This window comes from Strigops habroptila, chromosome 2, assembly GCF_004027225.2.
Source record: "Strigops habroptila isolate Jane chromosome 2, bStrHab1.2.pri, whole genome shotgun sequence".
Classification (NCBI taxonomy): domain Eukaryota; kingdom Metazoa; phylum Chordata; class Aves; order Psittaciformes; family Psittacidae; genus Strigops; species Strigops habroptila.
In genome coordinates this window covers 29,952,724-30,024,812 of record NC_044278.2, presented here as the reverse complement: position 1 = coordinate 30,024,812, position 72,089 = coordinate 29,952,724, and the positions used below count along the sequence as shown (strand labels likewise).

At 42.2% G+C, this 72,089-nt stretch overlaps 1 long non-coding RNA gene across 2 annotated transcripts; it reads left to right on the top strand.

Annotated features, from left to right (window-relative positions):
- The first annotated feature begins 34,516 nt into the window (after window positions 1–34,516).
- LOC115604036 lies at window positions 34,517–54,054 on the top strand. Of its 2 annotated transcripts, none has more exons than XR_003990107.1 (4): window positions 34,517–34,596; window positions 37,151–37,202; window positions 50,791–50,867; window positions 53,264–54,054. It is a non-coding gene; the product is annotated as an uncharacterized LOC115604036 (long non-coding RNA). The 2 variants fall into 2 exon arrangements; XR_003990106.1 differs by lacking the exons at window positions 34,517–34,596; window positions 37,151–37,202 and adding exons at window positions 47,269–47,392; window positions 48,681–48,785.
- The last annotated feature ends 18,035 nt before the right edge of the window (window positions 54,055–72,089 follow it).

Sequence of the window (72,089 nt, the reverse complement as noted above, 5' to 3'; positions counted from 1 at the left end):
CATCAAACACAACTAATCTCATTAACATAAAGGATGGAGTTAAGCCTGTATATTGGGCTCAGTTCCTACTAAGGTCACTGAGAAAGGTTTGCCCACCATTTTCAGTCAGTAAGGTGACTTCATATTCAGGTCAGTGGGGCTCAGCTATAAATGAGATGCGGTAAAAGGTTCAGGACACCCCCCACTGGCCCTGCCTTGGCTCAGCCAATGCCCTGGAGAGCATCTCTGAGGACTGTATTGGCCAGATGTGGTGCCACAGACAGATGTTTGATGCAGCCTGGGTGAGGGGAGGGGGGCACCAACATTGCCTGGAAGTTCAGGGCTGGCTTGCAGCAGTATCACTGGCACCTTGAGAGGACAAAAAGTGCAAGCGTGCCCATTCAGCATACTGCTGTTAAAAAAGAGAAGCCTAAAACTGAAGTCTAAGAGATGAGATGGGCATGGGAAAGTGCTGTGTGATCATCTGCTGTGGGGCTGTATCGTAATACATGATAGAGCTGTATCAACACCAGGGTTTTTTTTTTAATTTACTGGTTGGGAAAAGAAATTAATTGATACGGTGTTTTCCTAGCAATTAAAAAAAAAAAAAAAAAAAGTCAAATGGACCATTTCATTTGATCTAAAAGAAAACCTTCCTGCATTCAGAACTGGGGGGAGGGGGGGGGGGGGGGTGGAGTAGCGCATATTTTTGCTGCATTTTACCTCCTTGATTGAAGGAAGTTTTTTGGTTCCTTTAAGTGGTGTAAATTAATAAAGTGCATACAGTGAGTGAGCTGGTGCAGGTGTGTCATGGTTGTGTGGACTGACCTGACTGGCCAGTCTCTGCAAATTCAGACTGAAGTCCACTTTGTGCCTGCAGAGGAATTGCGCAACACTTTGAGTCTGTTAGGCTGAAACATCTAATAGCTGTTTCAGGATCTACAAAATTGGGAGGCACTTGAGAAATGATAATGCAATCCTGCCGGCCACTTTTAGAGGAATAATTTATTTTCTATGGAGCTATCCTGCAGAAGACAATTTAGTTTGCCATCTTCCTGAAACCTGCTCTACTAGCTAAAGGCATGGAGGAAAGCATTGCATTTATGGTAGATCATTAAAAAGTGTTTTTTCTTTTTCTAATGCGCTCTCTTCAAAAAGTACTTTTGCTTTCTTTGAGTACAGATATTTATAGCCATTGGTAAGGGCTCTGTTCGAATATGTGTATTAAGTAACACCAAGAAGAGCTTCATTTTCCTTCAGACTTTCATAAACTGTTTCTAGAAATTTGGGAAATATAACAAAATGTATTAGTTTCTTCCCTTTTTTCCTCCTTCTCACTTTGTCCATGAGTCTGTCTCTAGGAATAGGAAGTAAGTTGATACAGTTGGATACCAGGTGTTAGATTCTGCAACATATCAGAATAAAAATACCATGAAAAAAATAAAAGTTTAATGAACTTGGACAAATTTGCATTTTTGCTGCCTTTATTTCAGAACCCTGCTGGATTATATTATCCTTTACTTGAAGCTCTCAACATGGTAGAAAATACCTAGTTATGAGTGCACTGGAAAAATCTGATACTGGCACTTCCTGTGCAATAACCAAGATCCTGAAGAACCAGAGTGTTGATTCTGATGGCAAAGCATTCCGTGACCCAAATGCCTGAGCAGAGGGACCACCAATACAGGAAGGTATCAGTCTACTCCAGAACATACTTGAAGCTATTTCCCGAGACAGGATTGTGCCAGTCTTTCCTTATTTTATAGTAACAGCAACGAGGTTTGAAAACCAAAGGGATTTAGCTCATGCATAAAACCAAGCAAGCCCGATGTCCCCAGCCCATCTAGGGCAGTAACAAAGCTCTCACTGACTTCCACAGGTTTTGCATCAGCTTTAATTATCTTGGCTGGTACCTTCACCCTGCACTGGGGTTGTCAGGGGCTGGGCCTGTAAACTCTTCTCCATGGCCATACCAGTTCTGCAGAGATTGCTTGCCTTTGCTGAGACCCTGTGAGATGCTGCATTGGGTGTCCCTGTCGCCATTGCTTGGGCAAGCTGGTGGATGTGTTTTGGAAGGAGAGGTGTGGCAGAGAGGAAAGAGAAGTCTGGTACTACCTTGTTCTGCTCAAGTCTTTTTCATTCTCTATCTCCTAATGCAGGTGATTCAGGATAGAGAGCTTGTCAACTCTCATTAGGTAAAACTTTTTAGATGTATTTGTCTTTTGATTTTAAGGTCTTTCCTCCAGCTTTTCAGACCCCTCCATGCTGATTAGGTGCTGGCAGCTGGTGTATTTTGGAAGAGTGTTTTTCAACTTCTTTTACAGTATGCTTTTGAGTGATGTTTTGCCAGACTGAGGGAAGAAAAAAAACGTGGGGTTTTTTTATCCCGTACCAAGGTGCTGGCCTCCTTCCATAAACCCTATTCTCTACAGAGATAGAAGACAGAAGTACTTTTCTGAACCAATTCTAATCTTGAAGTATAGAGTTTGGTTTGAGGTTTCATGCTGAGGTTTGTAGTGACTCATATTTTGCAAACAGGTCTACTCAGTCTCTTTGAGTTACACCTCCTATTTAAGGTAGAAATATGCAAGCTAGTACATAATGCATACTGCCTGCATGCTCCAAACCACAAGTTGCTCAAAAAAGCCAGAGCAGTGAATCCTGCTGGGAAAGTTCAAAATAATGAAAGAACAGCCACTTCTTTCTCTGTTGCCATCTATGACAGCTATATTTGTGATGCCAAGTCACATGGGGAATATAAAACTAAAATATAGTTAATAAAAGCCTTCAATCAGTGCTAGTTACTCCAACGTCCTGTCAGTACCTTCTACTGTGATTTCAGTGCTATTAATCTATAGAAAATAAGTAGCTTGTTCAGAAAGAGAGTAGATGTTTTGTTTTGCTCAGAGTATGGCTTTATGTCTTACAATTCAAGACATTCTTATTCTGTCAGAAACTATCTTTGCTCAAATGTGGATTAATAGATTGTGATCTTTTAGAACAGGTAAGCTGCAAAAGGATATTTTATTTTTAAAGAGATGCTTGCTGTATAGCTCTAGAGTTTGCAGAATGACAACAGTAAAGTCTTAGAAAAACCAAGAGGAAAGTCTAGTGCTAATGGAAACAAACAGATGTATTTTTCCATGCTCCTCAAGAAAAACAAAAGCAGCTGCCACTTTTTGTTGAATGGTATCTCTGATTGGACTGAATTTGCTCTGTGCTATTCTTTTGCTCTAATGGGGGCAAATAAAATATTCTTCTGTATAACCCAGGGGAGTAGTTAGCCATCTCCTCTTAATTTGAGTGATCTTTAGATTTCTTCTATGAGGTTCTGAATCAGACAAAGTGCTCAGAGTCAGCTCTTATCTCTACATAGTAAATAAGGTTGAAATTTAAAAAAGGCCATTAGCAATCAATATGGCTGAGAGATTTAATTTCCAGCACATGCTTGTTTTGTTTTATTGTTATACACCCTAAGAGTTCCAAGGGATTATTTCTTTATTATTACGTTTGTAGCATTTTTCTACATAACCTGCCCTTCTTTGCTCACACCATTTGCTGTTTGGCTGATCAGCTCTTACGGTGTTGCTGCCTTGTTGAAGGGCTAGAGGACAGTGGTGTCGCTGGACCAGCGGCAGGCTGTGCAGACTTGTGGCTAGGATGCCGAGGGAATGATAAAAAAGAGTGGCCAGCCCCCTCCCTTCAGCTAAGAAGTACTCCTCTTCTGCCAGTTTGGGGGCTGGGGCCAATTTACTGCTTTGATCTTTCCACCTGTGGGAGAAAACCAGAAGCTGTTCCAAATGCAGCTCCCTCAGAGCTGTTCATCAGGATAAAATGCAGCTGTTCAATATAGTGGTTTAATAATATATTGCATTTTCTGTAACTCAGTAGACCAAACACTGTTGGGGCAGGCGTTGGAATTGCTCATCCCTGTCGTTCACTTCAGAGATCAGGGCAACTTGGCTCAAAACAGAGCAAGTAAGTCAGAATTAAAAAATAAAATAAAATAAAATAAAATAAAATAAAATAATAAAATTGTACAATACAGCAGTAAAACTGGTGGTGAATTTCTGCTGTAAAGTTAGAGGTGCTGCTTGCCTGGTAGGTGTGACTAGTCTTTATTTTTTGCAATGAGAAAGTGGGTTTGCTATCCCAAGGCTAAAAAACAGAGAAATAAACTAAATGAAACAAGGAGTGTACGCTGGCTTTCTTCCCCAGAAGTACTCAAAATTGCTTGCAGTATGTCTTGTAGTATCCCCTGTTAAGCAAGATATCTATTTCACCTAGAAAAATCTGAAAGTGATCCCTCGTACAGTTATTTTGGCTTTATGCTGGTGGTCTCAGTGAGGTTCCTAAACAGAATTTAGCTTTAATGTCAACTAGACCATGTTAAAACATTGATCTGAGGAGTGAGTATAAATGTAGAGAGTAACAAAAGTGTAGTGTTTTACTCATTCTGTATTCTGCAAGGGAATATTACGAAAGTCAAACAAAATTACCCAAAGTACTGTCCAGTTCATACTGGATGTCTCTCTGTAAATACGTACATAAGATGTTTCACATACTCAAAAAAAATATTCTTGGTGTACACTGTACATTGCAAGATAGTGGAATTTTGATGCGATTCTAGAAGCACTTCTAGAAGTAGTCTTCTTCTAATCAACACAATTTTGAAAGCAAATTATGTCATACAGTCCATAGAAACATGTTTAGCTTTGTGTGTTCCTAACACAAGAGTACAAACATTTTTCATTCAGCTTCTACGGTAGCTTTGAAGCATAAAATTGATGCAACCTGATGAATGAAGCCTTTGTTCTGATCTGTTTCATTAGACCTATTGAGCTTGTACAGGAATAGTTTAAATTTACTTAAAAAATAAAAATAAAAATACATCAACTAGTTCATTATCACCTTAATTTCTGATACTTTGTCAAGAGCTGATAATTTGAAAAGCTAACTAAGACTGTGGCTTAGTTTTAGCTTTTTAGCACTTAGTGCTTGGTGTAAGCTGGATCTAGGGTCTTGCTAGCAGTTATTAAATAATGCAATGATATATATTCTGCCATATAAGTAGCTGGTGGGTAGACAGCATGTCCTGTCAGGAATGGTCTTTTAGTGCGTAAACACAAAAAATTCAATACCTGGTCTGAAAACTGCTTTTTTTTTTATTGATGTCACCTATTTTGACCTGCAAAGGCAACTTTTCTATTTGTAAGCATCACAGACAGTAAGAGTCCCAGAGCTTTGAATGAAAGACCGGAACCTATCATAGGCAAGAAAGGACTGAAAGGGCAGGTTTTCTGGATGCTGCTTCTTGAAGCGATGATAGTGCTGTACCTATCAAACTTTTAAAGGACAATGAATGTTTTAGTTGTGGGTTAAAATGAGTATTAATAGCTTATCAATATGGTCAGGACTTTTTTCTAAAAGCCTCCTCAGCCAGGAATACCATGGATTGCACTTCTTCATTGTGAAGGAGAATTTCTTTTTATGCTTCCCCCCTCCACCTTTTCGTATTTAGGCACTTGATTAAATTAAAATATTTTGTTTTATTTATGCATGCCTGATTATATATATACTGCCATAATAGCATCTGAAAATCCATCTCAAAAACCCTGTGGATTATGAAAAAACAGTTTTATCTTTTTTTGGTCTTTAAATCGGAGCCAGGTAAGATGTAGCAGTGAAAGAACCCTCATAAATCAAAGAGTTCTTAACCTAATTAAAGTTAATGGACGCTAAATAGGCACGAGTATGTAATAATTCCTAGCAAGGATTAAATTTGCAGTTGATACACTGGGTGAGGCTGCAAACACACTTAGAAGTCAGGATTAAAACTGAATATGATCCTGATAAATAATATAAATAATCTGAAAAAAAAAAAGGATTATATTTGCAAAGGACAGAGGCAAATGCAATAAAATAAGAGCAATTGTTTGCAAAGGTGCAAGAGGGTAATGACTGGCTGGGGAGCAGTATGGCCAAGCAGCACGTGGGCAGTTGGTGGCAATCACAAAATGAATACAGGGGTGACTCAGCTCCAGCCTTGCCTTGCACCCAAGGGATGGTGCTGAGGTTGGGTCCTGCTAGTCCATCATGGGAGCTGTCAGGATCCCACATAAACACCCTGGATTCTGTCCACTTGCCCAAGGAGACACAGGAACCCATGGCAGCATGTGGGCTGAAAGCTGCTTCTCAGGTCTGAGATACATCATCAGCAAAAATCTGCCTTCAGATGCAGATCTGAAGATCTGCCCTTTGGCATTTTGGGATATGGACGCTAATATTTTAATGGTTATGAAATACAGCTGTTTTCTTTTAAATGAAACACGCTGCTGAGTTGCAAGGCAGCATTAACTTCAGTTGGGCCATTTTCCTGAGTACAAACCGGATAAAATTCCTAGGTTAAAACACTTGCTTATATTCTCATTCTCAGCCTCTTCCATGATACAGTGAATCTTCATGATAAAGTGAATCTTCCTGTTCAATCTTACCTCCTCAAGCTTAGGGGTACAAGGTAGGCCTCCTCAGGGTACAAGGAAGGCCAGCTGGCAGCAATGTTTCAACTAGTGACCATCCTGTTGCAAGCTTAATGTTTGAAACAAGACAGGCAAATAGATCTACCCATATAACAACTGAATTCATAATTCTGTATTCTTTCCAGTCTCTACAGTTTTACAATCCAGACTTGTTAGTGTTGCTGTTATTCTATTGCAATTTCTTGCAAAAACAGTTGTTATCTTTCAAAATTGCTATCTGTTTGTTGTGAAAGTTTGACAGGTATCAAGAATTTTGGTTAATATTTCATGGCTTTCTCAACTTCACTTTATTACCAAGGTATATTTAACATAGACACCAGAGCTGATACCTGACTTGAGCAAAGTGTTGTCATGTTCTTGAAAAGAGTAAGGTGATAACAATCATGGGAAGGTGATACATTTCCATTCGAAGACAAAATAACTCTTCAGGCAGAATATTCATTGACAGAAGAACCTGCAGGGTAAGACTCCAGTGTAGAATAAATGGTAAGAACAGATTTCAAAAGTGGTTATAATAATCATACCTTTCAGTCTAATGCTGTTTCTTAGCGGTTTGAAGGGTGTTGAAAGAGGTGTACAACTTTTTAGAAAGACAAAGATGCAGCTTCATCCTGGAAACTTAGAGATATTCCCCCAAAGCCTTTGTTTGCCCTAATATTCCATAATGTTAGGCTTTTAGAGTCAATAACCCATTAGTAATCAAGAGATGTATCATTTATTAATTATGCACCATATTAATATTTAATCTTTTGGGTTGCCAAGCATATTTCTAAATCTACTTTTTAATTACATTAAAAAAAAATAAATCTTCAAGGCAACCATTAGAAAAGTCATTTTTCTGCGCATTATGACTTCAATTACTTTGAAACAGCTGTCTGTGAACTCTTTGTGATGGTACAGTACTTGGTAAAATGGCCATCTCAGCTCATCCACGCTCTTCACTCATGTGAAAGCTAATTGAATATTATAGCAAAGGGAATGTTACAAAGAATTTCCTATGAGCACTGAAGTACTCTGGAATTAGACCTGAAAATGTGGTGCCAACTGCCTGCCACCACCCGCTTGGCAAAAGGATGCCGGACAGTGATAAACAACCATCTGCCTCTAGCCCAAGCTGAGGTTTCTGGCTTGGCATGCAATGTGAAGCAGGGGTATTGAGACTTTCTGCCCCTGGGGTTGGGAAACATGTTCCCCAGACCCATGTTCCTTGGCTTGGAAGAGCCGGGAGGAGTAAGGCAATTGGGTCAGCTCCTCAGAGGTGCACAGAGGCAGGATGTGTGTGGTGGGGACCCTGCTCAGGATAGGGCTGTCCACCCCTTGTATCTCAACTGGGTGAGGTGTGTGCAGGGTCCTGAGTCCTGTGCAACCTGCATGGGAAGGCAAAGCTTTCCTCTACAGCTTTACATGGATGTATTATTAATAATGATAACAACATTATGGTAGACTGGTGCCCCATCAAGCTAAGCATGCGCAGAGACAAAACATCAAGTACTTGGTTTCCCAAAAGATGGAGTCTGATAAGCTGTTCCACTCAAGTGTCATTTTTCCTTGGCAGTCCTTGAACCTGTCAGTAGAAGTGACAGTTGCAAGACACTCACCAGAAGAAATATTCTTCCCCCTCGCTCATTTCCTTTAGCTGTAAAGTGTTTGCTTATACACGATAACCAGACTGTGATTATTTGGGTATCAGTAAAGGAGAGAATTTGAAAGATGTGAATTTTGGAAAGAAGTTTTCTATACTCATGCAATAATTTCAGAAACAGCCTCTAAAAAAAAATCATAGGAGAATAAGTTATCTATGAAGAAAGAGGTGTAATTATTTTGAACACTGTGTCTATTGGACTATACAACTGAATAAGGATGGAGAACTAGAGAAGTTAAGATGAATTACTTGCAGGATTGAAGTCAGTCTATGTAAAGAATATGCATCAAATCCCGAAGGGCATATTCTCACTAGGAGCATAATGCCCTTAGTTTAGTGGAACTTTTTCTGCTTTACAGTCCAAACCAAGAAAGAGAAGTTCTGCATGTGTTTAAATTAGGCAACACACTCCTGAAATAAAAAGCTGTCTGGAATCTGACTCTACCTGGAGCTCTGGATATTGCATATGACCCTGGCAGCGTTTAATAATGAACTCCAACCCAAACAAATTACAATAAAGAAGTCCAGTATTTAATTCTCTGAAAATTTTTACATGCAAACCGAAAGCTGATAATGTTTTACTCTACTTTAAACTTAGATTCTATCTTTTCTTGAAATGAGGTATTATTAGTTCAAAAAAATTTTTATGAAGATATTGTCATCTAGGACACCAAAAGAAAAATATTCTCCTTTGACAAACATATTCTTGTGTCAATCTACATAAAATTCAGAAACAAGGAGGAACTTCTGTATTTTTATCACTTGTGTATTATTAAAATATCTGCTTTTAAAACCTTATGTGTATCATAGAATCATAGTGTATGTATATATGTATATATTTGCATATATTTCCATATGTATATATTTGGCTTAGAGTAGATTGAACCTGTTGGAAAGTATAACTTGTTAAAGCTGGATCACACTGCAGCACCTGGAAAGGGACGTATTTGTGGACACCAGGCCTCCTGGGTTCAATTCTCCCAACCATTGATGCTCTTTATTACTCTCAACAACTTTTCTTTCCCTTCATTTTCCCATGTGGGCCTATTAATTTATGAAGTGATGGTGAGTCACTTAATGATGCTGATGACGGGAAGAGTGCCATGGAAGTAGCCAAGCATGATTTCCCCATGGAGGAGGTCAAAATGGGGCTCAGGGGAGGCTTCTGCCAATGGACATGGGGGGCCTTGTTCCAGTGAGTGATCCTGGCAAGGCAGTGCTCAGGGAGGGCATCTTCCCACAGCCCGGCAAGGAAAGCGGTTCCTTAGGATTGTTAACTTGTCTCCTCACCAGGCCTCTTTTGTCTCCGTGTTAATGCTGTGCATACCTGGGAGAGGAATCTTCCATTACATACCTGATAAAAATGAAAGCTGATTTTTCCATTAAGCTATGCAATTGCTGGTTCCTTGAGTTTTCACAAGACATTAAAGGAATGGAGCATTATCAAAAAGACATTCTGTTACAAAAGAACACTAATCAATGCTGAGAACATTGGTTATAAATTATTCAGATTTTGTTGTAAACTACTCAGATCTTAAAAAGCCTCAAACTTCAAGCGCTCATGGTGTGCAGCACTGGCAGCTGGATACAACAGTGTGACTTCCTCACTTGGGAAGTTCCAGCACAGTACTTCTTGCAGCATCTGAATAGATACAGCACAGAAATGCCTGTTTCAGTGGATTATAAGGAATAAATCACTGAGTGGCCTTGCTCCCAATAGAACCTGATCACTGTAACTTGTTGTGCATTCTTCCTTCACCACACATTAATTTTTAATGAAACCATTTCAAAATAAAGTCATAATGTGAGTCATAAATCACAAAACGGTGGTAATAAACCACTTTGGTTTATATTAGCTCTGTGCAGATGATACTTAAGCATTTCCACCATTAGCAGAGAATATATAAGCATTCTCCACACATTTCCTCTATTACTTCCATCTTAAATTGTGGAAATGTGGGAAGCAAAGCCAGTTTCAATCAACCTCTGGGTCACGATTTATTCTCTTAATTGAATGATTGTATGCTAACTAGTGAAGATTTTTAGCACTTTTCTGACAGCTGCTAAGTATTTTTTTGTGACTTAGAGTTATAAAAACAATGCTGCTGAGATGGAAAATGGAAAGAGAAGGGGGGGTGGGAGTGGGGAGAAAGGCATGGTTAACTGAAAAAAGGGCTAAACAAGGGTAGATATTACTGCTTTATTATCATGTAGTGCACAGGCACATCGACTGACCCTAAAGAACCACCTGTTCTTAAAAGGAGGAACCAACTTGTAGATCTGTAGTACAGAATATGTATACAGAATTTCATACTTTTTAATCATTTTTTGTATTCTTATAAGTATTTTTGCAGGATATGTTGAGCTCTTCTTGCTGGTCTCTTCTCTGTACTGTGGACCTTAACAAGACCTGTAACACATGGCAATCAGGACTAATCCAAAAGAAGACCTAGACTCTGCAAGCCAATGCCTTACATAACACAAGTATTTGGGGTTCCAGGTGTCTGGAGACCTGCACAGAACAGCCTTTCTTTGCTGGACTGGCTTTCTGGACACAGATCTGTTTGCAGGACATGTAACAGTCTGGACATGTCCAGTGATGTAAGACTGTCCTGACCAGAGCAGAGTCTTATAAAAGACTAATATAGGCTATTTCCACTCACCAGAAACCTGCTCTCTCCTAAACTTGGTAAGGTCCCAAAGCTAAGAGAATGTACCTTATGCTTTTGTCCAATAGAAACGAAGGGTCAGCACTGGATAACCTGTAATCATCACCTAGCACTTTATTAATTCTCAGGTTTCAAGAATTTACATAATAATTCCCTTGGCAACTTTCACTAGTGTTTTCTTCTCTACTTCCAAGCATGCAAGAATCCTGGGGCCCATAACCCATGATGACCCCTTAACTGGGCAAAATGTATTTTCCAATTAGAGTTATTCTTGTGTGCTTTGTGACCCCGAGCAATACAAAGTTTGTATTCACACCTGCATTCATAAGCTTCTGAGGGGTTTTGGGAATGCTGGAGTATAAATTAACGTCAACGATAAGCAAATATATAATTTCTGGGTTTGGAAAGGGAGTCGTAGCATCAATATATAGAGGAAAGAACAAATAATATAAGTTTAAATACAATCTGAGGCACGATGACTCATTTTCCATGGAAGTTTTGGTTACATGTATTAATTGTGAAAATAACTATATTTTGGTAAAACAATGTTTTGATACCTTAAGAATATGCCTAACATCAGTCAGATCTAGCAAACACCTCTCAGGCTGAGTTAAATGCACTAGCAACTAGGGAGTTGTAGGGGTGTAAGAATTTAAATAGCCTGTCAGCTCAAGTCCTGTGGAGCAGAGCTCATTTCTGCAGAGAGCTCAGCCCGGAGGAGTTGGCTGTGCCAGCCTGCTGAGTGCCCCTCTGCCTCTGTGGAGTCACCTTACATGCTGCCAGGTTTGGCCCCACCAAGTGCTGGCTCCACTGAGGCTGTGTCCTCTCCAGGCAGGAGCAAGTGAAAGCTCTTGGATGGCAGCCCTTGGATGGCAGCCCCTGTCAGGTGTACCTCTCCAGCCAGCAACAGGGTGTGGGGTCATTAAAGAATCCCTTAGGCAAAAAAAAATGAAATGGCTGCAGTGATTTTATGACAAGCTCTAAATGCAAAGATTGACAGAAAACAGGTGGCTCAGTGGAGGAGTTTGTCCATAAGGCCAAACCTTCCCTTTCTTGAAATGAAGGTAGGGGACAAGAAGATGTGTTTGGAAGGTACCTTAGGGAGCCCTCTGACCCACCCTCCAGGCTGGAGGAAAAGTGGCTGCATCAAGGCCACTTGCTGAGGGATGATTTCAACCTGATAAGCTGCCCCAGTGTCTCCTGTTATCCCTGTCTCCTGCTCCTGCTTTTGTCTAATAGTGTCTAACAGACATCTTTCCTTCTGTGTTTATTTTTCTGTGTGCTGTATCAAAAAGCGTAAGACAATACTGGCTTTTTTGCAAGAGCCTTGATATGGATATAAAGACAATTATTTTGTCTTTGAATAGTTGTCTCCTCTAGAATAAACAATTCATTCTTTTTTTTCCCTATGATCTTGAGATGATAATTCTCAACATGAGATCTCTTTTCTGAGATGTTACTCTTCTCTGAACTCAGCTCTGGATCTTGCTATGTACCATGCCCAGACTGGCTTTTCCATTTCAGCTGAGACTGAGCAGAAAAACTGCTTCACTATCTTACAGACTCCACTATATGGATGGACAAGGAGCTGCTGAGGAAACTTAGAGGGAAAAAAGAAGCTTATAGAAGGTGGAAGCGAGGACAGGCGGCCTGGGAAGAATACAGGAACATTGCCCGAGAAGCTAGGGACCAGGTTAGGAAAGCTAAGGCCCAGCTAGAATTAAGTTTGGCAAGGGATGTAAAAGATAACAGGAAAGGATTCTATAGATATGTAGCAAATAAAAGACAGGCTAGGGACAATGTAGGCCCTCTCCAGAAGCTATCAGGAGAACTGGCTACCATGGATTTGGAGAAGGCTGAGGTTCTTAATGACTTCTTTGCCTCAGTCTTCACCAGCAAATGCTCTGACCACACAACCCAAGTCTTGGAAAGCAAATGCAGGGACTGTGAGAACGAAGACCTTAGGCCCACTGTAGGAGAGGATCAGGTTCGAGACCGTCTTAAGAACCTGAACGTGCACAAGTCCATGGGACCTGATGAAATCCATCCACGGGTCCTGAAGGAGCTGGCGAATGAAGTTGCTAAGCCACTGTCCATCATATTCGAAAAATCCTGGCAGTCAGGTGAAGTTCCCGATGACTGGAAGAAGGGTAATATAACCCCCATTTTCAAGAAGGGGAAGGTGGAAGACCCGGGGAACTACAGACCAGTCAGCCTCACCTCTGTGCCTGGCAAAATCTTGGAACAGTTTCTCCTGGAAAACATGCTAAGGCACATGAAAAACAACGAGGTGGTTGGTGACAGCCAACATGGCTTCACTAAGGGGAAATCCTGCCTGACCAATTTGGTGGCCTTCTATGATGGAGCCACGGAACTGATGGACAGCGGCAGAGCAGTTGATGTCATCTACCTGGACTTGTGCAAAGCATTCGACACTGTCCCACATGACATCCTTGTCTCTAAATTGGAGAGACATCAATTTGATAGATGGACCACTCGGTGGATAAAAAACTGGCTCGATGGCCGCACGCAAAGAGTTGTGGTAAATGGCTCGATGTCCAGTTGGAAACCTGTAACGAGTGGTGTCCCTCAGGGATCGGTGTTGGGACCGGTCCTGTTCAACATCTTTGTCGGTGACATGGACAGTGGGATTGAGTGCGCCCTCAGCAAGTTTGCCGACGACACCAAGCTGTGTGGTTCGGTTGATACGCTGGAGGGAAGGGATGCCATCCAGAGGGACCTTGACACGCTTGTGAGGTGGGCCGATGCCAACCTTATGAAGTTTAACCAAGGCAAGTGCAAGGTCCTACATCTGGGTCGGGGCAACCCCAGGCACTGCTACAGGCTGGGCAGAGAAGAGATTCAGAGCAGCCCTGCAGAAAAGGACTTGGGGGTGTTGGTTGACGAGAAGCTTAACATGAGCCGGCAGTGTGCGCTTGCAGCCCAGAAAGCCAACCGTATCCTGGGCTGCATCAAAAGAAGTGTGGCCAGCAGGTCGAAGGAGGTGATCCTGCCCCTCTACTCTGCTCTTGTGAGACCCCACTTGGAGTACTGCGTACAGTTCTGGTGTCCTCAACATAAAAAGGACATGGAGCTGTTGGAGCGAGTCCAGAGGAGGGCCACGAGGATGATAAGAGGGCTGGAGCACCTCCCATATGAAGACAGGCTGAGAAAGTTGGGGCTGTTCAGCCTGGAGAAGAGAAGGCTGTGTGGTGACCTCATAGCAGCCTTCCAGTATCTGAAGGGGGTCTACAAGGATGCTGGGGAGGGACTCTTCCTTAGGGACTGTAGTGGTAGGACAAGGGGTAATGGGTTCAAACTTAAACAGAGGAAGTTTAGATTAGATATAAGGAAGAAGTTCTTTACAGTGAGGGTGGTGAAGCACTGGAATGGGTTGCCCAGGGAGGTTGTGGATGCTCCATCCCTGGCGGTGTTCAAGGCCAGGTTGGACAGAGCCTTGAGCCACATGGTTTAGGGCAAGGTGTCCCTGCCTATGGCAGGGGGGTTGGAACTAGATGATCTTAAGGTCCTTTCCAACCCTTACGATTCTATGATTCTATGATTCTATATGCCCCAATATGTATTTACAATTTTTGCAGCAGAACAGTGCTAATGCAGAAAGTCTGCCATGTGCTGTATGCCTTCATTCATATACAAACTAAGCACACCGTGCGTACCTGTGAGGAGTAGATGGCATAGGGTGCTTACATGATATCATCCTCAGGTGCTGAGTTTTTGTTACAACTTAAAATGAAGAGGTAGTTTCAAGAGTCTCAAGTGCTTGGACTCCAATCAGTCATCGTGCAAATACTGGAACTTCAGTTGTACAAGTGCCGCCCTCGCTTGTGCTAGGCTGGTATCCTTACCCTGCCTCATATGGCTTTTTTAAGCCTGCATAGAGGGTAGGGATTGAAGGAGAGACTTTCCAAAGCCAAATTCATAGGCATGTGATTTTGAGAGCACCCAGTTAGCAGGTGCAGCTCCAAATAGCCCTGTCAGCCCAACCAGGGCTTTCGTCAGTGGGATGGGATTCAGCTGCTCTGCAAAGAGGCAGCTCCAGCTCCAGGCTGGCTTCAGAGTAGGTCTTCCTTCCAGGCAGACCCCCAGTCACATGGATTTTCTCTGTACTCTGCACCAGAGGTGAATCTAGCTTACAGGATTCCTGTAGAACAAAACAGACTTAACAGTGAAAAGAAAGAGCAGGAGCTGAAAGTTGATTATTTTTACCTTAGGACAGCAAAGTAGAAGGATGAGACTGTTGAAGTTCTTGATTAAAGGTAGAGAACTCAATGTTTCCTCTGAGCACTCGCCATCACTGGGCTAGGAAAAGAAAAGCTGCACTTGAATTTGCGATTTTTCCTCATTCACCATCCTTGAGAAGGGGGGACAATGACAAATCCGTACCAGGTACTGGCGGGAACCAAATGTAGAATTCCTCTTAGCCCTTTTGGTTTGGATTTCTTGTTGCAACAGAAAATTAGTTCAAAGACCGCTGTGAAGTGAACTGGTAAGCTCTGTTTGACTTTGAATCAGGCATGCATAGTAGTATTTCAAGTGCCTGTTATGAAGTTATCAAACAAATAAAAATCACTTATTTTTTGGATGGTGGTCTGGATCCATTAACAAAGTCCTCTTTTTCTTCAATGTAAACTTTAAATTACTGATTTAAATGCTAAGGAATGCATACGTATTTTACAAAACTCCAAAGATTCTTATAGTATCGATGAACACAGCCAAATTTCTTTCAATGTGTTTTACCTGCCTCTTCTGTTAAAACTGCTTCAAGCAATACTTACTATGTAGCAGGAAACAATTTCAGTAAGTATGTGTCAACACTGCTACAGTTTTGAAGGAGGTTCTTCAAAAATATATGTTTTCTCAAGATAACAACTTGGAAAATGATTACAGGAAGGAAATATATTAGCAATTAAATTAGCATGTTTTAGCACAACAAGCAATAAACTGCTTAACACTGAGCTCCTGTGAATTAAAAGCCAGAACAGCACTGGACAAAAGTCAAGGTTATGCTGACACATTTCTTTCTCAGTAAATGAAGACTGTTTAGTTTTAATGCATTTGTGGTTAGCAATGGTTTCGAAAGATCAATGTAAATTCATTTTGAACTAATAAATAATGTCTTAATGAGACTTCTGACAGCATGCTTTCACACCTTATAGTTCCTTACCTTTAAAAATGCCCAAAGGTGAACCTATTTTTCCTGGCATTTTACAATAAACAAATAACATCATGCAGTATTTTATGACTTCTGTCTGAAGTGTATTCGAGGGAACTGCAGTTTGGTTTTAACAACTACAGAACTGCAGTCGTTCAGTCCACAGTGTGTTACTGTTCTTTTCCTACAAGGGCTTAACTCTGACTTAGGGTAGAAAAGAAGTTAAATGTTCCCTTTTTTTTTCTCTGTCACATGAATTAGTTTATATGAAACAAAGTGAAGGATTTTACCATAAACCCTCTGATAGCATTGTGATGTAAACCATCTGCCATACAGAAACTTGCTGGTGTTTATAAAAGCACTCCCCCATTTTCCAGCTAGAAACTCAACTTAGTTGCTGTGTAGGTTTGTCTGAGTCCTTCTACTGGTACTTAATAGGTGCTGAATCAGACACACAGTGAATCCATCATGGTAACCATAAGGATTTTACAATATGAGTGTGAGATGGCATCATTGCTCACAGAGGTAAGGCCACAAGAATGTGGAGCAGGCTGTCCCAAAAGAGTCGTCAAACTGGTGTTTCTAACACAGTATTGCTGGATATGCAGAATTTGAGGCTTGCAGGAGGGCCCGTGTTTTTCAAAAGTGCAGCTTTGTGTCAGTCTGTGAAGCCAGATGATTTAGGTTGCAACCCAGCAGCCCTCCCAGTGACACCAGTGGCTTCCGCAGGGCTGTTCATGTGACTGACAGTATGCATCTGCTTTCTGACTCAGGGCATTAGTTTGAGCCAACATTACAGGTCTTAAGGAAAAACAGGAAATATAAATCTTGCATAAATTTTAAGAAAGTTCTCAAAATAACTCCTAAGCTTGCATATAATAGATTTTCGAAGTCTGACACCTTGCAACTTGCCAGGTCTATAAGGGGGTACTCTGGCAGTCAGATATATAGAAATATTCTCCTTACTAATGATATCCAGCTCCCTTACTCTAGCTCTAATAAAGTGGCAAGAATAATAAACTAGATCTTAAAACTGTCATGTCCTTGTGACTGCTATCCATCCCTGACCTTGAAGTAACGTAATTCAGACGAAGGGATTGCTACATCTTGGCAGGAAATAAGTATTTCTTTGGCTCCTGTCTTCTGGTGAAGCAAGTTGCTGTTTCATGAACCATATCTCAGGAAAAGCACACAAGTCCTCAAACCTACCTCATTGTCAGTTGCTCTTCTGGTTCCTCCATTGGGGGAGGCAGGATGATGGGGTGAGCTCTTCCCAAAGCACCCGCCCTCATTGAGCTACAGATATACTCTGAGAGCTTTATAAAAGTTTGTGCTTTCCTGAACAAGGATGTCAGGGTGTTATTACAGATATTTTGATAAAATTCTTCATTGCCTTTAATGGATTTGTGATTGCGCCTTTGCCTCTTCAGGTAATCCATCCTAGCGAAGGCTGGTGCTTATTGGCAGAGTGACCCAGAGACAAGGTAATGAAGGATCCAAACTCTGCACCTTAAACTGGAAATTTCCTCTGACTATCCATGTCTGATATCTCATTTACTTCCTTGTTTTCTAAATGTAGTAATTTAGAATGCCTTCCAATGCAGTCATTCAAATGAGCTGTATTTTAAAGAGCATCTTGAACAACCTTGGTAAAAGCTGTAAGTGTCTGAAGATCTTCAGTGTAAAATAGATGGGCCTCTGGAGCTCCCCTGACTTCACAGGTCTTATAGCTGTACTTGCTTTTGGGACTACAGCTTGAGATATGAATGTAGAAATGAATGAACTAGGAAGAAGTTAAGAATGGATAGTAATTTTAGTTGAGTGGAAAAGCATATAGAAAGATCATACGGGTGAAACTGTATGAAGTAATGTTTTGAGCACCAAGGCCTGAGGCCAATCCTCATGGCACACCCCCATCCAAAAGTAAAAAAAAAAAAGGGGGGGGGGAGAGGAAAGAAGAAAGCAGCCTTGCAAAACTGGAAAGAAATGAATCAACCTAATCAACCTAGCAGGGAGAATTAAAATAGAGTCCATAAAACTTTACAAGGAACTTCTCCAAAAGCATAAAGAGAAGAAAGTCTTGAAAAGTGATCAAGTATAACCTGTGCCAGTAATTATACTTAAAGAAAACAATTATCCTTCTCAAAGTGAAAAAGTCAAACTACCACCAGGGTGTTACAATAATAATAATACACAGCAATTTCAGCAGTCTTGCAGTAGGTGAAAAGTTAAACAGGAGAAGTGATGTGGAAATGCTGGGTTATTTACCTAGATTAATTTTGTTTGAGGGATTTTCTCCATTTGACCCTTAGCAACCTTTGCATGAGGAAAAGAATTAAGCTGTGTTTAAATTCCTTTTTCACAAATCCTGGGTTTGGGTTTTGTTGGGGGTTTTTTTATTGGTTAAAAGTTCACAACTTCTTCAGAAAAATCATTCTTGAGAAAGTACACAAATATGTCTCTTGTGGTCTCAGCAACTTTTTGTTCATTAACCCAATTTTGCATCTCTTTGTCAGGATTGTCCAAATGTAACCAAAACTACACAGTGACCTACGTGGCATGCAAATGGCATAAAACACTAAAAGAGACATTAAGGTCTCAACTGGTTTAAATAAGTATATAAAACAGCCACACACTAATGTGCCACAAAGATCTGGCAGTATCATCATGGTTTAAGTTGTTCTGTTCAAAAGGAGGATGGGCTGCTAAAGGGTCCAAACCAGCTTTCATTATTTCCTTTCTGTTGTTTTCAGTGTGACTGACTGCATTCTGTTTGACGTCACAATGGAGAGATGTGTCTCTTTCCCAAGTTGACATATTATTGGAGCCCTTGCACAGATTCTTTTCTATTGGAAGGGATGTGGGAAGGTGCTTACAAGCTCAGCCCAACAGGCAGGGGTGCAGGCAGGCACTTAGAAAGGAAAAAGTTTGTGTGGCAACAAAAGGGCAGAGCTTTTTTTGGGTGCTCTCTGAGGGTTCTGCTGTGTTGTCCACCTTGCCCATATGCAAAACAAAGCTCCTGAATTAGTGATCCAAACGCTACTGAGACAAGTCCTACTTTCCATGGACTTCAGTAGGCTTTGGACCAGATCCTTTGGACCTCTTAGTTCTTCAAACAACTCTTGGTTTTAGTTGGTTCTGTAAGTTTTACCTGCGTCTCTGGAGGCATGCATTTGATCCAAGAGGTCATGTGTTTTTAACAGCTTTATGACACTCCACCTCTAACCTTGACTTGTAGGGATGTAGGATTGTGAACCTGTCCCTGACTGTATAACTGGACCGTAGAGTTAACAAGACACCAGTGAATTTGCTAATGAACTTGCCCAGAAGGTACAGGAAAGGGTCAGTTCTGCACTTTCCCCGAGACAAATTGAACCATAAATTTTACAAGTTTTTGTTGACATTAATTGGGTTACACTTGTGTAAGAAATTCTTCTTTCTTACTCATTTGTCTTGCAAATTGTTTACAGTGCCAAATATTTCTGCCATGCCAGTCACTCAGCCATGTGATTTCCAGGCTTAACAATTTCTCTGAGACACCACAGACTCAAACTTCATTGTAGTTTATTGCTCAATAAAAAACAAAAACTTCAGATATTTCACCAGACTGCCATTCTCGGAGGGTCAAAGTAAAACTCCCATTTAAAGCAAATTTTCTCCCAGCCTCCTTCTTTTTTATTAGTCCTTTATTCACATCTCAAAACCACTGGGCCTTGAACAAAAGGCTCTTTTCAGAACAGTCACTTCTGTTCAAGATTAAGTGAAGTGATTTATTACATTTATGTAGTGTTAGGCAGTGATCATTCAGATGTTAAATTAATGGACGTTTCCTCACCAGTTCCTTGCCAGTTCCTGTGGTACTGTTAATGTACCATTTGATCCAGAATACATGAAATAATCAACTCACTAGCTCTGGAGAAAACGTTGTCCTTTGTCACTGCTGTTAATCCCCAGTAGGGTGAGTTGCCATGTCCAAGCTTAGAGAGACCTGAGGGAGTTTTGCATTCAAAGTCTGTCTGTCAAAGGCAGAGGTGTTTGTGTTGTGCTGTGCTCTGGGGAAATTTGGACACTCCTAGGAGCCACTCTGTGGCAGAGGTACACAAACTGGTGAGAAAACCCAGGGAACTGGGGGTAGAAATGCTGAAGGTACAAACCTTGGGCTTGAATACCCCACTGTTGCACATTGGCACATCACTGTTCTAGCTAATGCCCCAGCTTGGTATCTGCAGACTCAATCCTCAAGGCATTGGAAAGATGCTTGCTGTAGGAAAGGAAATGCTGGAGGAAAGGATGATTACCTCACTCACTGGAGAGGTTGAGACATTTTCAGAAATGAATGTATGCTGAGAAGAATAGAGAAACAACAGTAAATGTAATTTTAGCTGCAGCTCTTGAGGGTGAGATCCTACATTATGTAGAGTCACAAACAGGGGAGTTCCTCGGCGTGTGTAAGGGCAACACAATGTGACTTCTCCCATGTACCAAAAGCATGGGAACCGTTGAAGGAGTCTACTGCAAGTAATTGGTTACTACCTATAAGAGAAAAAGCAGCACACAGAGAAGTTACTTTTTGTTTTGTTGTTTGTCGTGGTATAAGATTCTTTGTTAAAGCCAAATTCTCCAGATTCATAAATATGTTTGCTCTTAACTGGAAAAGCATTGGTATTCTGCCATCCTTAAAAAATGTGTGTTTCCAAATCTCTGTGATCTCTTGTGCTTGTCAGGGCAGAGATCCAAGCAGAACAGTCTGGTCTGAGAAAAGATGACTGAGCGGTTTACCGTCATGTAGAGTCTCTCTGTATAAGATTTCAACTCCAAAGGGTATATTTAACAATAAGTTGCCACGACACAATGACGTGGCTTGGAGAGATGTCCAGAATAGTCCTAAATGAGCTGGTTGTGGTGAGTGTGGAGGGTGTATATTTAGGCTGATGCAGGTTTCTGCTGGGACTGATGTAGCCTTCAGGAGGCTCATGGTGTACCAACTCTGGCAGGTTTCTGCTGCCTGAACCAGTGGTGGTACCTCTGCATGGTACTGGGCTGTGTGATCAGGGCTCTGATCCTGCTGACCAGCTCATGGCGTTGCAGGTTTTTTCACCCTTTCACTCATCAAAGCTGTTAAACAGAAGTTGGCTTTTAGGCATTGCCTCTGTCTCTTCTTATCGAGCAATTTCACTTTTGCTGCATGAAGCATGTTTGTTCGTGAGGGAGCTGAAGAACAGGAGCTGTTATCCTGCAATAAGTCACGTGGACAATACATGCTTAAATACTCTGAATTAGATTGGTTTCCTGACTAGCGAGGCAATGCAGTTTAGTGTGTGCTCAAATTTATATATGTGGTTAAGTCCTATTCATGCCAATGAAATCTAAGCAAGTGCTTAAAGTTGAGCAATTTATTGAATTGTGGCAAAACTGAGCGGCCTTTGTAGAATTAATTAATCTATCTGAGCTACTTTTTATGTATGTGACCCAAAGAGAACTGTATGGCTTCTATGTGATTTTTAAACATAACTTTCAGTTAAATCAAGGACCCAGACACAAATGGTAGTACACATTATATGGATTTATGACATTCCCTGGAGAATTCTGGGTCAATAAAGCAGTGAATGGATTACAAAGAGGCCTCTAAAGTGTTTGCTGGAATTTGCAAGGAATGAATGAATTACTGTTTGTTTTATGGCTGGAAAACATCTTTCTTTGGATGCTGCAGATCAGGCTGACTGACAAACATAATATGCTTTTGCTGTGTTTTGAACAACCGTATTTATTGTATTTAGGCCAGAAGCTGAAAAATAAAAGCAAAGCAGAATGTCGTAGTAGTATACTGTTAAAACAGAATGAAAAATACTATAGGTTCAATGCAAATGATTGATTATTTATTTTTTAGCATGGTTACTTTTCCTGCAGTAACAGTCAGGCTTCTGCCAGGACTAGTGCTTCATTGTCACACAGATATATTGTACATTATGCAAGAAGCTTGTACCACATATAAACCTTATATAAGTGCCTGGTTTACATATATTTAATTTGAAAGCAGGCTTGAGTTTTCTAAACAACTACAAGAACTATTGCTGAGACTTATGCAAAGCAGGATGGTTCATCTCCAGCTGGCATAGGAATGTTATGTGTAGATACAACCAAAAGCAAGATGTTACAAGTAGAATTTAAAAATGTGAAAAGCTGAGTTGTTGTGCAGGAGGAGAGGCCAAAGGAAGAAACCTCAGGTCTGCCTAACACTTCCAACAATGATGAAGGGCAGCTTTCCTGCTGCACGCATGGGCTCCAGAGAGCCTGGTGGTTAGCTGCCCTCTCTGTCCTTGCCATGATGGCCAGGTGGACAGAAGGGATCTGTCATTGCTTGCTTAAAAGGCTAGTGGAGCTCAAGCAGCAGGAGGTCCAAACTGTACCCTTGCTTCTTGCCAGACCAGTGGTTAGGAGACTGTTGTCCCCCTGTCTTGCCAGAGGCAATGGGGATGCTCTTTGCTTCAGCCTGGCTTGGCCATCCAGAGTGGTCAAGGAGGGAGAGATTAGTCCTCTGAGGAGATTTTTGCTTTTATGAGGTATGGCTTATGCCACCAACAAAGAGCATCTAGATTTTGATTCTTGCCTTCTATTCAGTTATTGGTCCTTGCAGCAAACAGAAACTCCTTGCTGTGATTTTTCTGCTTGGCTTTTGCTCCACTTCAAAGTTCCGTACCAAATTTTTGTAGAAAAGATTTTAGTGGTGTATGGTGCTTGCTAAACTCAGAGAGTAGTGTTAGTTACCTTGCAGCTCTCAAAAAGCAGCAGTCTGGTGAGCAGTGATCACATTCAGCAACCACAAGATGCATTCAGGGAATTGGTACCGTCAGCGTTTGATATTAGCACTCAATGGCATAACTGTAATAATTAATACATAATGTTAATGCAAGGGCTAATGAAATTAGTAATGCAATTACTATTAATACTTTTCAAGCCTACCTAATCACTTGCACAGCACCCACTATGTTGTGTTAGGGGGTTTAAAGCATGTGTCTCCCCATTCTACAGGGAGACACAACTTTTGTCAGCTTTGGGGAATTAAGGATAGATTTTCCTTCGGAGGAGGGAAAAAGGAGGCTGAGAATAACAACAGTAACAAATAGAATGAAAGAATTGGAGGATCTTTTCTTCTGAATTTATCAACTTATTATCAGCAAAGCCAGCAAATATGTGTTCTAGGTCACTTAACTGAATGGAAAACATCCAACAAGATTGCCAAATTAAATTACAATAGAGGCTTTTTACCTTGAGTTCAAATAAAGCACAGATAGTAGGTGGCAACTGAAAGTCCATTAAATTTTAATTTGCTAGTCATTAAAGTATGCCATTCATTTGTAATATTACATGGCAAGGAAGCGCAACTACAGAAGTGTATGGCTTACTGTTCTTGATGGTCGTCTTATAAATTTCTATCTGTGATTATGATCAGTTCTTTCTTATCATCCGTGAAATTTATGAACCAATTTATTACATCAGTTGAGTGGAAATATCAGATAATGCAATGCAATAAAAAGTAGATACTGATTTTAAGAAATTAGTGTGTCCTCCATGGTCTCCTATGAGAAGAGCTAGAAGAGAGCACCTAATTACTTCAGCAGCGTTAAAAACAACTGCAACATAATGGTGTATGGAACCATTTAATCAAAATGGACACACAACACTCTTGTAATTATATGAAAAGGTCATGGAAATCATCAATTTAGATGAATATGATGTGAAGAATATGACTTAAAACTTCCAGTAAAGCTATCTCCTGGAGATTATTTGAACCACAAAAAAGTGGTTTGTATTTCCAGTTTAATAGCTAAGGGCACAATGCCATACTGTGTGTTTTGGCTTGTGAGATCTCAAAGCAGAACTTTCTTAATTGGAACTGCTCAGATACCCAGCATGGAGGTTCATTTCAAGTAACATACCTGCTGCTGGAAAATATAACTGCCTACAATTTAATTATATAGAAGCTATACTCTGGCTTTTTGATTGGTCCTGTGAATTTCTCCACAGAGCTGAAACACCAATTCATCTGTTTTTGCAGAAGCAAAGGAAAAGTGAACTGCTTTCAATTTCCTTTTTAGTATGCAGTAATGGATAATTTCCAGCTTTGGAAAAAAAAAGCCAAGCGCCCCAGCCTCTACCTGGGGGTAACCTAGTTCCACCAGGTAATATAATCTGTTTTCCTTGCTGCAGCTGAACAATGATTGACCTTGACATCTTGATTTTGGGCAAGACAATGGAGCAGGAAGAAAATCTGCTCCTGGAAAGTGGTAGATGCTTTGAAGTGAAAGGGAAATACACATTTATGTGACTATTAGGGTAAGGCCAATTAAAGCATAGACACGGGACATACTTCTACATGGCACAAAATGTATTGTGCTCATACCAAAGCCTGACACTGCCTGGGCACTGGAGAAAGAAAATAACTGTATTATAATTTGCCCTCGCTATTACTGTGTTTCTCCATTGAGCTGAGGATCCCATGAGGTTGGCCTCATTAATGGAGCCATTTTGCTTCTTGTAGCTGTTTGGAACTAATGCTGCTATCTTTGCACAGGCTTTTCTTGTGCTCTGCTTGGGCATGTATGTGCTTTATTGACACATCCCTAGAAGCTGAGCTGATCAGGTTACGTTATAACCTGATCTTTTGAAGCAGAGTATCCAGCCCACTGGGACTGCCAAGGAGCATTTACAAACCTGGTGGAGAATGATCAGCCGCTGCTCTGCTTCTCACATGCTTCTCAGCTTCTGCCCCATGTCACTGGTGTTGCTAAGCAGGTACTGAGAGATGTCACTGCTTCTAACTCTACACTTAATATGGAGAAAAGGGGCCCCAGTGCCATTTTTGGATGTCTGTGGCATTGCCCCTTAGTACATGGGTGGGAAAAGAAACCTTATGGCTGCTCACACGTCTAGCCCACGGGCAGGTTCCTAGGCTCAGGCTTGGTACCTCACTGTGCTGTGTCAGGGAGCTTGGCCAGTGGTGAGCAGTCCCCGCAGCTGGGAATCTGGGGTAAATTCACAACCAAAATGAGGTGAAATGGCACAAGGGTGAGAGAACAGTCCTTTTCATATATTTGTTTAGAGACAATACTTTATCTGTGCCTAGCTACAAAAGAGTTGTTTTAAAGCCTGGTTGTTGCCATGAGCCATGTTTCTGAATCCGAAACAGTTGAAGGAGCTCAGTGCACCTCTGGCTCTGGAAGGGGAAAGTGTGGTACATGAGTAGGCTCTTCTTTGGGTAGAGAGAAACAGGATTTGGAACATACTGAGCAGACCAGTTTTGCTGGAAGAAATCCCTTTAATAATCTATAATTTTAACAACAAAGTGAAAGGGAAGATTTAAATTCAAATATGAAAAGGAGCTGAAAAATCCTACAGATGCAGCTTCATTTTATAGATTAAGATCAAAAACATTTTTTGCCCTTTGGTATATTGGCTTGAATTTGTTATATGGGGTACACAGTCAAATCTGGCTGTCTCTGCTAAGAGATTTGGCAAGTGTGAGAACTATGAATCAGTTATACCTTTTGAAAGAACAAATTTTTAAAATATGAAATAAAAAGGAAGAGAAGATATTTGCCACTATATCAGATTTCACTTATTTTTTATTATAAGGCGCTTCTTTTTCAAAGTACATGTTGTAAGCAAGTGAACCTATTAGTCCAGGCATGTAAGAGATAAGAGAATCAAGCTTATATTTCTCATTTTAAGAGGCACTTGTCTGTGGATTTATGAAAACTCTGAATTAGACAAAACAAATTCACAGCTGTACAAAGAAAACTTGACCAGGTCATGTAAAACAACAATCTAAAGTGACAATTTGTTATAGAGTAGGTGATTAGGTCATTTCAGTAAAGGAAAAAAATACAATAATTGTCCAGCCATCAAATGGCTAAGCCTAACATGAAATAACATTCACTCTTATTCTTAACTAAGAGACCAAAACTGAATGCTCCCCAATCCATAATAAGGCAACCAAATGAACTGCCCTAGCCACCAAGCAGCTTCTCCCATCCTACATTTTAGAGAGGATAAATCATCGTGGCAGTCTCTTTGGTCCCTGCGAAGGGCTCAGAATGTTTTCTGCCTCGCAGCCACCAGTGCTTACACTCACACTCACTCTTAGGGCTGCGCTTATGCCACTGTATGCAACAGCAACAGGAAGCAATCCATGCCCCCGAGGGCTTCTGGCAGAGGTTAGCTATCGCGCAGCCTGCAACTTACTGGGAGTCTGTGTTGTTACCAGACACATCTGACCCTTACTCTTTGTTAGGGCACCAGCTCAGGACCCTCAGATCTGCGCCAGGCATTATCATGGTGGAAGACTGCAAAACCATCAGCTGCAATTTTTACATTGGTGTGTGTTGCTGTGCTTTAATCATGGCACCCATGGCAGTCAGCCACACAAATGCATGCTGGGCCTCACCTCTGCAGGTATCAGAGCCTGCAGGAAGGAAGGTCATGGCCAGCTGTTACGAAATGGGAACAGAAGCTGTAGCCAGAGCAGGGAGGAGGTGCCAGTCCTGACCCAGGGGGCACTGAGACTCCAGGTAGGCTGATGTTCCCAGGCATTCTTGCTGGCTCCAGTACTGGATGCCATGGCTGTGGCTTGTACCTCTGAACTGAGGGACAGGAGGGACAGCAGTGCTACCCAGGGCTGTGTGTCTCATGCTACTGCAATCCTTGTCCGTGCAGTGTGAGGTTGTTGAACCATTGCAGCTGGTTTTGGGCTCCCTAACCATGGAGCCAGGTGAGTCCCCAGCCTCAGCTTGGGGGCCTAAGGCCAGCAAGGACAGAGAACGGTGAAGATTCATCTGTGCCTCTCTGGTAGAAGGTAACAGCATCGTAGCCATCATGTACCACACTGCAACATCAATTCTGCCAAGGTCTATAGACATATAGCAATAGATGAAAAAAAAAGTCAGGGTTATTTCTTTCTGTACTTCAGAAGCTTTTTCTATTCCTCTTCCCCTCAGCCTTTCCTTTCCTTTCCTTCCTGTAAGCAGGAAATTTCTGCTTATATTCACACGGGCAGTCATGCAAAATACATGTAATGTTTCCATCTCATCACCTGTGTGAGTCTAGGCACTCATTAGAATAACTCAGCCCCATTGCTATAGGTTTGCAGGTTCTCCTCTCCTTTTGCCAGCCCCTTAGCTGGGGCTCTCAGGGCCCTCAGGGCTACCTGAGATATGGCTGACAAGGAAAGAATCTCTTGCTGTTGTGGTTTTATCTGCTGTGTTTATCACATGAAGCTGCCAGTTTGAGGCTTACGCTGCCTGTTTCCTGCAGTTGTGAGAGCTGTCAAGCACCACAGGTCAACTCTCTCGTGGATCTGGTCCTTGCTCCCTCATCACTGTTAAGGACATGTGATGGAGTGGTACACCTGTGCTACTGGAATACACCTGTGCTACTGGAATGTACCTGTGCTGTTGCCCCTGCCCCTGCACATGGATACAAGCGTGGAGGCGGTAGATGCCAGGAGGACAGCCCCTTTCCCCATCCACTCACTGCATGTCCCAGCCATCAGCAGTCCCCTTACCAGGGGGCTCGGGGTCTTGGGGTCCATCTGGCTGCCAGATAGCTCCCAGCCCTGGAGTTTCAGAACGCAGGTTGCCAAAGCACAGCTTCTTCAACAGAGCCAATCACCTGGTGCAGCTTGTTCAGTACCCTCCGGTGTGCCAAACCACACTGGCATGCCTCTTGGCATCCTATGCCTCTTTGTAATCAGTTTTTGGTTTCTGAAATTTGCCTTGGCGCTGCTGCTTGCTGGCGGTATGATCTCAATGGCAGGCCTTCAGGCCACCTTGGGACAACCTGACACTGTTGACTTTTCTTGTCTTCTGCTTCTTGTCCCCCAAACCTGCTCCCCCCAGATGGCCACAGGGGATCTCTCTGCATCCCCTTGCAGCTCTCTGCTGTGTTTCAACCATCTCCCTGTGTGTTTTCCTGTCTTCTGCTGCTCTAAGGACGAATTTGGCCCACACAGATAAAGATGCTATTTGCAGCCCCTGGCAGGGGTGTTTAGGTAACAAGACTGTGAGGGTGTGTGCTGTTCCCCAGTGCCTGGGGTAAGGATGTGGAGTGTGGGGCATACAGAGCCTGGTGGGATGGTGCCACAGTTGTGCACGGGGCAGAGCAAGTCAGTCCTGTCAATCTAGTCCCTACCACCTGTAGAAAATAGCTTCTGGAAACAGCTGTGGCCATGCTCAGGTGTAATTTCCAGGACCTTAGCAGGGTGGCTCCAACACGGAGATCACAAGTATAGTAATACCTATGTAGTGTGGAAAGTCAGAGGGCCACTGCTCCAGCTGGGGATGTGGCCCTAACCTCATTTAGTAGCATAAACATGTACTCCAGCTGTATATACACTAGCAAACAAGAGAGGCCCAGGGCACAGGTTCAAGCGTTAGCCTGTGATGTGTTTCTATTTCTTAACTATTATCAAACTCCTTGATCAGGTTTGGGCCTGTTGGGCCTGTGCCAACCAGCACTTTCCCAGAGCAAGATCTGGAGACGGTACATGCTAGTGTATCTTTCCAGTCCAGATGTAACCATTCTTGTTGGGTGGAGACAGCGTGGGGGAAGACAAGATTTAGCCATGTGGATATAGCATATGGTTCCACCTAGCCTCTGGGCCAGAGAGCAGCCCTTGTCTCTGTTTTATTTATTAGTATGAGCCTAGTCAGACAGGATCAGCCTCTTCTTTTGGATGTACTCAGCAAAGAATTAGTTCGTAATCTGCTTGCATGACTGAAAGCAATTGTTGTTCTCAAACAAACAAACAAAAACCTCTTAAGTTGAAAGACCATTATTAAGGCTGCAAAGTCAAGCCCTCAGAAATTAGCCATTGCCTGAGTCAAGGATGCTTGTGCAACCTTTATTTGTAGCCTTTATGTGCTTGCCTTACAACAGTCTTCAGTCACCGTCTGCATGCTATTTTTTCCACTGAGCTTCTGCTTCCTTCAGTGCACGGGATGGGCTGAACACAAATAATTACAAGTTTAGTTCTGCCGTCTGCCTAATGTGTGATTCCAGGCTTTACTTGTTGCACAATATTCAAAGCCTGCTCTGAAGATATGGCTATCAGTTTCCTCATTGCCTTTCCCGTGGTAGACACCAATAGCCTGTGCATGGACTCCAAAAACAAGAGCGATTTTTAACTCCTAGTGTCCTGCTGAAAGTGGAGGGTATAATCTCCTTGGTTTACAGTTGCCAAACATCTAATAATTTGGATATTTTATTTCTAAGAGCCTAGGAATCCTGTTTTTCAGTCTGCTTAGCAGTAACATCAACATCTAGAACAGATGCCATTTGAATTTCACTGAAGTTATTAGTTTCATCATTTTGGCAAATCACGCCATAAAACGTTAGGTTTGGCATGCAGAAAACGAAGAATGCATGACTTTTTCAGACCTATCATCATACAGGCACACTGTGGCAGAGGCAAGTGTAGAATTCAGCTCCTCCAAGGCAACAGTCAGGCTTTTCTGTTCCTCTAGTCCCCTGACTCATTGGCTTCATACTTTCCAACCTCTGCAGCAAATAAAGTAGATGTACTTCAGACTTTATCTGCTTTACCGTGCTGTCTTGGTTTACACCTGGAGCTCGTGTCCTCCATTCATTCAGCAAAGCACAATTGTTATGAACAAGATCATAGAATGAACATGCCAGCTCTGTCTGAATCCTAACCTAAACCCAAACCGAAGTCTTCTTTTTTAGACCTGTATGTAGGTAAGGAGCTGGCTAGCAAGCCATAGTCCCCAGCTACAGGTATTGAGCAACCTGGACTTCTAATCCAATTTCAAACCCAGACTCTTTTGCGCAGACCCAGACATCTCTTACATAATCAAAGATAAATAGTCTTAATTACAGCAGCCCCTAGGAAGATGTCTGTGGGCTGGGACCTTACTGCTACCTCTGTGGTTTGAAAGCAGAACTGAAGTACCTGGAGCTGATGCAGAGAGCTCCTTTGCTGGGGTTAAATCAGTGGCTGTTAGCAAAAACAAGTAACAATCCCTGGGCGACCAGTGGCAGGGAAGGATGAGGAGAAACACAGTCCATTGAAGCACTCAGATGTTTATGAAGAGCAGGGAAGTGGTTTGGGCTCTTTCAGGCCTTTGAGGGTGTCTAGTGAGTCCTGAACATGCTCCCCCCAAACACGTCTCCTTCCCTGTCCCCTCCACCCTGGAACTGTCAAAGCTGATGCTTATCTGCTGCAGATAATGTCACAGCTAGTACAGCTACTCATGGGAACACAACTGGGCAGACCTGGGGCCTTTTGAAAATACTGTCCTCTGAATATGAAGAACAAGTATGGAGAGGTTAGGGAGTCACTTTCCCCTCTAGTCCTTGGTAAATATTTTTCAGTAGTTCTAAAAATAAAAAAGCTTTAGACAGCTACCTAAGCAATCCAGACTCAACAAATATCTTTATTATATGAAAATAAAGAAAACTTCCTGCATGTGGTTTGTTTTCAGCTACCGTTATCTGTTTAATAGTCACTGAGCTAAGCAAGAAAAGCATAATAAAACAAGCAGATTTATGTTAGATTTCTTGCATAATACAGGCAGGCATTCTCTTTTCTCTAGTGACCTTAGAAGTCTCCATGCTTTAGTAATTGATGGTTTGTTATATGCACTGAGGGGGGGAAGCACATGGTTGAAAATAAGTTTTCTGAGTTATATATTTGTCACATAAGTACAGAGAATAGTGCTTCAGATTTAAACCATGTAGTTAGTACAGGCTGACTGACTAGACTAGCTCTGCCACAGTTAGGTATTAGATGTGCCTGGTATCTCATTTACAGGTCAAGTCAGACTCCACAAGGTCAGCTGCCGCTCCTGAACACTGCCTGCCTCACTCCAACTCTGCTTGGTGGCAACCACTCACCACTGGAATTTGTTTCTGAGCATTACAGAGCTCTTGGACTGTCTGCCCTAAAGCAACTGTGGCCAGACAAAGGCAATCTCTTCTCACATAGAGCAGAATCCCAAGCCCTGCGAACTTAGCTCCCTCTGTTTGGTGTTACTGATCCGTTAGTCTAAATATGGTACATGGCAGTTTGATGGAAATCATTTCCAGTAAGAGAGGATGTTTCCTCAGCAGTTTTCAAGCTGGCTCTGACTCAGGCATTCTCATGGGAGCCCATTTAACTGGTCATTAGGGAGACAGCAAAAAGGCATTGAGGAATTTCGTAACAAAGACGTGCATCCTGTATGAAAGACCTCCTGAGAATCCTTCTGGCCATTGGCTCTGTGCATGCTTGAGAGATTTTATTAATGCTGCTAAAAAAGTATTGCTGAAACTAATCTATTATTTGTGCATAACTTTAAAGATGCTGTATTGTACTTGTTCCAGAAATGTGATGAACCACTGTGCTTGTAAAATGCTGTGCTCAAACAAACCATAATTAAATGTTTAAAGTCGATTAACACCCTATATTGCAACACAGTAATCGATGGTGGAAGGGTTGCAGTTACTAAATGAATAACGGGAAGAAACATCCAGAATTTGCTAAGCAAAGTCTTCTTATAAGCTAGAACCAAAGTAAATATGTCAAGCAAAGAGGCTATGTAATGAAGTAGAGGTTGTGAATTGCTCTTACAAAAGACATACTAGGCAAAATAAGTATTCTTTCATAACACATACTCTCTGATTTACACCTTTTTGTCCATACATGTTTCAAGGCAAATCTTTTCCAGATTTGCAGTGTTGGAAATTAATAAGGCTTTAATCCTCTAAAATCCCTGAATATGGAGATTTCTTTAGGTGTCATGGTTGGATCCACTGATTTTACTAGGATTACTAACACAATTAAACCCAAATCCTGTCTTACGAGTTGCATTGGACTGAACCCAGTAGCTGGCAGAAGGGTGGGTGTCACAGAGGGCCAGAGTTTTGGTTTCCAGTTCAAGTCATCCAGTTTGTGGCTGCTTCTGAAACCAAAACACCTCAGCATGGATGTCACAGGCCAAGTGACAGCCCTCTTGCCGAGGCACTTCTGTGGGTTTGGGATGCCCCAAAGTTAGTTGTCCTCTACAAGTCACAGGCAATCCCGACAGAAGAGGGTCTGTTGAATGAGCAACACATAAGGGGATCTTCTCATCCAGACCCTGACATTCATGCAGAGAAAATGTAAAAGGCCTTCTTTATTGACCCCTCTTTGTAAGGATCAGGCTTTAGGCAGGCGTTTTCTTCATTTGGAGACACATTGATTCTTATCATTAATAGTAAGACTGTTGAATGTTTACTGCCAAGTCAGACTGAATCACAACCATTTTCTGCCTGAATAAACAAGAGCTATCATGAGTGAAATCATGTTGCCTAAGTGTTAGAACAAATACTTATGGGATTGCAAATTTGGTGACTGGGCATGCTGGCCTGGTGCTACATGCAGAAGTAGTGACACTGGGGGGGAAAGGAGCAGAAAAGGAGCAGAAAAGCACAGGGGCAAAACACATACAGAAGAGAGAGAGAAGGAAGTTTGGTTAGATGTACAATAAATTTTGTAAAAAAAGTTACAGTGTTCAGGTGCTCTGCATTGAAAAGTGGAACGTACCATAGGTGATCAGCCCCTTCGTCTTGCTAGTCAAGGGTTTGACAAAGGGAGGCATTGATGACAGTTTCCTCTGCCCTCCAAATGTCCTTTCCTTGGATAGCTGGATGTTCCCTATGGGTCTTTAATATATCATCTCTCTGATGATGCTGTCTGTAGTTAGTGCTATCATAACTCTGCGTGCTCTTGTTATTCACCTGAACCTTTCTGATGTCCTTACTTCTTCCTCGCGCTAAGCTCTTGGCTTCAATAACTTCTCATAGCCAGGAGATTCTTACTCTAACAACATCCATGAAAAAAAGATATTTTTAAGCTGATCTAACTGGCTAAGCCCCTATTTTAAGCTACAAAGTCCAGTCCAACCTTACCAATGGATAAGATTTTTAGGCAATCTTATCCAGCGTACATTAGCCAAGGCATCCCTGTAGCTGAATTAAATATGTTAAGATTTAGCAAAACAAGTTTGCTGGTACATGTTTTGAAAAAAAAAAAAATTCCTGCAATGAGAGGCATGAATTACACATAATTATTGACCCTACAGTGTAAATACTGATGATAGGAAGTTTTTTAATGTACATTACTAAATGAGTAGAGTGTTTATAGCTATAGAGACATCAGTGGTTTAGCAATTAAACGCATATTTATGAACTCTTCTAAATAGATATTATTAATCAAAAAAAAATCAGTTTTAAGATAATTAAAAAAAACACTTTTCAGATCCAGGACTCTAAATTGTCTACGAGCTGTTATAATCTTTAATTTACAACTATATAAATAGCCCACACATAACAGCTTCTTCTAGGGCCTATTCCAAGGACCTTAAGTGAATGTAAAGTCTTTCCACTGACTTCAGTCAGCTTTCAAAAGACACTTAATCTCCTGCCAGCACTACCTGCTCACTATTAACTGCTCTGGCATGTCCATGCTACTCTTCTGGCCCTTGCAGAGGAAGGAAGGGAATGAGGAGTGTGATGCCAAGAAAGATTGTGTACTCCATTTAACAGTGTTATCCTGATGGCGCTCAGCTCGTTTCTCATCCAGTTTTTGCTGTGGGTCACTGATGACGTGTTGTGTGAATGATGGCGAAAAGCTAGTTGTTTTCAAGTATTCATTTGGAGCTGGTCCTAAGCAGAAACGGGACCTGGTCTGTGCAGTGCATGCTCTAGGTCTCAGGGTGGGAGAGGTCGCCCTGTGCTGCTGCAGGAGCAAGTCTGTTGAAGGCCTGCAGAGCACAAGGTTTGATGAGATTTAAGTCCAAAGGGTGGGTTGGGCCATAGGGAAACAAAGACTCAGAGGAAATAGGTTGGGTTATGTTGGCAGGTAGTAAGAGTATGTGGGACCAAGGTGAAAGGAAAGACATTTGACCCCTTCAGGTATTGCACAATGTTAGTGTCACACTCAAATCCTTGCCTTAAACCTGATGATCCATTAAGAATTTGAAACCAAACGTACCAATGGAGTCCCCAGTGGACATTTCATCTGCAGCTATAGGGAGTAACATGATGATCTTAAGGTCCTTTCCAACCTAACCATTCTATGATTCTATGATTTCCCAAATCACCACTGTAGAAGGGGAATATTGTGCAGTCTGCTATAATAACTGGTCACCAAGGGCAGAGTTACAAGACTGGATTTTAGAGATGGGTTTAGACTGAGACAGAAAGTGACAGGTCGGAATTCAGGTTCATTTAAAAAAATGTCACTACTTACAAGTCTGCTCCCTTACCCCTCAGGTCTCATGTTTGTACTGCCACAGCTATTTAAATGTTAGGCAGGTCAGGAGGAGATGAACATATGTGCAGAGAAATCAGGGGATGCTGATCACCTGAGCTGTGAAAATAAGTGGTTTGAACTGAAATAAGAGCTGCTGTTCTGTTTGGATTCAGGATTTGAGTAAACACTAGTGTTTAAATAACCTCTCTCCTTTCCTTTTCCCCTTCACTCTCTCACCTTCTGCATCTGAGTTTCCATGTGGTACTGCAGCCCAATGAATACTGCCAAGTCTGATTTTCAAGCAGGTAAGTTCAGCTGAAAATTGGAAGGGTACTACCTACCCCAGTCACTATGCCTTTGTGGGAATTGTCTGGCCACCTGCAATTAATTGTCTGCTCTTCTGCTGATATGCAAGAAGACAGCCAGGATGAAAAGTCCCACTATTCATTTACCTCTGAATCAATGGTGGGACCTGACTTATGGTGAGCTTCTGTAACCTCTGGTAAGGCCTGCATAGCTCTCAGTGCTGAGCGTCAACTCAGGTGCCTCCAGTGATGGAGGAAGATGCTCAGTGCCCAGGATGGAGGGAAGGAGGGGAGAAAAGCCTTGAAATAGTTGTGGTCTTTGGCTCCAAGCCGAGGAATCTCTGGAAGAGGGGAAGTTTGAATAAATTATCCAAGTTGTTGTAGAGATTATTACTCCCTCTGGGTCTTCTCTGGGGAAGGTGATGACGGGAGAGCCCGGGAAAGGAAGCTGCTTAAGTCCGATAGAGTGAAGGCTTGTGCTCAACGTTGGGCCAACCTCACAAAACCATGCCATGAGAAATGTGCGCAGTGGGGTTTTTTTTGCTGGTTCTGCATCTGTGGTCTTTGAATATGGCAGCAGATATTGCCAGGGTACAAGAAGAAGCGAGCTGAAGGGTTCTGGGGCTTTCTGCCAGCTTTTTGCCCTGTTGAGGGACTTTCTGGTGACAGTGTCAGAGTGGCTCTGAAGAGCCACAGAAAGGGGCAAAGAGGTGCTCCGACCCTGCCATTTCTCACAAGCACTTCTCAAGTGCTCTCAATGATATGGGATTGGAAAAGCTCTATATCCCTATATATCGTTGTGCAAAGCTTCTGCACAGAACCTGGAAAATCGCCCCTGTCATCTGACTGAGGACCAAACGTATATATTTGGTACAGCTGGTACTTTTAAATGCCTCAAATGCCAACGCTTCTGTTGCTCACGTGGGGAAAAGAGCAGCGTCGCTGCCAAGTGATCTCTCTGAATTTCCCCTCAGTTCCGGGAGGGGGAGGCATGAGAGAAGGGATGCCAGGCGCCTGCTTCCCATCGCTGGCGAGGTGACCGCCTGGGGAAGACGTGGAGCTGAGGAGCAGGCTGCCCTCTGCTAGACGTGTGCGAGACCTCTGCGTGCAGTGTCTGCTGGGCGAGTCACGGGAGCAGGTCTCACTGTGTGGGCATTGCTTTCCCCGCCCCGGCCCTGGGTGGGTTCTGCAGGGAGAGCCCAGATGGAGGAATTTCTTTCTTTACACAGTGGGTGTTAATCAACATGTTGGGAAATGCAATTACAGGTTCACAAGCTGTGGAAACCTCTGGGTTTCCCACACTTGGTCAGTATGGTCATCATCCATGGCTCAGCTCTTTCATTAGCTGCCAGGGACACTTAGCCTCTCATGTTGTCTGCATGAGACCGGGAATGTTTTCTGAATGACTAAGGTGCCAGCCCTGGAGGCATACGTGTAGGTTTTGCAACAGCCAGCACTAGGATTTTCCTAAGAGAATTAGGAAAGCAGTTTTTCTGGGAGCCAAACTCTATTAGTTGGGTTTAGGATTTTATTTTTTTTCCAAAAATCCCTGCCTTTTTGTTACTAGCTTTCCAGCTGAGCATGTTAGACTCCTGGCACTGTTGCAGTACTCTGCTGCATTACTCAGCTTTTGTGCTGCCAGACTGAAATGTCAATGCAAGTAACTGTCAGCCTCCCAGGACGTGAAATGTAGAGCACCATTCCCCCTCCCTAGGTAAGCGGTTTCAGGATACAGCTCAGTCAGTTACGAGAAAGGTTATAGGATATGTTACCTGAGGTAGTGAGCTGCTGGGCTTGCCAATACACAATGCCCTTCCCAGTCCTGACTTCCCAAGAACACCATGCATGATGTGGAAAAATAAACTTTTCCCATTATGTGCACTTTCCTGAGTCATTCTGCTAAATTTTATTCCTGTTGTCATTTTTCTGCATTCCTACATGGCTATGTCCTGACGGCTATGTCCAGTGAAAACCTTTGTTATTAGAAGCCATAATTCCCCTACCAGCTCTCAGAGTTCACCATTTATAGGACATTTGTATCCTGACCTTAAGGCCTTGCCTACACAGAAAGGCTGTGCTACTCTAGCCTTAGCAGTATAGAGTAAACCAATCTCTGCCTTTCCCCCACTCCTTCTTGGTGCGGATATAATCACACAGCTATAAAGATGTTTATACAAATTTGGGTTATTCTTACAGAGAAAGCAGAGTGTGTTTTAGCGCAACAAGGCAGTTTTATTTCAGTATAACTGCAACCCCACCAAGCCTTATGCTGATCTAATTAAGGCTAATTTTGTACAGAAGTGGATCACAGAAGGAGTATGCTGAAATGTTGATATACGTGAGCAGATGCATAGACAGGGCTACTGTCTATGTCCTACGTATGTTCTGATGCAGAACTCCCACCTGTGGCGGCACAGACCTAGCATTGTACAAGAAGAAGGTTGTAACACTGACTGAAATAATTGTATTCAATTATTTTAGTAAACACAGAAACTGTGTTTAGCCAAGGTGTATAGAGAAACGCAACTTATTTGTATCATTTCTTACTCTTCAGAGGCTGGACTGCCCTGTTGGAAGTCAATCCTGACAACAGCCAGAAGCATAAGGTCCGTGAGACAACAAGTAAGGTTTGGTCTAAGAAATGAAATACCAAAATTATTCACCATTCAAACAGACAGTTCAAGAGAACATGTTCTTATGAATTAACGCTTCATGGTCTGAGTACTTTTAGTGTTTCAATTAATTTTGAAAGGTTTGGGAGAAAATGGCCCCTGTGTCTGGAAAGAAACCTCACACTGACCTCACCCAAGGAATCTGGATGTCTTCTTCCTGTTTTAAAGAAGCAAATAAGGATGAATCTAAATGAAGTGGCCAGCAAAACTTCAAGCCAAATCAGTTACAACATATCTGCAACCACAAGCCAATTAGGCCTGCCCTGGGGGTTTAATACAGTGTGCTAGACAATGCCAGTATCTGAAAGTCTGTAGTGCTTTCTAGTCCATGCAAAAAACCCCAAACAATTAACTGAAAACCAGGTAAATAATAAACATGTTATGTAATAGATTTTTGAACATGTAATATTCATGCCATTTCTCCAGGGCACCTCAATTCCAGGATGAGACTAGACTTTATTCAAGCCCTGCTGACAGTAAAGCACTTTTTAAAGGAATGGGGATGTTTGGCAGAGCTTCAGCACTCAGAAACTCCTTGGCTGTGTACAGCCGTACCCTGCGTTACTGACTCACATGCTGATCCTGGAGTCTGAACCAGCTGCCCCTACAAGTTCAAGCAGTCATAGGCCTGCTCTGACAGCTTACTTATCAGCTGGGAAAGTCCCGTATGGCCCATGACGTACAGGCTGGCAAGGCCTAGCATCATCAGGGTGCACTTTGGTTAGTCTTCACTTTCTTGGTCATGATATGCTCCTACATGGGGAAGATGGGCTGAATAGATTTGTCTTTAGCCAAGCATTATAGCTGGCTGGTAATGACTGGTCTGAGGAGCTTCAGTTCTACTTTGGTGGTACAAAGGGATTTCAGTGGAGACTGACAATCTATCCAATAGTAGTAACTTTTAGTAAATTTGTAGGCTTTCTAACAGCAGTGGCAAAATCCAGGCTGTGGTTATAGTCATGACTTCTTCCACATTGTCCTTAAATATGGTGTGAACGTGCAGCCAGGAAGCATGTCTTCTCTTGTTGTGCGTCCTCAGTTCTTCATGCTCTGTAGGGAAGGTGGTCAATGCAATTTTTAGACAAGATAAACTGAAGTTACTACCCATTCCTTCTACAGTCTAGTTAGGGATAAGAATTTGCTTTCTCTTCCCACATGCCTTCTCAAGCTGTGGGCAACACCCTATTTTCAGTAAAGTCAATGGGCACGAGCTTCCACCATTTCCTTCAGCAGAACCTAAAATTCACCAACGTGTATGGAAGTGCTCATATTTTTATAGTTTCAGGCATATCCTCCCTACATCAGTTAACCTTCACTACTGTAAAAATCCTCTGCAAAAAGAACTCCCCAGATAGCCTGTACTGTCATAGAGCTTGCACAGGACCAGCAGCGGGATACCAATAGCAGCAGGCAGCAGTGCTGAGCAATACGGGAACGGGAGTGGACCTGGCAGTGCTTGGGGTTGGAGAGACTCTGGGGTGAGAGGGAGGGCTGTGCCACACACTTTCATTTGTGTTACCCGCATAAGTGTACAACCTGCTCTGTTTCTACATTGCAGGGTTTTGCTTCTCGCAGCTAACCTCTGGTTATACAAGTGATTTCTTACATGGTGCGCTGAGCAGCACCTAATCATTTTCCCTCACACAGAAGGAAGTTAATGATTGTTTAATGTGTCTGGAGCAGTGATGTCCCATGTTTGGCTTACAGGTCTCTAAGGCTGTCCAGGAAGTTTAACTTTGCAGTATTCAACAGCTGAGCTTTCCATTTAATTAATTTTGGCATTATTTTTGTATTCTCATCTCTTTTAATTTCCAAGAGTTCTTTGGAAAATAAACAGAATCTGATTTTGCAGATTAAAACAAAAACCCACATTCATTATTTCACATCAAATATTTTCTCATGGATGAATGAGGAGGGGGAATATCTTTGGGCTTCTGATAAAGAGAAGAGAGGTCCCATGTCTCCCACCCTATGAAGAACCTTGCCCTATGGAACTGTGGGTTTCTGCACAGAAAAACACTCAGATCAGCAACTCACTCCTTCCTGAATGGCAGAAAGGGCCCAGCAGCTCTCTGTTTTACTCTGTCAGGTGAACAAAAGGGAGAAAAACTAATGTTGAAGTAGTATCAGTGGTGGCCTTGTGATTTCCCATACAGACCTTCTCAGCTGGACCATGGAGATGTTGTTGGTGTTAGCCTCTCCTAGGTGGTCCCTCTCAGTCACAAGATATACCAAGCACTTCCACTGGCTTGCTTCAACTGCAATGTAGACATATTATCCTTTGCTTTTGTATTTCATCCTAAACATGTGAAAACAGGTAACTGATCTCTGAGGAACTAGAAAGTTTGAGGTACCCAAAATCTCAGGTAGTCATGTTGAGGGATGAAAAAGTCTTAATCAAGCTTCTGGTTTCTATGTTGGTTTTTTTCTGAAGCTTCGAGCCTTGGAGCTACCTTGTCATTCCAGCTGGACTCTTTTCCAGCCAGGGGCAGCTGTGGGCCCAGGTAAGGTAAGATGCCTGGGGATGCTATGACTTTTCTGCAAGCAAGTCCATTAGTCAAACGTGTTATTGGTGGCATTTGTTACTCTCATTTTGAAATTTCATATTGAGTTTCAAAGATAACATAATGCAGAGATATGCTTTTAATGACCAATCTACAAGGGAGGGGAAGCGGCTGTTCAGGAGGTTACAGAGTGGGTAATGAAAATGCTCTCAGTGGCCAGGGATGTAGAGAAATTAGGGAGAGTCCAGAGGAAAGCTACAAGAACAATAAGAAATTTAAAAACCACGGTCTATTAGGAAAGATTAAAGGAAGTAGGGGGTTTAGTCGAGGGCAAAGGTTGGTGAAGGCTATACAAAGTCTTTGAATATTTAAAGGCTTTTACGGGATGGCAATCAATTTTCTTCAAGTCCACCAAGGGAAGTAGAAAAAGAAATCAACTCAATTTGTGGCAAATATAATATACCTTGCTTACTAGCAAAAATTTCTTTTTGTTGTTGTTTGTTCCTCTTTTTAAAAATGCATGTTAGTGAAATGGTAGAGCAGGTTATCTAGGAAATCATGGAACTCCTTCACAAAATGGTTTCAAGACTCAGCTAGACAATCTTCTGCCAAAGATGCCTGGTTACACTTAATCTTGCCTCAGTACAGGAGTTTGTACTGGATGAATTTAAGCTGCACAAATATCGATGAGAAACATCTCTCCATCATGTTTTAATAACCTGCTCTGTGCAGTGTGGCCCCAGAACCCAACATAGCTGAAAATAGACCATTGTTTCTGGACAACTGGACCTGAAAACTGGTCTGATGGAGGTTTTAGGGAATTAGCAGTCTGCATTAACGCCTTTCTGTGACTCAGGCAGCCACAGAAACCCTTGCTGACTAAGTTACTGAGCAGGGCACAGTCTGCAAACAGGTCCAAGGGCATTTTGGGTGCTCTGTCCTCAGGATTTTACCTGTTCTGGGGAAACCAAGTGATTTTTTTCCTCCTCAGTGACAGCCACATGAGCCTTTTTCTTGCCAGACTTGCTACCCTTTGTCGGGCTGTCTGGTTTGGATCTTTCTTTGTGCATCATCAATGCAACACTCACACACTCCTTGTTGAATCAGGTGAACTAGAGAGAGCCTAAGGAAAGGATGACATGCATAAGCAGAGATTTAGCAAATATGAAGCAAGATGGAAAGACCTGGTTTGCTCAATAGGGGGAGAAATAACAAGCTCCCAGTATAAAAGCTGTCCATAGGGAGCATGTCATGGGACCATTCTCCATGTCTGCTGGGAAGAGGGACAGGTGAAGAGCCATGTGTCCTTTTCTTAATGTGGGCAGCTTTTCCGTGTATGCTGTCCCTGCCCTGCTCCTTCTCTAGGCCTTACTGCAGAGAGAAGTCACTCTTGCTCTGAGCCTGCAAGACCTCCTGTTGGCATATGCATCTCCAGTGCTGGCTGCGCTTGGCCCAGCAAGGGGGATGAGGAAGCCACCCCCCATGAACACCAAAGCATGATAACAAGGGCCTGTGTGAGCTGCCAGAGGACATGATATGAGGGAAGCTTACTCCACTTCGTTGGCAATGAAGCATCTTTTCTCTGAATAAAAATATCCTTGAGAAAGAGAGTCTAATTTGTAGTTAATAGCTGGAAGGTTTTGTGAGAACTTTGCAAGGGCAGAAAGCTCTGGAGTCTTATGGTCTGGGATATAATAGAGGAGGATGGTTTCCATGAATACTCAGGGGTATTATTTTGCATCGCACATGTTTTTTTATTAAGTTTGGTCTCTTCCTACAATATACAACATGTGCTGTACAGAAGCAAGACAAGACAAAGCTAACCACATAGGTCATGACTCTGAGCATTTGGGAAGCTGCTCTCCAAATATAAAAGTTAAGGTAAATATCTGGTGTTGATAAATGCATTTTGCATACTTAAGGCCACCACTGTTCCTTGGGTGCCCTTTGTTAGTGTAAATAAGCTTCATCTTGGTTTGTGGCAAACCTCAAATATTTGACTTCAGTCTCAGCACAGTTAAGCAGACAGTATAGGGAGTTATTAATCTGTTCCTGTGCATGGCTTTAACACTGTAACTTATCATATTAAATCATTCTTGACAATGAAACCCCAAACTTTTCCAAAGAAAACAATTACAGAGGGTTAGAGGATCCTCCTCTTACCCAGTCTAAAGTTGCTCTGCTAAACATCCAGGTGCTGGCCATTCTTCCACTCCAAGGAAAATGTTAACATTTTCTCTCCACTGCATCAGCTTTATTAGTTTCAATGATAGTGGGGGAGCGGGAGGGGTACAACCCAACTGACACCATGTGTGTACCTTTGCCCAGGATAAGGCAGGAAAAAGTGGCTGTGAATGGGTGAAGATGCTGGGGCACCTCGCTGTGTGGAGATGCAGCTTGAGTCCACATCTCTGCAAACCTGTGCGCAGCCTCCTGAAGCAAGTGGGTGTGTTTTGACCACCATCATCTGACTTTTGGGAGTACAGGGAACAGTTGGAGTATGTGGGGAACTACACCTTTGGAAATCTCTGACCAAAGCCAGATGGATCCCAGATTCCTTGGCTCTGAACGCCTTGGATTGTGCAAAGCGGGTGGCTACATTGCTGGAAAAGTACTAAATGGCTCAGCACAGGGGGTTTTTTGTCTCCTTCACTCATAGCTATTAACATGAAGAAAGCAGAAGTTGCAGCACAGTTTCACCCTGGTCACTCCAGCTTTGGAGCACTGTTTGGGTAACTCTGGCTCAATGTGTCTGCTTCACAGCAGTGTGACTGCCTAAGAGGCTGGTGATTCAGAGCTGACTATGAATAGAAAAGTAGTCTAGAAAAATGTTTAGTGTATGTGGCAGCCATATCTGTGCTCCAAGAGATGTGAACTGCTTCATTCTCAAAGCAGCTTTGGGGCTTAACTGACATTGTACCTGTGTAAGCCCCAAATTTAGATCATTCAGCTCCTTCTTGTCTGCCATCTGAATTTGGAAGCAAGTGAGTTTTGCCAGTGTGTTCCTGAGGTGACGAAGCTGAAGGATGTGCATACAGCCACTTCTAGTTGCAATGGCTCCAGCAGGCTTTAGTTGGGAGCCATCACAATTAAGGCAGCTGTATGCACATCCTTGTAAACAAAGCAAGTGGTTCTCTGCTGCATTTCTCCTTCCCGTCAGTACACACACATGTGGTAATTGCTTCTTACTCAACAGCCCAATGAATAGTGCCTTGCATGGAGACATGGGTGTCTTGGTCCTTCTTCTGACTGGTTGGGGCCATCCTTTGTCTCTTGTGCGATGTGCCAGCCTCAGCTGTAGGGTACTTCAGGGTGAAAGCTTCCTCCCTGGAAGCTCTTGCATTTGGTAGAAAATGCTTAAACATGTACTGTGTTTCAGGAAGAGTGAGACTGACCGTGTACTCTGGTGATTAGGATTTCCAGCAAAATGTCTCAAATTAAACCTTCGTTCCAGTGACTCAGAGGACACTGTTTTAAAAGGGGCAGCAGTTGTCTCAGTAACACAAAACTACACCCTTTGGCTGGACAGGGAGTTGCCAGTCTTGCTGATCCCCTATCGCATATGTAAGTTAATGTTTTTGGCAACGTGTTTGTAACAAAGCTGAACTCTCTTATTCTCTGTACAAGAATTCTGTTTGAATTCTTGTTTGAAGCTCCTTGTTTGAAGCCATGTAGATATACCTTTCTGCCAGTTGGTCTATGCTTCACTTTTAATTCACTATTTTAATCTTCCCTGGACACTTTTGGATGTCCCTCCCTGCTAGCAGTGACCCAAGCAGAATCTGCAAATCCCAGAGGTTTGACCTGTCTGTGGTCTATGTGTTGGTAGGGCGCGGGTGGCGGGGGCTGTTCCTGTCAGTGCTTGGCTGGGGTGGGTTGTTTCCGAGCTCCAGTTTCTTCCCACCCACACGGATGGGACACACAGTGCTGTCTGGATTTCCCAGAATGAGCCTGGCCAGGAAAATGCAGAAAGCTTGGCTCCAGCTCTGGGTTTTGGCAAAGTCCTCTCCCAGGAGTGGGGCTGGTAATGGCAGCGTGGTGTGGTAGGGAAGCTGGCTGCAAACCCAAGCAAGCAGCTGGTACCAGGAAAGCATCTGTATTTCTTTAAAGAGAGAAAAAGACAAACAAGCTCCTCTTTCAGCTGGCCGAGGTTAAAATGCCAGGTCTGGCTCCTTCTCAGCACTTCAAGCCCTTTATAGGGAATTATTTCCTCAGCCATGCCCTCGATACCTCCAGCTACCCATTTCCCCATGGGAGGGACCAACAGCTACAGCTCCTTGGGAAATGTTCTCCTCCCTTCCTTTCTGGCAGGTAGATGTAGTTCTTGAACTTTCTGGGGAATCGGTTGCATCAGTGATGCAAATAGTTATCAACAATGACAAATTTTAACTGTACTGAATGGCTTGTTGAGGAAACCATGAAGGTTGCAAACTGCTCAGTATCTGACCTACTCACTGGTTATTCATGAAGATGACCTCAAGCTTTCCTTTGTTGAATGGAGCAGATGAACCCTGCCTTGCTGTCACCATTAAACTTGAGGGACCTGTGCTGAGCTATGGCAGCTTGGAGACTGAGACAGAGAACAAAGCAGCCCTTAATTTTAAGAGGAAAAAAGTTTAGAATATCTCAGGAGGCACAGAAACTGCAGAAGTTCCTGGATATGATGTAACTGTGCTGGCCCTGCCCAGTCTCAGGGGTGAAGTTTATCCCTGTGGGATGTGCTGAACTACCTACCTAACTAACAGTACAGGTCCTCAGCAGAGGCATGACTTATCAGAGAAGGCAAAATCCTAAATCTGGCAAGGCAGAAACAAACCTGCAGGTGGTCCTGGAATAGGTGTTTTGCCAGACTGACATTATCCGTGGAGTTATGGGCACACCCACACCTATGTCCTCATGGAGGTCAGAAACCTAGACTTGTAGGAAAAAAGTGATTTAAAACCAGGGGAAGGCAAACAAACTGCTTCTAAATTTCAGAAAATTGTAGTAAATTAAAAAAAAAAGTTAAATTCTGGTAATTAAATCTGAGCCACTATGAGTATGACCGAAATTCAGTGTTGCTTGGGTCTCAGCAGTGACTAACAGCGAACACTAAAGAGAACAACAAGCATTCAGTGTTACCATCAACAAGTGTATGTACTTCCAGCTTTCAGCAATGTATGACTCCTGAAATTTTTGAGCCAGAAGTTGTATCTGCATCTTGGTGTGAAATACTATTTAATGAAATTTTTCTCCTCCTAATTATTCTGATTCATATTTCTGGTATCCATGACACTCTGCGGCAGTGAGTTCCCCATCTGAGAGGGGGGAAGATTTAGGTTGTCTCTGTTTAGAATTAATCTGATGCATGCAGAGGCAAACATGACCATAAATTGCAAAGATCATGAGTCATTCAAATTAGTAATGGATTCCAAAATGTGCCATTCAGTTTCTCTTGCTGGCCTCCTTTGAGACATGGTATTAGCACATGGAGAACTTGGAGAATTGGAAGAGACTTAATAAACTACCCCTGTATTCTTTCATTTTTTTTTTATTCCATAAACAATTTTTGATTTAGTCAGCACTAACTTTTGAACTTTAAAAGACATGTTGCTTTGAAATTCAGTTTGAAGATTATTGTTGCAATGCTGTAATTAACTTGGCCTTAAACTGGGAGTGGTGCAAACAAGCAAGCTTTCACAACATTTTAGCTCAGAAAAATTGACATCATGAAGACATGTTTTCCTTACTACATCTTCCTGTATGTTGTCTATCCTATCAGACACAAGTATTATGATATTCCTTTTGTTTATTTCATTGTCTCACCCTAGATAAAAGTCATATAACATTATTTATGTTGCAAATAGTGTTATCTATCTGTCTAATTAGCTGTGTAGGCCTATATCATTATGTTTTACACAGTGAATGGAGGAAATCAGAAGGCCCACAGAACACCAGACCTTTTTTTGTGATGCTAAAAGGTAACTTATCAAGTGGAAAGAAGCTTGATATAGTGTGTGCCATTTTGCCAGGCTGTTATTTAATAAATGCTTTATCTGTGTGCAAGTACAGTGCTCAGGTTAAAACATCTTTGAAGGTGTCATTGCCCTGTAGAAAACGGCTACCCCACAATGGATGTATGGCCATATGGACAGAGGTGACAGGCATTCTGCTTGCAGCAGTGGCAGGTAGCACATGCTCATGGATGAGGTGTGAGAAATAGGATCTGTGCGATAGCACTGCCCATGGGTACCTATCTGCGCAGCTGTCAAGTTATAATTTTTGGAGATGGAAAACATCCTTCACATTTTATTTCAACAGTAACCAATGTATCTAGTTGCTATTCCTCATCAAAGTCATATTTAAAACGTGAAGAACTGCTTATTTATTTGCTCTGAGTACATTTGCATTTCCATTTGTTTATAAACCTCTCCAGGTGACCTGCCCTATTTGGCCAGGAATTGGCATAGGTCTGACACATTGACCTGACATGCATTCCAGTTGCATGCACTACACATCAGGTCTGTATCAGGAGTTTGTGAGCCTCCATAGCAGCCGTTCATCACTGGTTTGATAGCAGTGGTGGGACTGGCACATAGTACTCCCCTTGAGACACTGGGCAAAGAGAGTTTAAAAATGCAACCACTAAGATGTATCAAATCTCTGTGGTTAGACCTCAGGTACCCTCCACTTCACCTACTACAGTGAGACACCTCTGCGCCTGTCATCCTGCACATGTAGCCACTTCACAGGGCAAGCCCGGCAAGGGAAACCACAGGCTGAATGAAGACAAACTGTCATTTCAGGATTCACACGGGAATATAACTTATCCTCTGTGTTATACAAACTCAGTAATTATGTCTGTCAGTGAGTTGATATTTTACATAGATAATGTGCACATTACTGGCTGACTCAAGGAACTCTGGAGAGCAGACTTTCAGTGTGAAATATGTTTATAAACTAAGCTTTCTCTTATGTTTGAGTAATGGTTACTGTAGCACCAACAGGATATTTTTCTAGTAGAGATGCCCACAATTAGGAGATCAGTTAAGCTGGTGCTTTAAATCCTACTGTGGTAGTCCTAGGGTGGCATCACACTGCTATTGCTGGGTTGGTTGTATGGACGTGCTTGTGGCACAGGGTGGGACAAACGAACATTTCAGTCTAGGGTTCAGCCTTTGGGGAGCAAGGTTTCCTGAATGACAAATTGAGGAATGAGAATTCCTAAATTCAGGCATGTGGGTCAAGTCCTCGAGACTTACCTTGCACACATCTCCCGTGCAATCTTTGCCAGGACAGGGAAGGAGGCAGAGTAGTAGGACTAGGACCTACTTGTTCCTTGATCTTCTAAGAGGGTGTGAATTGCAGTAAGACTGTAAGCACTGGATCCATACTGCTCCACCTCTTCCCCACAGACTGTGTATATTTTTATTGCTTCCCAGGTAGAAAAGAGACTAACAGAAACAATGTGAGGACTTCAAACTGTTCAACACCCTTGTGTTGCTTTCACAGCAGGACTATGTAATAGTGGGGACATTTTGTGAAGGTTAGCAACATGCATCGAGGAGATGATAGCACACTAAACATGCCAGCCTGTGATCAAGATACCCCTTTCAAAGAAGTGGTAATTCTTCTTCTCAAGTGAGTATGAAACAAACTGTGCTTCTTCAGTTAAGGGAAGGAAAAGGGCAGAGCCTATATATAATCCAAAGCTAAGCACTGGTGCCAACCTTTGTGTCCAAGGCAGCAGCAGCCAGATGGATTCTCAGGGCTTTTGGGAGAGAAAATTCAGGCAGTGGGGCTGCCCTGCTGCTCACAGCGGTATGCACACTGTGGCAATGGCATGGATTACCCCAATCTAGTCTTAGCAATGCCTCTAGATCTGACCTCAGTTGTCGGCCAGTCTGTTGTCTGAACTGTCTTTACAGTGAGTTGGAGAGAAAGAGAGCCTGTAGCAAACAGTCCACCTCATTCAAAAATCTATTGCAAAGAAGAGACAAGTTGTTTCCTAGAAGAGTCTCTTTCTCTCAGGGCTCTAACAGAAAACTGTGCAACCAGTGCCAACACAGACACCAACACTACAGACATTTCCATTGGACCACCCTTTGAGTTAATGACCCCTAGTGAATGTATCTAAGAAAAAATTCTAGTTTGTGAAGGGATGCGTTAGCCCTTCTCTGTCTAAGGGCTCCTCCACTGAGGCTACTTCTGTGGAGAGTTGTTGGAACTGGCATTTTTTATGCTTTACCTAATATAATGGTAAATGTTCTTAGACATACATGTTAGTTCCCAGCTGAATTTGACTGAGGTGTTTCTGTCAGATAGCACTGGAATTTATCAGCTCTCAATTTGTTGTCAACACCATGGAGTAACACCATATGGATACTGCATCACTATGATGTCTTTCAAGTCTTGCCAATTTATTGAACTGTTTTAAACCTCATTTCAAAAATGTATTTCCTTTAAAAAGGAAAAGGAATAAAGTAAAAGAAATCCTTGTCCTTAGGATTGTATGCTATTTTAAATTAACCCCCACAATTATGTATCTTCAACAACATGAAGTTGCTGCACCAGGTGCAGTATGAACTATCCTTGTTTTTCTTGCTAACAAACAGATGGATTGTGTTATCTAAGAATTTCCCTGGGTTAGTGACATGTTGAGTTACATTACCTCTGGGAAGAAGTGCACTACTGTGCTTCCCAACCCTTTCCAGAAAACTAGAGAAAGCTCAGCAGCTATTCCACATCCTTACAGAAAGCACACTGTCTCCTTTCCTAGCTTTTGCAGAAAGTAAGAGGACTCTGAAAGCCCAGATGCTAGAGGAACTTATTTATAAAATCAGAGTGAAAAACAGTGATGTCATTCTTTTTATTATGTTAAAGCTACTGTTCTACCCACCTCCTCTCAGCCCACACTGTGCCATTACAGATTCCCCTATCTTGACAGCAAAGAGACATCCTTCCTGAAGGCCACCTTTCTCTTAGGAGCCAGAAGTGTTTACCAGTCCTGCAGTGCCTTACCTGTGAATAGCAGGTAAGGGGAGCCCGTGACTTAAAGGGAGTCACCTTCTGTTTTATGCATTCACACCTCTGAAAATGGATGCCTTTCCTGAATATGCATGCTCTGCAGAAGTCTGTGTGGACCCAGAAGATAAGAAAATAGATAGTCCACTTCTATTGCTGTAAGTGGAAGAAATTGAAGAACATGACTTCTAAAAGGTTAGCGTGAACCACTCCGATTAGACTACGTTGGCACTGACTCTATCCCTCCTTCCAAAGCCATCCTGCAAACATGTGTCTGCCTCATCTGCCATGAGTTATAACAAACTACATCAGCATCCTTCCTGTCTGACAGACACCCCATGACAAGAATATGATTAATCTATATAAAAAGAAATCTCAGGGTGAGAATCCCAGATCTTACTGGTTTTGTTTGGCAAACCAGCACAGACAGATAGTTTTCCACATAAGACAGAAATTTTCTCTTCTTTAAGTGCGTTGATGTCCAAAATTCAAGCTGTTCTAGTCCTAGTGGTAGCTGCCTAGAAGTAAATTAACTTTCACCAAAACAAAAAGAGCCCAAGGTGGAGTCTACCCTACCTGAAATATGGAGATTAACCCACTTTTTACTCAGTTAGAACTAGCTGGAATATGTCCACGAGGGCTGGATGCCTGGGCTCGACACAAGCAACCTTTGCTGAAGTACAGTACCCAGGATTTCTGATTGACAGAATTACTGCATGTTAGAGCTGTAGGTGACAGGCGCATGCACCTTTCTGCAGCAAAACTGGAGGGTGGCTGGTTGCATACCAGTTCTGTATTTCCCAAGCTGCACCATCAACACATCATTTTGTTTTGAAAAATTGTCAAAGTAGTAGCTTTGTGCTAGATCTGGGGTTCTTTTGCAGAGCACTTCCCATTCTCTGAAATTGCCTATTGGATCTGGTGGCGGTTTTTTGAGGAGAATGGTGAAGAACTTTCCCTCTAACATGTTCAACTCCCAGCCTAACAGTGATGATCAGCCTTTTATGTCTCAATGTATCATACGCAAACTAATTACACTGAGTGCTTATGTGCTGCTTTATCCCTTCATCTTGCAGTCATTCTTGCAGCAAGTTGCAAAATGAGGCCCCAAGGGTGTGACGCTCTAGCACATGAACAGAAAACGTTCATCTGCCCAGACTTTCAAGGGCTTTCATTCTCACAGCATATGTGGTTTCTGTGGGGTCTGGAGTCTTTGGAGTTTGTTCTGGTATTACAGTAGAACATAATCTATTCTTATGTTTTTCACTTGTTTACTGACTGTGCGCAAGTGCTAGTAATGGGAAAGGGGAAATCGATGGCAGCAGAAATGACAGATACAGTCACAACCTGTAACGAATTTGAGGCCAAAAGGAAACTTCCATGGGGTGCCCTAGGGGGAGACTCCTCTTCTAGTGATGGCAGTCCTCACAGGGAAAGTGCTTCACCTTTGTTTTCTCTTCAGTCTTTCTCTCTACAGCTTTTCTTCAAATACTGACTTTCCTTTTTCTGAATGAGATCCTGTAACCAGAGCCCTCTCAGTCAAGGAAAAGAGCTGTCAGTTGTGTTCCTGACTTTATCCTTTATTCAAGCTAGGCTAGTAAACTATCAATATTGGCTACTCTAATTAATTGCATGGAATTTATGGGACATGGTATTTACAGCATATCACTTGTTCTGCTGCAGATTTAATGGTGTACTGCAAAAACTAAAATAAAAAAGGGACAGAAGTATTATACAGGTGGCAGCACAAAAACGAAAGCAAGCTCTTGCCACATAGTGGAAAGTCAATATTTGCTGGGGAACATCCAAGATCAGTTTCAAGCCACATTTTTCTATTCTTGTTAAAAAAAGTGTGGTATGGATTGCAACAGCACAGTTGCAACTAGTTACATGCAGAAGAAACTATAAACTCCAGCCTATGACTAACATGAATAAATTTAGGATTAAAGTGGTTTAGAAAATAAGTTTTTAAAAACATTCTGACTCAATATAGTTTCTTTCTCTCTCTCTTCCAGCCTTGACACCGTACAGTAATATGCATGCTGTGAGATATTCAAGGAAGAATAAGCAAATTACAGAGAATGGAAAGAAGGTAATCAATGAAGGCGATCTATATCTCATTCACATTGTTGAATAAATAATAGCAGAAGAGGTCTAAAATTAGATTTGAGAAGAAATCTGAACTACTCCAAACATGGGCTGGTGCACATCTCCAGTCTAACAGCATACTGGAGACTCAGATTCTCAGCTGGGGCAGATTGACTGAAGTGAATGGTTCCTTCCTGCCACTTGCCTGTCTCCTCCTGGCTGGGGCACAGATGTTTATGCTGGCTAGGTGCAGGATGTGAAAATCACTTACTTCTAGAGGGACTGACCAGTTTTATGTGATATCTATTTTCAAGAGCCTCTGCGTGTTGCAGAACCGAGCCTTGCCAGCCCGTTACTGAACCACAAGGAGGGGAGCCAGCTCCTCAGGTTTGCCATGCAGAAAAGCCTGCCCTCCATGTGCTGCATCCTGATATAGAGTGAGATGGGGTTGGTAGCTGACCACAGATATTTCCATTCCTAGTCCCAGGCAAAGGAGGATGATAAGGAAGACACCAGTTAAGCCTGGATCTTGCAAATTCAAAACAAAGATCTGACATCATCTGCAGGAAGAAATAAGAACCAGCCTGGCATGTCTCTCTGCAATTAAGAAGAAATCAATACTAGTGTGAGCTATGTAAACAATGCTAGCTTGAGGTCTATCCCACTGAATTTGAAGATTAAATAGCATTAAGGTATGCCACCTTGCTAATGGTCACATTTGCTTCAGCACCTGCTTAGGAAGTGCAAGACATAACTCCCTCTTTAGAGCAAACTGCTCATTTGTTATAAAAGCCCAAACCACACCACGTGAACACTGTGAATCATGTCTCCAAAATCCTTTAGCATCTACTCCCTAATCAGCCATTTTACCTGGCTGTTTGGTGAGGGTTTTGTGTTCCCCATCTCTCTCAAGGGGAGCAGATCTCGGGGTTACAGCCCTACCCTTAACTCATTTATTAATCTCTCACAGAGTTTAACTATGCAGAGGACCCAAAAGAGACTTCCTTCCAGGCAGCTATGACCGGTGATAGATGTGATTCAGAACAGCTTTCCAAAACCTGTGAATTGTTCATCCATCTAAAGAGACACTCTTATGCAGAGGAAACAGTTTAAAACAACAGAAGTTCATGCATCTCTGATTTTACCTAAATTTTGTATGTTCCTTGCAAATTCAGAAACCAGACATATCACCACATCTGGGTTGGGAGATGTGAGTTGCCCTCCTAATGCCTTTCTTGTTGCTTAGTCTCCCGAGAAGCAGCTGACTCTTCTTTCTTTCCCTTGACCTTCAGAGGTTGCAGGTTTTGGCACTTGTGCCTGCTTGTTGTCTTTACGTCTAGAAAAATGAGTCTGCTAGCCTGCCTGGGGTCTCCTAGATCCTGATACTGATACTTTCCTATTGTTCAGTTGAGGACTCAGCACTTTCCCTGCATATATCTTACCACTAGCCAATCATTTCTTTTTCTGCTTTTGCACTTCTTAAAAGAAACTTTGATTGATTTCATACACGTAGTGGGAAATTTCCAGACTTAAGACGATGTAAATAGTAGGTTTGAGGTTTTTATTTGGTTCCTGAGTTAAAGAAAAACAAGAAAATTATAGCTTGGGCCCAAATGTTGATATAAGCTCTAAAAACCAGTGCCTGCCTTAAACAGGAAAGGCTTTTTGTTATGACACTGAAGTGAGATGCAATAAATCAGAGCTGATAGCCATTCTCCTGATTCATAGCAGGATATGAAATTGGTTACTTTCATCATGTATCAATGAAGGAGTGATGCCTAAGATGCTTGTGAATGTTGTCTTTGAAGTCTCCAAAATACCAAAGTTTACATTTGCAACATTTTTGCTTTCATTTTCATTTTGGACATGACCCCAACTTGCAAAGAAATTCAGACCATCTGAGAATGCATTTTTTTCTGAAAATGTCAACAGGTCTAAATATAACATTGAAGGATGAAGATATGCATGTCCCACATGGCCCACAGAGAACTTTTTGAAGGTACAGATGGTGACTGAGCACCTAACTCATATTTGTGCTTTTACAAATCCACTTATTGATGGATTAATCAATAACGACAAAACATTCTGAGAAAGAGCAGTAAATAAACCGATTAATCCCTCTTCAATATAATTGCACAGAAGGTCAGATCACTTTATCTATGTCTGAGTGATGAAAAAGAAATAGCTCAGATGGGGAAGGGAGCCCTGGAAAGGATGGACAAAGGGATGGACATCCCTTGCTCTACCTCTTCCCAAGAGCCCGAGAGCTTCCCACCTCCTGGCAACTTTAAAGGTCTCTGCTCCTTTTGCCAAACGAGTCATATTTACAAGAATTGTTAATCTCTGAGTTTCTCGTTATTTGGAAATGCCAATCCACTTCAATTTCCTTTTCTTTTTTAGTGGGAAAACCCTCCTGCTGCTGGCTGTGGAATCAGTAGCTGGACAGAGCTCACTGGAGTGATGGCTCCCTGGGTTCTGAGGAAATATTATCGGAAACACAACATATTTTCGGCCAGTGGCCTGGGAGAAGGATTAGGGGAGGTCAAGGGAAAATACTGTGGTTGAGAAGGGCTGGAAAAAAAAAGGGAAATGAAAATCAAAGGAGACCTCAATGTTTCTGTTGGTTTGTTTACAAAACCTAAAGATTAGGAACCAGACTTCATTTCTTAATTGAAAAAAATAAAAATGATTCATAAGACTGAAAAAAATAAATCCCTTTAAAAAGAAGTACCTTACAACAATATGTCTGATTAGACTGGTTGTCTGAATAGAAATAGAAGTTATACAAAGAATCAGCAGAGCAGCATTGTTGACAGAGCCAGAGAGAGTCGATTTCTCACCAGGTATCTGCTTCCTCTGGCTGAAGGACTTTGGATTGATTATAATGGGTTATGAAAATGTGTGGCATGTTCATTACTGTCAAAGGTAGTGGATAACTTTCAAACAGTGCAGATATTTTATTTATGAGTGAATAAAATAATTTTATAGCTGCCTATCACTGATTTCCAGTGCTGGAATGGAGTAAAATCAATTCAAAGTTAAAGCAAAGAGAAAGATTTGAGGGAGAGTGAAGGATTTTCATAACCTTGTTTTGCTTTCTTTGTTATTATTTTTGTTCTTTGGTTTGTTTCTGACTTAGATTTCTCTGTTTTTATTTGCGATTTAAAGGCAATCTGAAGTGTAACAAATAGGCAGGCTTTAATAAAGAGATGTGCAGTGTCTCTGATGTATTTGAGGGAACCTTTGCTGCTTGTGGTTTTGTATATGGTTATGGTAAATAACTATCATGCTGATTTTTGTGGTCTGGCCTTTGCTGTGAGTACTTGACCACTGGAGACTCATTTAACCTAAATAACCCAAACCCGTGCCTAGCCTTAAACTAACACCACCACAAAAACTGGAAAACCCCAACCACAGCAAAACAGAACACCCAAAGAGTGACCTCCAGCGAGGAGGTGCCTGGTCTTGGGGCTAGATGGAGCGCTTGCTTTCAGCACACATCAGGGAGGGCAGCCCTGACAAGGCCCGACCGCGGAGAGCCTTGTTACGCCTTGGGTTTGTCACTGCAAGATCCCCCTTTCCCCATGGCTGGTTCCTGCCGGTTCTCTTAATAAATGAGCCCAAATGTGAGACAGGATGACAGAGTTGAGGCCCCGAGCACAGCTCGCTGTACCTCACAGGGGGATAGCCTTGACAGGGGGCACTCAACCCGAACTGACACGGCGGGCAAGGCGGAGTGTCCCTGTCTCAGTACGTGCCTCAAAAGCACCAGCCTCTAGACCTGGGGGGCCTTCACCAGGCGTGATTCCACTCTTCTTGGGGAAATTAGCGTTGAGCTTGCTACCCTGGCAAAACTAAATTGACAGGACGCAAAACAGACAGTGACTTCCACTCAGAATATTCCATTTAAGGTGCAAAATGTTTGTGCATTCTGCTGATCACTACCAGGAAAAGACCCTACGAGGTACCCTGTTGGCCCATAAAAATGGTCCATTATATATATATACACACTATATATACATATCTACACACATAGAGGTATCTATAGACATACATATACACACATCTCTCTATGTGTATATATATGTGTGTACAGACACATATACATGCATACATGTATGTGTGTATATATACAGACTTATATTTTAGCCCATTTAGAACAATAACTGGGGCAATACGTTTTACTATGTGAAAGATAGTAAAAGCTCAGCTAGAAGTGTAATAAAACACAAATGACATGTACAGGGTGGGGGAAAATTTATCTGAAATTTCACTGACCTTTCTAGGGTGATGTCAGTCGGACATATGCAAGCAGTGAACCACAAAGTCAGAAGCACGACATCAGCAGGAAAAGGAACTCTGGGCAGAGTTCCTTCAGAACGTGACATTTATGATTCATTTGACTATAAATTTGTGTCCATCTGAAGACAAGATTTTTTTTGCTTTGTTTTCCTGTGGAAATTTCTCACATAAGTTGTTTTCGCTTCCAGCAAAGAGTAAGATTTTGACTTACACTTTTTAAAGATAGTTTCCTGATAAACACAGATGTTTTACAGTAGGGCAGCTGACTTCTAAAATAAATTCAATTCAGTTAAGTTGTTTGCTAAAAAAGTGACAAACAATTTTCTGAGTTATGTTTAATGCAAAGGAGTGCTGTTAAGGCTCTAGAAACAGCAGGTAATGAAAAATGCCATCTTCTGACACTGCTTTCCTCTTTTATTTTCATTCTTCCTCTTACCTAAATGTCATCAGTCAAGCTAAAGCATCTTTCTGGGGGTTTGATTGATAATGAGAGGAGATGTACAGAGAACAAAGGTTAACACTGTACTGACTGTAGAGTGATAAATCAAAGCATGAGTTCATGCCAAGTCTGATTTCCCCACTTGTCCTGCAACCTTATGTGTAGCTCAAGCTTGATTCAAGTATCTATTTTTTCTTCTGTGGTGGTGTTTTTCATATCTTTTTCTTTCCTATTGTCTTTTCCTTTCCTCAAGTCAGGTGGAAAGAGATGGAGATAGGGCTCCCCAAGACAGGGGTGGCAGATAAGAGAAATAGTCACTGGAAAGTGCTGTGAGCCAGTTGCTCCAAGTAAAAGAGACTGACTGGCTGCTGAGATTCCTTGTTTGCAAGGAACAAAAGCGTAGTGAGACCTCAAAAAGGACCAAAAGATTTCCCAGGGACTGGAAATGGCTGCACAATCATTGCTGCAATTCAAAAAGTCATCACGTTGATGGCAGGACTCTCAAACCAGAAACTCATCAGCAAAAACAGAGCTGGAAGATGGAAATATGGGTATAAACACTTCCAATTTCCTGCTTGGTCACTTTGTTTTCTTTATATACAAATATGTGTATCCTTACATATAGCCTCCGTTTTTAGTTTTGTAGTTTCATCCTTCTTTGAGAAGCTTTATATAAGGAGAAGATAGCCATCCCACAGCCAGCCATTCATCTGTCTTAGCCAGCCATCTGTCTGACTTAGATCCTATCACACCACTTTTCTCAGTTTCCAGAGAGAAAAAACAGAACACAGTTTACCCTAACTCTTCTGGTCCTCTCTGCAGAGTGCGGGTCTGCTCCTGAGCCCAGCCATTCCTCTCCTGTATTCACTGTTTTCCTCATCCCATTCTTTGTGCACAGCCCCTTCCATTCTTTCTCTTCCAGCTCTTAATAAGGGAGACTGGGAATGCATATGAGCAATTGGCCTGCAGAGAAACCTGTTGAACTGAGGCTAAAATTTCCCTTCAGGGAGCCAGGCGAGGTTTGGTTGGGGTTTTTTTTCACTTACAAGAAAGGAGAGACAGAAGCCAGTGGAGGAAGCCAGTGCAGCTGGCAAAGGAGAAATTAGTCTACTGGAAAATATACTTTCTTCCCCACCTCAGTTTTATAAAACTGACCAGAAGTCCAAGCCAGGAGATGAAAACTGAGAAACTCAGACTGTACTAAATATATCTGTTTCTCAGTTCTTCTCCAAAGTTGGGCCAAGTTGAGGAGCCAGTGGCAGCCGTACTGAAACCGAGGTACAGACAATAACATAACCAAACCACATTTTTCCTCTGTCATTGCTGAAGGGGCACACAGGGAGATGATAGCTGCAGAGTGATGATGATTTCTTCCTGTTGGGAAAGAAATCATGAGCAGACAGCTTGGTATTTGTTTTATGCCATTTGTTTATCTTGCATTACATACATCTGTGCCTTTGAGCAGAAGTAACTGCAAATAGCCTTAGACATCAATGTGTGGTTCTCGGGAAACAGGGGCATGAGGAACTGACTTCTGTGTGACAGCAAGAGGGAGGAAACTCCCTTGCTTTCTGCCAAGGCTTTGCTCCTGTTGTTACAAATTCAAAAACCAGCAAAATCATTCCCCTCGGTGTTGCATGCTCGTTGCAGCTGAGAGTAAGACACCTCAGCAATGCCATGGGGTCATCTACGTTTGTAGTCAAGGGCTAGGACAAGGCAGAAGGGCCTGCTGGATGGTGAAAGGCTTTTGGAGAATAAAGAAAGACTTTTTTTCCTAAATACCCAACTCACCACCTGTAATATCAAGAGAAGGCCCTGACCCTTGTATCCCATGACAGCATTAGAAGATTCATCAAGTTACTGGTCCAATGTTCAGCAGCTTGCTTCCTGGCAGTTGCCATGCACAAACATCTCTAAATTCAGTGGACCACAGGCTTCACAGAGGTGTGTGGGAGAACATTAAGAGCAAGCTGAGAGTGTTACTGCTGGAGTTCATCAAAAGTGTGAGAACAGTGCTTATTGTAAGAAAGTTTGGTAAGCATGGCTTATTTTGAATGGATTTCTCCCTTAGTGTGGCTGTAATCTCTATTTTCATACAAAACAAGAATCTTAGACTCAGATAAGAATCTGGGAAGCACTTTTTAAAGCTAGTGTTTTACATTTTGAGTAATAAGGCTTTAAAACATTTTCCTGCTCCAGTTTTGGTATCTTGCAGTTGTATTGCAGTTTTGCTTTTCAGCACTCTAAATCTCTAAAGCCTGGCAAAATACAAAGGAACAAACTAACCATGTCTGAACATCTCTTTGATTGTGCATTTCAATTTAGGTATTGTATAGAGTACTGAAGTGTGATGTTTCTGTCTTGGGTCCTTCCAAGAAATGATATGTGGTGTTGCTAGATGAGCAAATTCAGATTCTGTAGAAAAGTTTTCCACTACTGCTTCATAGTTTCCACTAATCTGATCTTCACATGGAACATATCCTTCTCTGCATTTGCAAGATTATGATGAAATCAGGGGCAAGTCTATTTCATCTTACCTCTATGAAATATTTCTAGGGGAGCAATGTCACACCTATCTGTTTGCCTCGTATTTACAGCTTCAAGCTAATGCAATAGTCAGTATCATCACACTTTATATTTAAATTTGCTTAAATTTATACGTGTGTTGAAGTGCTCTCCTGGTCTGAGGTGAGCCTCCTCTGGGCCTCCTAAACAGAGAAGAGTTTGTCTGACTTTTACAGCTATGGTTTCATCTCATCTCGTGAGTCATCTCATTTCTTCCATTTCACTTTCATTGCTACACGTTCCCTTGGACCCCTGATGTAAAACACCCCCAGTTTTACATCAGGGTGGTGTAAATCATCAGCAGTGTTGGTGGGAGAGGTCCCTGTTGTTTAGAAAACAGAGTGCATTTTCCATGCTAAAGTCCAGCCAAGCTGTACCCACAACCATAATCTTCCAGGCTGGGAAAATCTCTGAAAAAAAGCTCTGTGAACTTGACATGGATGACAGGTGGGCTGAGTTCAGCAGCTTGCTTGATGCCTTCCCTCCCTTGTCTGGAGAACATGCTTTAAGTATCTCACAAAAGATAAGTTGCAAAATCTTCTGACATGCTAGTAAATAATGGAATAGCTGGAATGAATCAGAGCCTTAGCTTACACTTGATTCACAGGGACTCTGCAAAATCAAAGGGGCAAATTGATCTGACAACATCAAACTGCTCAGTGTACAATGTATTAAAATGAATTTCTTGTTAGCTGTTAGAAGCAGCATCTTGATTAGTATCTCTGTACTGAATGTTTTCCTGGGGCTGTGCCAATGGTGCCTCGTTGTCTGATTTCAAAGGACTGTAATTGAGTGATAATTGCAAGTTCCTATTTTGAACCAACACTATCTGCAAGCTCTGATAAACTTCACAACCATTTAGCTAGAAATCTGAGAACTCTAAACAATTTATTTACAAAGAAAGACACAGACGTCTTTTAACATACTATACCAATTGCCTGCCCTCCACCGCAAGGGCAACATGTACATTGGCATTCCAATGGCGCCAATTAACAGCATGCTGCAGCTTGGGTTTTGTTTTGTTGGGGGTTTTTTTACGTTTTAAAATAATTTTTCTCTCTTTGACGTGGTCTACATTAGCCATTTGTACAAGCTTCTTCCTGCTTGCACAGCCAAAGTAGTTTTGTGGTGGTTTTAGACTCATGAAGACTAGTCGAGATAATAACTGATTTTAGCCACTTGGGATTTCTCGTGCTAAGTTCTCAGCAAAGAGAAAACCAATTCTGAAGTGATAGATAAAGATGAGGGAGAATAAAGCACAGTGTAGACATGAAGAAAATTGTTATTTAACTTATGGATGCGATGCTGCAGTCTGGTTTTCTGCTGGTTTTCTCATTTGGCTGTTAATGTCTCATCTGTCTCTGGAAGTGACATATTCAGTGTTACATGCTGGCTTACCCCTTTGCCTCAAAGCTTTGTAGAGAGTTAGTTTTTAGTGGTGAAGAGAAGTATAGTAAAAAGAGACCTGAACACCTACTGCTGCATAGACCTTCCATAGCAGCATACGCATGGTGCACATTGGATATTGCATTCCTGCTGTACTTACTGGAGATATAACCTATAAAGCTCTTAGTGGTGCATTGCCCTTAGTGTTTTGGAAAGCCTGCCTATGTTGCACCTGATCCTCCTGTTCTGCAACTGTTTTCCTCCCCTCAATTTCTTCTACCCAAGACTGAAGAGAAAACAGTTTTATTCAACTGCAGCAGCCCTTTTCATGCTAGATGGCAGTAATTCCTCCCTTCTAGTCTTCTCTTGCCAGAACACCCCCAGACTTTTTGCACTTCCCTTGCAGTGAAGAGGGGCTGACTCACCAGCTCACATCACCCACTCTGCTGTAACTACCCAAAGGCAAAGGTGGGGATCTTTGGGGGGGCCAGGATGGACACCTTTGGGCAATAACCCCTCCAGCTGCTGGAGCCTGTTTGTCAGAGCTCAGCACTGATGGCGGTTCTGGGCTCCTTTGTGAACTTAGGTCCCCTTGCTTTCATCATGAGTAGTGTGTCGGGGGAGCACGGGAAACCCTCATGTTTCTTATTCCTTTCTTACCACAATCTCCCGGTTTCAGTCAGAGATAATTTAAAGGGGTTATCAGTGTTTAGCTATAAAGGAAGCAGCAGGCTGACATGCCTTTACCAATGCCCAGCCTGTCTAGGGTCAATAGTGCAAAAACCTCATTTTCACTTGTTTCTAACAGTACAGAAATTGATTTGCAGGTCTAACAGGTTATATTTATCTATTTGTCCAGCAGCAGTATACTGTGTGTGCATGTGGGGAAAAGCACCTCTGAAGCTGTTATATGGATTTCTGCTCTGTGCAATGCTCATTCCATGAACTGTAGCTATTAAAACATGATGGCTATTGGCCATGACTTTTTGGGTACTTACTTTAAACAACACAATTCATGTGAATGTCAGAGTACACTTACCATACAGGCTGCTTTGCAGAATGCCTAACTTTTAAAAGTCTCTCCTTTAGAAGAGAATACAGCTCTTCAAAAGGCCACATTCTCAAATAATTAGAGCAGCATAGGTGTATGCTTATCTAGGTTGCAGAGAAATCTGAATCAAAAAGCATATTTGTTTGATAGCATGATGGGTCTTTCTGTGTTTCAGCCTTAGAAGCTTTTACAATGACGGCTCAAAACTCTATAGTTTTTCTTTTGTTTCTCTATAACTTGCTCTCTTTCTAAGAACTGACTTGCTATTCTCAGACTGTGTTCTGGGGAAGACAAGACATGCTCAACTCTGCTGCAGATTCAGCCTGATAGAGCACTTCGGGGAGAGCTGCAGTGTACCTTTAAGATTTGATGGTGAATCTCTCGACTTTTATACCTGGCCATACATAGATTGAGAGAAGCAGATAAAGTAATCGATTCAGATACATTTCTTTGGAAACTGAAGGTGCTTTTGCCACTGACATTTGTGACTTGCTTCAGCAAATCAGCACTGTTTCAAGATAGAAAGTATACTTTTCCTTACAAAATGTGAAAGGTGTGGGCGAATCAAGTCCATTCTCAATACTAACTGATATAGAAATTAGCTTTTAGAAGAATCATCTCTGCAGCACTCCCCACCCTTTTCTCTCTCTTTCTGTCTGTCTGAAATGACCACAATCTCCTAAATTAATACTGAACTAGCTCAAACCACACATTTAGCTATTGCTATCTTGCCTCCAGTTCTCCTCTCTCCTATCCATCATGCTGTTGCTTCTTCACACACGCTTGGAAACTATTGAACTCTCAGTTGACTCTGGAGCAGTGCTTCAGAAAGAAAATTGTCTGACATACATTTTATCATGATGTTTTCTGTTAGATTTTCCTTTCTGAAAGACAGACAAGTTCTTGTTGGACCTGAGACAGTCATACAGGTAAAGTAAGACCTTTTGACACCCTCACCCTCTCTTAGCACCAGATAGATACTTTTAATCTGATGCAGAGATATTTCTTCTTGAATTAGCCCATTAGGATTTTTATCAGCTTTGGAAGTAGGACAGCGGGTGAAATGGGAATTCAGATGTCAGTGTGAAAATATAGGTTGTCTCTGGCCCACTCCTCTGCTGAGAGCATGACCGTACTACTTCAGGTGCCTTTATCAGAAATTCATGCATACTGCTCTGTTTTGGTCACAGGTTTTGGTCAAAATTTCAGGTCTAGGATGACAGCTTTTCATTAAATTAATAATAATTTTTTTCTTTTTTTTCAATAATGACAGATTTGTGGAAATATTTGTTTTTTGGAAAAAGTTTTAATTAAAAATAAAACAGAAACAATCTCATCTACCTCCTCTTACATATGAAATTGGACTTGCTAGTTATTTTATTTATAAATAAAAAGTTATGAATTCTTCTCTGTCAATAATTAAATCATCCCCTCTACCATAGCTGTGTCTGGCACAAAGATGACTTGCAATTGTATGTGTGAATGTATGACAAATGGCAGCATGACCTCTTAAGAAAACCTCTCCAAAGATTTATTAACCTTATTTTCCAGCTGAAGCTGGTTTATATAGGAACCAGTAACAATTAGAAACGCCATAAAAATGACTAGGGATATTGACGTAGGATTTGTTGCAGTACATCTAGCACAATTGCCTCCTTTGCCCTCATTTATCACAGAGGCCACCGGATGTGATGAGATACCTCAGCTCCCTTGCCAGCCTGTCAGGTCCTACTGCTGGGTTTTGGTGCAGGAGAAGGATCCTCTTTGCTGCCAGTCATGCAGCCCAGGCTGCATCATCCCTCCAGGGTGACAAGCTTCTCCCTGATGTTTGACAGTGAATGTAGAATAAGTATTATGGTACTTTCCCTGTAAAATTGCCAAACTAACTCATGAGAGGTCAAGTAGCCACAGTCAATCCAGAGTCATATATCTTGATGGAATATCAAGAATTAAATAAATACAAAATGGATTAAAAATGCAATCGAACACATTTTATAAAATGGCATATGTTCAGCTGTACATTCATTCTCTGAACGCAGTGAGTTAGATGATAAAATTCAGCAACTAGTTAAAAATAGGAAGCAATATTTGTTTGCCCTGGGAGTGTCAAGGGAAGTGAAGCCATTGATGAAGCACTTGGGGGCAGAACTTGCTGAAGCTTCTAAGAGTAGGCAGTTTTGCTTCGAGCCACTGTCAGTGCTTCACCCTGCTCTGCTAAGTCAGAAAGAAAGAGTAAGCTGAAGAAGCAGTTTTCCTCTTCCAAGCTACATAAAACACAGAAAAACTTCATGATGGGGTGAGACCTCTAGACCTAAAAACATATAAATGACTTCTGATACTAAATACTTTCTTAAACAGAGTCAAATACAAAACTTTTAAGTTCACAATTTTGTGTCCAGCACATTTAACTGATAACTAACATATAAAAAGGTGTCACATGCAGTTTATTTGGATCCCAATTTCTGTCCAAACAGAACATGCCACAAACCATAAGCAAATAAAAGAATAAATTATCCAGTGATAAGGAAGTATATCATTAACTCTTTCCTAACATTAAAATAGAAGACTCTAACTATTTAGATTTCAGGCGATATTATTGCTTCCATTTGACCAAAAGAAGTATAAATTTTAATGAAAAGCACCTATTCATCAACTTCTTAACAACTTGTAATAAAAATTACACATCTTTAAGAAAGTAAACAAGAATACAGTTTCAGAATAAAATTGAATCTCCAAACATTGTACTCCAATTACTCGAATTAAAACTCCCAAACACAGCAAGGTGTGATTACCAGCTCAAAATAATCACAGCTCTTCCAAGTCAGCGTTTTACATCTGAGGGGGCAGTATCTTCATATGATAACAGCAGCCAACAGAAGCATCTCACCTGGCTCCCATCTCAGGAAACACAGCCCACGCAGCTTCAGGTTTTGATCAAGGATAAAGAATAGCAACAACCCCCTGCACCCAAGTCAGCTCTGACATTCATGCCCACCAGCATCCAAAAGCAAGGAAGAAGAGGAGGAAACTTCATATTAACAGCAATTATACTAAACATGGACTCCCATACCAAAATGCTGGCAATGAACTCCACCTCCAGCTTTCATGCCTGAGGTTTGTCTGCCTAATTAGCCAACATGGAAGTTTGGGTTTTTCATGCTTCCCCCTGGGAAAAGCTTGGCTTTAAGCCCAAATATTGTGGTCACTCTCACCATGTTTTCCTCAGAGTCCACCACCACCAAAATAATTGGAGCTTTTCAAGGAAAACAACAGAAAAGAACGCTTTTTAAAAAATTCTATTATGGAGGAATAGGAAAGCTTTTCCTGGCTTCCTCCTTGGAAAGGCTTGAATATGTGTGTGTATTTTTATATATGCATATGTATGTAAACATTTAGAGGGAACCTGTAGCTGATAGCGAGATAAGGAGTGGAAAATAAGATCTTAAACCAGGAAGCATCAGGCAAATTCTGTAACGGACCATGTTGTAAGCTATGGCTGCATTAATGAAATACAAAGGACTAGCCAAGGCTGGCTTCCCCCAGCCTCACATGGGGATCAGCCCAGCCCTCACTCAGAGGAACCCTTCATGCCTATGCTGGACCCCAATGCCCTCACTGCTGCCTGTGCTGCAGAGAGCTGAGTCCTAGGCCCTGCTGCCATCCCCGGGGTGTTGGGGTTGCTCCCACCTCCATCTGGAGAATTGCTGGGGCTGCCTCAGGGCAGGCAGCCCTATGGATGCACCCTATGGGTGCACCACCTGCAGCATCCTATGGCAGCATCCCCTCCTGCAGCACCCCATGGCTGTGCCCTGAACCTGGCCATCCCTGCCTTGTCGAGACACAGCACTTTCTGCAGCACAGGAGATGTTTAGTCCTAATCACTTAAAATAGTTGGCCCAGATGACTCAGAAACATGACTTGTTTAGTTTTTTTCCTAAAAAAAAAAGTATCTAATGTGTGATGTATGATTTATCTTTAAAAGTAGCAGGGATCTGATGTCACAGAGTGAAAGTCTCAGAGTTACAACACAAGCTGACTGCTTACTATGTACTATCAAATGAAAATATCAGCCAGTTGGGTTGTTTTTTGTTTGGTTTGGTTTTGGGTTTTGGTTTTTTTTCTTTGGGAGGTGGGGAGAGGAGGTTGTGGGGTTTTTCCTTTGTTAGCCATTTAACAGTATTTTATCTGAAACAGGAAACAAGGGTTACAGTTAGGTCAGGCTATAGGGTCACCCAGACCACTGAGGAAAACAACAAACATACGGACAGCAAACCCTTGGAAAGTGAGAAAGGAAATGTTGCCTCCACAATGACTAAATCAATTATTTTTCCAGAACAGAGCAAAGTGAATGAATGGGGACTTCAGGCATGACGGCGAGCAAGGACCTGAGTTCACATGCAGCTGTACTTGAGTGATGCCGTGAATACCCTTTGTTTGCATATGTGAATGTAGGACAAGGAGGGAGGAAAGATAGGAGGGTGACCTGTTGGCAAAGCCCGGGGTCCTCTCCAGCACCCTTTGAATTCAAGAAAGTGTTACTTGCTTCTTAAAAGTTGGGGTGAATCCAGCATCCTCAGGAGGAAGCATGCTGCCAAGTGTCTGTTGGTTTGGAATTCAGGCATTTAATCAATTACATTTGTATTGCCAAGGTCGTAAAAAGAAAATAGCTGTTCACTTCTGTACCACTTATTTTGTCTATGTAAAACCAGTAGTGATGTTTGATTTCTGTGGTGAAAACAATTTAAAGAAACACCACTTATACCGAACAGCTTGTAAACAAGTACCATCTATCCTAAAGATGATGTTTCCAGGGCTGGCTTTAGTCAATCTCAGTGTATGTAAGAAATACAGGCAATGCCTTTATTTTTCCCCCACCCCAAAACTTAACCTGGCTGCTTTCCATGGGGAGCATGCAGCCATCCCTCCTTTTCTAACAGCCCAATTAAGTTTTCTTCAGCCCAACTCAAGCCCCCAGTCCCTTCACCAGCTTCTCTCCTGTACCAGAGCAGCCCTGAACTGAAGCCCCAGTGTGGTGCAGGGGCTCCCATGGGGTTGGAAAGTGGGTGACAGTGGCCTGCAGGCACTGCAGGGCACTTCCGGGACCTATTAACTGAATCTCATCTGCTTTATGCCATGCTTTTAAAATACATTATGATCAAAAAGTGGATAATCTGTCTGACATGAGCCGTAAGGACATGCCTACCAATGGGTGTTAAGAGCATCTCAGAATCACAGAATCATAGAATATTTAGGTTGGAAAAGACTTTTAAGATCATTGAGTCCAACCATTAACCTAGCACTGCCAAGTCCACCAATAAACCATGTCCCTAATCACGATATCTACATGTCTGTTAAACACGTCCAGGGACGGTGACTCCACCACTTCCCTGGCAGCCTGTTACAATGCCCGACAACTCTTTCGGTGAAGACATTTTCCCTAATATCCAGTCTAAATCTCCCCTGGCATAACTTGAGGACGTTTCCTCTTGTCCTGTCGCTTGTTATCTGGGAAAAGAGACCAATCCCCACCTCACTACAACCTCCTTTCAGATAGTTTTAGAGAGATAAGTTCTCCCCTAAGTCTCTTTTTTTCCAGGCTAAACAACCCCAGTTGTCTTCGCTGCTAATCAAGCAACTCGAAATGTCAGGACTATGGAGTCCTCAAAGGCTGGGATGCAAGAGCGGAGAGAATAAAACAGTGATTTTTTTTTTTTTTTTAATGCTTACCTTTATGTCCTTTGCCTATGGTCTTGTCACTATTAAACCCAGCAAATATTTAGTAAGCTGTTTATAAACAATTACATTACACTTTATTGCCATGGTATAATCACAGATGCTCAGTAGAGCTAATGCCATGTGCAGAGTGTATACCTAAGAGAACAAAGTACATTGTCTGATACACTGAGGAACTTCAGTTAAATATGCCAAATTTTATTGAATGAGTATGATTTAAACCCCACTAATTTCTTGTTAAACGTTTTTAACCAGAAGAAGAATCCTTCCTCAGTACCCTTCTTCTACACCCCATTGTGAAAGATTTGCACATCTTGGTGAACAAGGTAACAGTTTACTTCTCTAAAAAATCCAGTAAAATTTCACGCTACCAACTGTGATACAGTTTGTAGATTTAACAAATCCAATGGGATGTTATCCAAACCTTCCCAGATCCTGTCTTTCTGGTAACTTGTGCCAAGATTGCTGCTTGACACATCAGCATTGCTTTTATTTTCCACGGATTGAGACTAAATAAAAGCATAAATTCATCATTTCTTTGTAACAGAGTCCAGAACACCCCTGATGACTACAATGCCTCCATCCTGGCTCAGGACACATGAGACACAAAAGAAAATTGAGCTGAAGTAAACAATGGCAAAACGATGTTACAACATCTCTGGCTAAAGAGAGGAGGGCTCTTGTTGCATGTACAGGGCAGAATTTCCTGGTGTGGAAAGGGCAGCCTGACAGCAGTGGTTCTTATTTATGTCACATTGCGCAAAGGTGAAGATGGGCTTCATTTTCTCACTGTGATGCACATATGGAGCACCTGGCTGCATGTTGCACATAACTTTCTATTTGCTTGTTGCACGTGTCGAACACCTAGACAATAATTTTAAAGGATTCCTTTTAAGACTGTTTTCTCAGAGTTACCATGAATACTCCATTTGGAAAGGGCAGGAAATATTACCATGTTCTCAGGGAATACATATAGTGCTGTGTTGAGGCCAGATCTTTGCCCAGTAAGATACGTGCCAGGCTTTTAAAGTTGGAAACAGTGAGAAAGGAACACTCTGCCCATGCATGGGTGTCTGGTGCTGTTTCAGGTGCCCCAGGGTATCTTTCTGCTGCTCCAGAGAGTGCAGGACTTCTCTAGCTCACATCTAACATCCTGGTGGGGATGGTTTGAATGCGCCAGTATACCTCAGATGGCCATCAGCAAACTAGGTGGACAGACTACCACGCACTATGTGCCTATGCTCAAGCAACAGACTCCTGACACACAGGGAAATTTTAACACCTGGTAGAATAAAGTGACCTAACCTCAGTCCTGATTAGGCTTTCACAGAGCCTTCATTTCCTAGGGATTTCTTTGGGGTGGTAGAGCAAGTGTTCAGCTCATAATGCTGATGGGTCAGCCTGGAGATGCTTTATGCCCAATGCCTTCAGAGAAATCATCTTGCCAAAGCACTAAGGATAGGTGGGTGGGACTGGCTTCTCAGTGATGCAAAAGCTTCTGAAACAGAGAAAATGCCTACACCAGCAGTGTTTTCAGCTGAGGTGGCTGTAAATATGTGCTAAGTTTAATCAAGCATAGCCTGCTGAGAGCCGTGGGAGTGTAAGGCAGACACTGGCCCCACTGGGAAGCCTGTGCTGCCACATCTTCAGTGTAGTGTGTGGCCTGAGCTGGCCAGGCTCTAGCTCTGAAAGGGGCTGATGATGCATCTACCTGCCCTGGCATTGCACCTGTGACTGTGATTTAAGGACACAAAAATGTCTGGAAGGAAGTGTAAGCATAATTTTCAATTTGCATTGTCTGAGCTGTTGAAAGGGCTTTCGGGTAACCAGCCCACACAGATAAATGTTGCAAAATACAGTATAGAATATGAAGTGATATAATCTTAAAAAACATAGGCTTGGCTGAAGTTTAGCTTAGTTCAACAGAGATCACTTAATGTCACATGCCCTCAGTTACCTTACTTCTAATCCTCAGTTGGCAGTTCTGTGCTCTCTGTACGTCTGGTTGTAAATCCCTAAGGGCAGGGACCTTTTCTCACTCAGTGTTTATTGCAGACAGAAACATTGGTCCCAAATGAGTCATGAGGTGCTAATGTGATTCTGAGTAGGTATAAGGATGGGTCATCTCTAGTTTTGAACTGCTGTAATTGCAAGTTTGAAGAGATCTGTGACACCTCACCCATATAAGAGAGTGGAATTTGGCTTATTACCCATTAAGAGCTTTGTAATGCAGATTAGCCGTCTGCATGAGTTAGCCTGGAGAAGTTAAAAGTTATCATAAAATTTCCTCCATAACTGAGAAGCCACAAGTTTCGTTTATGAATGCCCAACAAAGCTGAAAAGGTTTTCTGTTTGTCTTTAACTAGGAGAAAAGTAACATTACATATACTGAGATGGACGGCAGAAGAAAAGGACAGGCTCTCTCCATTACCATTTGAAAAGGCCACTTTTAAAGCTCTGTATAGGACTTTAATCCAGAGGTTGTGGGTGCCACCCTCTGTTCTCAGAAGCTACAGGCAAACATCTCTCCTGAGAATACCCCTATCTGTGGGCATTGCATGAGACTAGAAATCACCTCTCCCTTGCCATCTATGCCCCAAAGCAATAAAACACACCATTATAGGCATCAGATGCAATTTTTTTTTGTGACTGAAATGCTTGAAGGAACAGAATTAGCAGGAGAGTTTCCAGCCCAGAATAATTTGACTTTGTAATTCCTGAGCACTGTCATCCTTACGTCACACTGGCAAACCCAGCTGAGACCATCCAGGGACACAGACTCATTTATACAAACAGCTAACAACTACACCAATGCTGTCCTAACTGAATGGCTGCTGTTGCCCTAACTTTCTCACAGCAAAGCAGAAAAAGCCCACCTCTTGCTCTTCCCTGTAGAAGATGCTGTAATTTCCTCCTGTTTTCTTAACAAACAGAGCTACCTAACAAGGAGCATTCCTAGAGATCCAGATAAAACTGCTTCCCAGGACAAAACTTACAGGCAAATAACCACCCCCGTCCTAGGCAATACAGAGGTCTGGGCAGGGCTTTGGCTTGCCCTAAAGCAAGAGGGTCATGATTCACAGCACCTGCAGGTCTGACACCTGTGTTGCTCTTTAGTGGCTTCCCTGTCACAGAGAATATGTTTGGGAATGAACCTCCTTACACGTCCTTGAACTTTGTTAATTCTTTGGGACTGGATAAATGCATTGATAATTGGGCACATATGTTTGTTCCAACACAGCAGATAAATCTCAGCTATCTCTATTCATAGTGGAGCATGCAATAATCATGATTTCTATTTATATGCCACATTCCACTTCCTTTGCTTGTCTGCACCTCCATGCAGTTTGTGACCTGGGAGCAATATATATGCTAATAACTACTAGATGTGTGTACTTTCCAGCTCAGATATCTGACACTACTTATTCCTCCAAGCTGGATGATATATGAGGCTCAAGTTTTTCACTGTTACTTTTATTTTTTCAGCTAAGTATCCCTTGCTGAATACTGCCACCATTTGTACTGGGCCAAGTGGACTTTCGGTGTGACTCAGAGGACCATTCTTCTGTCATAACAGCACCTGGCCTTGACCCTTTGAACAGGTACAAGAGTCAATACACACGTATAGAAAGGGAATTATCATTTGGTGGAGAAATTGAGTTTGTAGGAATGTTTGAGAAGGTTACAACACGTTACATCCAAACTTGCACCATCTATGAAATTTCAATGAAATTCTTATTTGCTGTGAAATATGAATTATTTGTCTGGACAAATTAACAATGAAACATTTAAAAGTCTGTAGTCTTTTTCACCTCCTAACTCTTCATGTGATGCTTCAAACCAATTAACTTCATCAAACATGCCTATTTGATATAAAATTTGGATGTTTATTTCATCAAAGCATGCATAGAAGGTACTGTGTAGTTAATCACAAGCAAAGAACTTGTGTTTCAAACACGGATATCTAATACTTTCAGTCAAATTTCTATTAACACTGTGTGCAGAAAAATAAACTTAATTCTACATTATGAAATCCTACATCATAGAATTTTTAAAGATTTAACTGGAAAAAGAATTTACAGCTATATAATTTATTGACTGTTGCAGAATTGCAGTTACAGAGATCAGTTGGTGAGACACTATCATAGCCCAGTGAAGGCAGAGGTATTATAAGGTCCCAGGTATCCATCCCACTTCATCCTGTTTCATTTGATGGGTGTTAAGAGGAACGTGCTTGGAGTACCAGGAGCAAAGCCAGCTGGCACATGTACTGGCAGACCCGTGCGGTTCCCCATGCTGCCAGCCTGCCTGTGTTTTGCCTGCTGCTGTGGGTAGAAAGGTGAGGGAAAAGGGCCTAGTCCAGAGTGCAGCAGAGTTGATCCTCCCTGCAGATCAGCTCAGCTCAGAAGTGGCTGGCAGTGAGCGTGGAGAAGGTTGGTAGTTTGTGGGGTGTGTTTCCAAGATATATTGCAAGAGAGACTTCATGGCAGCTGTGAAAACCCACAGCCACAGCTCCCTAACAATCCGTTCTGGTCTTTTTCTTCAATGGGGGAAAACAATACTGAAAAATCGTAGAACTCCAAAATTAAAAAAAGACTCTTCTTTTGGTTTTCTGCTCCATTTCACTGCAAATGGTATTTGTTAGGGTTGCATTTTCTCTTTCTGTCCCACTCATCTCAAGTCATCTTCCTCAGCCAGAGGAACATTTTGTTTAATCTTCTCAAAATGCTGTGTGTTACTTGCACAAATGTTCAGTCATGTGATTAAAAATTTTAATGAATAATGAAATAGCAGCTGAGCCAGCACTTGTACTGGATCATCCACATGGGAAGGGTATCGAGGAACAGCAGCTTTACACAACCATGCTGCTAATTAGGCTCTGGGCAAAGCAATACCATCACTGGAAGAATAGAATAGATTGTCCTTTCTCCACTGACTCTGTTGAAAAACTTAGGCTGAGGCCAAGAGTGCAATGGCATGCAACAGATGGTACCATCTGGGCAGTGCAGGCATCACGGCACTGACAGCCTGCCCTCCAGCCAGAGCAGTCGTATTCTTGGCTCCCTGTTAAATGTGTGGGATGTGCATGGAAAGCAATGGCACAGGGCCCCAGGTATGTGGGGATGGAGGTGGACCCTGATGCCAGCCAGTCTAGCCTCAGTGATGGCACCACTGAAATTTGCACCAATTAAGAAGCTGGCTTGTAGGCAGCAGCCTGTGTTCTCTGAGCTTTAAAACCATGTGTAAGACTATACAGCACAAGAAATGATAAAGCCAGTCCTCTGTGACTCTCTCAAGCTGGCTGCAAATCCTCTTCACAGCCCTGCTGGTGCCACTATGGAGGTTATGGATTTGGAAGAGCCTGAGCCCAAACCCTTGGGCCCTGTTTCCTCTCCTTGGCAATCCTCACTCAAGGCAGGAGTCTGAGTTATTCCCCAGCCCTGCTGCCCCAGACGGCCATCTGCCAGTGGGCACCTCCCAGCAAGTGGGAATAGTCAGCTCTGATGTGAAGAGCTTGAGTGAGCTGGAGGGAAGGAAGAGGGTCTTTGGGTTTATTGCGCTCTCCCACCACAGCCTAAGGGATGCCACTAGGTTTTTTGTGCCACCACTCAACCCCAAGCTTTCTGCAGGACAGCTGGAAAAGGGAAGGGGACATTTCATACCAAATCCTGCACCCCAGCTTTAAAGTCCCCCTCTAGTCTTATCAGAAATCCTTCTCCTCCTGCAGCACGTGATCTGCAGGGATGGGC